This window comes from Artemia franciscana, chromosome 18 (genome assembly GCF_032884065.1).
Source record: "Artemia franciscana chromosome 18, ASM3288406v1, whole genome shotgun sequence".
Classification (NCBI taxonomy): Eukaryota; Metazoa; Arthropoda; class Branchiopoda; order Anostraca; family Artemiidae; genus Artemia; species Artemia franciscana.
In genome coordinates this window covers 37,063,283-37,135,371 of record NC_088880.1, presented here as the reverse complement: position 1 = coordinate 37,135,371, position 72,089 = coordinate 37,063,283, and the positions used below count along the sequence as shown (strand labels likewise).

General features: G+C 33.9%; 1 long non-coding RNA gene across 1 annotated transcript; it reads left to right on the top strand.

Annotated features, from left to right (window-relative positions):
• The first annotated feature begins 42,633 nt into the window (after positions 1-42,633).
• LOC136038462 (uncharacterized) lies at positions 42,634-64,080 on the top strand. The gene is made up of 4 exons (XR_010620215.1): positions 42,634-42,966; positions 50,154-50,327; positions 57,518-57,599; positions 63,008-64,080. It is a non-coding gene; the product is annotated as an uncharacterized LOC136038462 (long non-coding RNA).
• Positions 64,081-72,089: the final 8,009 nt, after the last annotated feature.

The following is a 72,089-nucleotide window of genomic DNA, read 5'->3' as shown; positions in this document are numbered from 1 at the left end:
GATATACTGGAATGCATGAGGGATGTGAAGGATGATGAAGCAGTAATTTTGGAAGATAGCCCGAAAAACAAATATTTATTTATGGATGATTCTATCCCCACATGCAGTAATGCACTTTTTTCTAGTTTTGACTGCAGTGGTTTACGTAGTAGCATTGAGTTCATAAATGACATAATTAATAAAAATAAAATTGAAGCTTTAGCGGTAAAAGAAACTTTCTTAAATGATAGGAATATTAATGATGTAATGTTTCTTGATTATGATTTTGTTCATGAGAGTAGAAAACACCATCAGCATGGTGGATTAAGATTTATCATAAAAAAAAGGTAAAATCAAAAATAAGACGAGACCTAATGATTTGGAATGTAGAAATGATTTTTGAAAAGTGTATTCTGGAATTTGAAGTTAATAAAAAATCAACAATTATGATATTTTTATATTGCCCACTTTCCGGAAGCATAGATCAATTTTTGATGCAATTTGAAATTTTGTTATATAAAATATCACAAATGAATAAGCAAATATTTATTTTTGGTGATTTCAACCTAGACCTAAAGCAAAATGATTCGAAGATAAGTGAATTTTTAGAACTAATCAAACAGTTCGTGGTAACGAACTGTAGTAAGGAGCGACCCGGCTCAATAGTAACCAAAACTCTAAAAAATGGAATTTTGATACCAATAGCTAAATCAAAAGAATCGCATTTTAATGCTGGTTTTAAATATATAAGTTTCATCAAGTTTAGTCTTACCCATCAAAAGTTACGAGCCTGAGAAAATTTGCGTTATTTTAGAAAATAGGGGAAAACACCCCCTAAAAGTCATAGAATCTTAACAAAAATCACACCATCAGATTCAGCGTATCAGAGAACCCTACTGTAGAAGTTTCGAGCTCCTATCTACAAAAATGTGGAATTTTGCATTTTTTGCCAGAAGGCAGATCACGGATGCGTGTTTATTTGTTTTTTTGTTTTTTTTTGCTTTTTTCCCCAGGGGTGATCGTATCGACCCAGTTCTCCTAGAATGTTGCAAGAGGGCTCATTCTAACAGAAATGAAAAGTTCTAGTGCCCTTTTTAAGTGACCAAAAAAATTGGAGGGCACCTAGGCCCCCTCCCACGCTAATTATTTTCCCAAAGTCAACGGATCAAAATTCTGAGATAGCCATTTTATTCAGCGTAGTCGAAAAACCTTATAACTATGTCTTTGGGGACGACTTACTCCCCCAGAGTCCCCATGGGAGGGGCAACAAGTTACAAACTTTGACCTGTGCTTACATATAGTAATGGTTATTGGGAAGTATACAGGCGTTTTCAGGAGGATTTTTTTGGTTTGGGGGAGGGGTTGAGAAGAGGGGGATATGCTGGGGGAACTTTCCTTCGAGAATTTGTAATGGGAGAAGAAAATTTCCATGAAGGGAGAGCAGGATTTAGGCTACTAGCATTATTTAAAAAAAAAAAAAATTAAAAAATAAAAGTGAAAAAGCTTTTTCAGCTGGAAGTAAGGAACAGCAATTAAACTTAGAACAAACAGAAATTATTACCCATATGAGGGGCTCACCTCCTTCTAATACCTCGCTCTTTACGCTAAAGTATTTTCAGTAATTTCAACTACTTATTCTACGGCTTTTGTGATTCAGGGGGTCATTCTTAATGAATTGGGATAAAATTTAAGCTTTAGTGTAAAGAGCGAGGTGCTGACGATGGGGCGAATCCCCTCATATATGTAATAAAAACATGAGAATACAAAAGTTCTTTACGTAAGCTAATTTATAAGTTACGTAAATCTTTTACCAATAAAAAGATTCGTAAAAAATTAAAAGTTCTAGTTGCCTTTTTAATTAACCAAAAAATCGGGGGGCAACTAGGTTTCGTCCCCCGCTCTTTTTTTCTCAAAATCATTCGATCAAAATTATGAGAAAGCCATTAAGCCAAAAAAAAAAAAAAATGCAAATTTCGTTTTGAGTATTCCTCTGCGGAGAGCCAAAATCAAAACATGCATTGATTCAAAAACGTTCAGAAATTAAATAAAAAAAAAACAAGTTTTTTTAACTGAAAGTAAGGAGCGACATTAAAACTTAAAACGCACAGAAATTACTTCGTATATGAAAGAGGCTGCATCCTCATCAACGCCCCGCTCTTTACGCTAAAGTTTTTTACTGTTTTAAAAAGAAGAATTGAGAGAAAGAGTCAAACTTTAGCGTAAAGAGCGGAGCGATGATGAGGAAGCAGCCTCTTTCATATACGAAGTAATTTCTGTGCGTTTTAAGTTTTAATGTCGCTCCTTACTTTCAGTTAAAAAAACTTGTTTTTTTATTTAATGCTTTTTCAAAGACTGCTCCCATCATGTCTCATTCCATCTCGAATAGATGATAATGGAGCAACATTAATTGATAATATTTTTTAAAATAGTATTTGTTTTTCAACTTTTGTCATATTAAAGGATATTTCAGATCACGGTGTGATAATTTCTGAATTTAATTTGGCCAGATCTAAAAAAAATAAACGTAATGAAAAAACAGGTTGTATAGTAAATTATGGATCAATTGCGCCTTTAATTATTAAGCTAGGAGATATAGATTGGCAGGAAGTAGTCAGTACTGTGGATGCAAACAAGGCATTGGAGATGTTTTATAAATCATTTAATGATGTTTATAATGAGATATGTCCGAAAGTTAAAAGGAAAACACCCAAGTCAATGCCACAAAAACCATGGATATCCCCGAGACTGTTAAAATGTATTAATGAAAAAAAAGACTATACAAAATTAAATGCAACTATCCGTCTGATGAAAACATACAGAAATTCAAATTCAACAAAATACTCTGACTAGAACTTTGAGAGAAAGTGAAAGAAATTATTATGAGAAGGAAATACCTTCAGCTGCGTCCCAGCAGAAAATGTGGGAAATCTTGCGTGCTAAATTAAATAGAAATAAACCAAGAAAAATACCGACTTTTTTTAATAATGGAAATGACGCTAATGAATCAACTGAAAAAAAAGATATCGCAGATTTATTTGCTAGGCATTTCAGTAAAATTGGTGAAGAATTGGTTAGAGATCTTTTGGAAGAGTCATCAGATTATACACGATTTTTGCCCCAAGAGGAAGATAAATCATTGTATATGTTACCAGTATCCTTTGATGAATACCAAAAAGCTATTAGTGATTTAAAGAGAGGATATTCGGCTTCATTAGATGATATATCGACAAATCTTTTAAAGAAAATATCAGGAGTAATATATGAACCTCTTGCACATGTTATAAATACGAGCATAAGAAATGGTGTCTTCCCTGATCTTCTGAAAAAGGCTAAAATAATCCCTATATTTAAAAAAGGTGAGGCTCAAGATCCCAATAATTACCGGCCTATTGCACTCCTTTCCCCACTGGCTAAAGTTTTTGAAAAAATAATGAAGTATAGACTTACATCATTTCTGGAAAAGATAAAAACAATTTCGAAGTTCCAGTTTGGTTTTTTAAAAGTTAGATCGACAGAAGATGTCGTCGCCGCAACACATATTTTCAATAATGATGCTTTAGATGATGATTGTTTAGCAGCTACATTGTTGTTTGATATTAAGAAAGCTTTCGACACTTTAAATCACGAAATTCTATTTAAAAACTTGAAAATACGGGAATAAGAGGAGTACCTTTAAAATTAATCAAATCATATTTGCACAATCGTAGGTTTGTGGTAGATATTGATGGTGAATATTCATCTGAGAATTCGAATAATAATATCGGTGTACGGCAAGGTTCAATTTTAGGACCTCTATTATTTTTAATATATATAAATGATCTCCCTAAATCTACTCCTGAAAATGCATTAACAATTATGTTTGCGGATGATACTGCCGCAAGTTTAAAAGCACCAACATTAGATGCACTGAAAGAAAAACTGAATGAATTTGCAAAATCCATCACAAATCGGTTCCAAATTAACAAACTTGTCCCTAATTTTGTTAAAACAGAATTTATTATTTATGGAAGATCAAATCAAAAGTTGAAAAATATTTCTCTGAATAAAATTACCATTGATACTGTTCATGAAATCAAAACAGTATACACAACAAAATATTTAGGTATCGTTTTTGACCCTACCATGAATTTTAAAACACATATTTCGTTGTTGAGACTAAAATTATGAAGAAATATAGGTTTGCTCCACCGACTAAAATTTTTATTCTCATATAAGGTTCTAAGAATCCTATATTTTTGCCTAATTAATGCACACCTCCAATATGCTCAGCTGTATTTTTGCTGACTTTTAAATCACATATTAAACCACTACAAGCCCTACAAAACAAAGCTATTCGAATTCTAGATCAGTTTTTACAACACCCGAGGAATACAGATATCCACTCTGAAACACGTACTTCTTACCTGTTTCTAGACATAATGACTCTTACACAGAAATCTCATCTACTATTATCTAGTTGTTTTTTTAAGATTCTAAATGTACATAATTTGTTCCAGAATTTACTGTCCAAACATCAAAATTCACTGATAACTAGATGTGTTAACCCGTATAAACTACCTCTGGTGAAAAATAAAAGATCCCGTTTCAACATCCGGTATATGATCCCATCAATAGCCAACAAATATTCATTAAATAAACTTGTTGAGTTACCAAAAGAATCTTTCAAGAGACAATTGAAAAGTTATATAACGGAATCTGCTTCCAAGAACGGTTGGTAAAATTTTTTTATTTTATATTTTATTTTGGCCTCACTCCACTTACTCTGCCTGAAATACTCTCATTAAAGATACTGTCTTTTTTGTTTTTTGTTGTTGTTTTTTTTTATGAAATAGTGGTTCATTTTTTGTTTGTTCTGTATCAATGAGGATTGTTAAATTGTTTTTATATGTCTTGCCCAGTAGTCGAGCTTGTTTCTCCGTTTGGGCAAGTTGAAGATTTTGATGAATATGAATTTTAGAATAAATGAATCTGAATCTCAATCTGAAAGAACACGTATTATACAGAGCAATATAAATTCATTTCAAATTTAATTTTTGCTCCTTACTTTTAGTTGAAAAATTTTATCTTTCGCTTTTCATGTGTCTTCTGCTTTTTTGGAAAAAAAAAATTGATAATGAAAAAAAAATGCCATCTGTGACTGACTTAGGAATTGTAACTATTATTTCGGTTGATTTTGAAAAGTAGAAGTTTACTGCGAAAACAAAATTATGGTCATTTCGAAAAGAGCCTGAAATCCCTCGACCGAAAGCGCTAATTTTCTTTAAACATACAAACAAATGAAAATATCATCAGATTATTTGTTTGCACTAGTTTTATCGATATATGTTCGACTAATTTTAAAAAAAAGTTTTAACCTAAAACAAGTGTCTCAGAAAAAAAGATAAGAGGTTCTTGCTCCATTAAGCCAAAAATCAGCAAAAATAAATTCAAACAATCTTCCAAGAATAAAACGTCCAAAAATCACAATAAATAAATAAATAATTAACAGAAATAGCAATAAGTAACCAAGTCAAAAAGAAAACGAGCACAAACTAACATGAGTAGAGCTGATAACCCCCATATCCTCTGCAGACCAGAACATAATTTGTACTGTATTGAAAAGAAAAGACCGTGGATGGTCAGTTTAGTATAAATATAGGGCCTGCAGATATTTATTTCTTAAGAGCTATAAATCTTTTTTAACTAAGATAAAAAGTGAAAACATCCAAAATTGATTTTGTTTCAGTAGCAGAAGTAGTAGTACTAGTAGAATTAATAGTAGTAGCCTTAGTTTGAGTGGCAGCAGCAGCAATAGAAGCAGTGATAATAGTAGCAGCAGTAGTAGCAGTAGTATTTTCTCCATTAAGCTCTGTGAATTCCGTTTAGAGAGGAATTTTTGGGATATGTGTAGTCTTGTATTTTTTACAACCCCTTAATTTGTAAATATTTCCTTGGGATATTTTAATTCAAAAATCTCCTTTTTGATATTTTATCAAAAACCTTAAAAGCAACTAATCCCAACCCTAGATTTAGGGTTGAATCTACATGTTCAACCCTATCAACCCAACCCATAAACCCTAGATGTAAAAGTGTTTTCTCCTCCCTAATTGTCATGAGTTGAAGCCAGTTTCTCAGTCTTAATCACAGTAAGTTTATTTAACACTGAACAATTTATTTAATCAATGTAGATTTATGTATCTGCAGTGTTCTGAATTGTCGATGAATGCCGTCCATTTTAGCTGTCAGTTAGAATTAGAACAGAGCCAGGTATGCATGTACTTAATGTCGTCGCCAAAAGAAGAATGCAATTAAGCAAATTAATTGTTATTATTTGAAGGATATGAATCTACATGTTTGTTTTCGCTTTACACGGTGGCCTTTACTTAGAAAACACATACAAAATCGGCAATTATAATACATTCAGTCAATTAAAAACAGTATGAGCATCAAGCTAGGTTTTGTGAAGCGAATATACTAAATTTGTTTGAACCAGAGGAGGGAGAGGGGATAATCATCAATAATTTTGCAATCCAATAATTTATTATTTTATGAATTTATTCCTCTAAAGAGATATTTGGATTTTGTATAGCCCATGATTCATTATCTTGCAACCAAAAGCTTGCCTCTCCTGTGTTGTTTTCACTTCAAATTTCTCAGAATCCCCAAAAAAGTGATAAAGAATCCCTAAGAACTTTTTTTCCAATGCCAAAATAACATGGACCCCCCTCTCCTCCAATTTTAGGGGTATTTTGCAAATAAAGATCATCCGTGATAATCCTCCTAAAAAATACAGTATCCCAAATATTTATAATAGGGAGTGGAATACCTCTAAAATAAGGCTCTTTGAAGTGCTCAATTGAATGCTGAAATTTACATCAATAATACTTACTTTTTCCGTTTTTTTTCTTTTTAAATTCTTTCAAAATCAGGCAAACATGGCCGTATCTTAGTGGTTTAGAGGGTTTGAACCCCCCTACTATTGTCAAAAAATTATCTGTTTTTGAAGTTTTTTCCCATCCCACTCCCTCGAAAGATTTCCGCCCCTTATCTAGCTTTTCCTGCCCTCCCCCCCCCCAAATAAAAATAAATAAAACAACTGGTGAATGCAAATTAAAAATGCTAGATATGGCTCTGGAGGCAAATATCCTCAGGCTTTTAGCTTTTGATCCGTGGGTTTATACCTGGTAATTTTTTTTCATATCTGAAAACATTTGAAGAACAGATTCCTTTGATGCATATGTTTTTGATGTATAACTTTTCTACAAATTTTGGTTGGTATTATCCCAGTATGATCCTTAAGTACAGTTCGTTATTGTTATCACGACGTTTCTACTTTTTTTATGACAGGTTTAAAAACATACTGTACAGCAAACAAATAATCGTTGGTCCTATTGGAGATTTAGAAAAAATTAACTTTTTGAAATAATTTTAAACAGATAATATCAAAATAATTCCTTTAGATCTTTGAGTATTGCCTTAAGATCCTTACAGCAGTTAGAACACTGCCTTAAAAAACATTTATGCAAAAAAGCCTTATACATATGACGCTGTGGACACGTCTATAAAAAAAAAAATACTTCATATTGATCAATAATATAACTTTGAATAAAAAGGCAAACCTAAATTGATTTAAAAGCAAGAGTACCTGCAAAGAGGTCTCTCAGAGAAAAGCAAAGATATTCAAAATTAAAACCAAAGATGAAAAAAATAAAGCCTTTTAATGATTCGAATTTAGAAGGTAAAAAAAAACTACCATCTGAAAGAATAAACGAAACCCAAAACGAATCAAATCTAAAACAAATAATAACACAGAAAGTGCATATAAAAATACTGATACTGATAATTAAATAAATTTTAAAACGCATGGAAATTAAAATGCATATTTAAGTCAAGTAATTTATATTCAAATTTAATTGTTTTAATTTTTATTACTGTTTTTTTTTAAAGGAATTAGAACAGCATATTGTTTTTATTTCTTAGTAATTAGTATTGCCGTTATACAAGAAGGATCGGTTGGATGAGTTAGAAAATGAAGCTTTAAATGTCAATGAAATTTAGATTGTAAAATTGCTCAAGCTATTATTGGGAAATGATTGAAATTTTTTGTCTGTTATGAATAGTAGTGTTGACGAATTAGGTATTTGTGAAACATTTTTGCCCATGGACAGCTGTCTCTTGTCTTACATTTTTCCGTAATACCAATTGATTTCAAAGGTGAGAAATCGGATGAGACAAGGAGCTTTGTCTTTTTTGATGAAAAATGAAATACAACTTGAAGACAGGGATGATTTATGCCTTTGGATTGAAGGTAAGGCTGAAATTTGTTCAGTACAATTGCAACTCGTAAGGATAAAAAGATAGTAATTTGTTTGGTTTATAAGCCACCTAGTAGCCTACTCCCTCGGTTGGGTTCCTTGATTTATTTGATGATTATTTATATAAACTTCTGTCTGAAAAAAAAATGATTGCATAATCATGGGCGATTTAAATTTTGATTTGTGAACAGTTATAATTTAGATTTTTTTAAACTTGATGTTATCCATCCGGGATCTGATCTGTTACATGTATGATAAAGCAAAGGAGCCTGAATTATGAAAACACTAGGTGTAAACTTAAAAGAGATCTTCGGCTGGCAAATTTACGTAATTTCCGCGAAGAAATAGGCGTACTGTCGTGGAAGAAAGTGTATGAGGAATCGGATCCCTCGCATGCCCTCGACAATCTTCTTGGAATAAATACCCCAATATTTGAGCCTACTTGCCCCCTAAAGCCTACTAGAAAAAAAGAACAAGATATCTCCAAAAAACCCTGAATTGATGTTGAAGCTATAAATGCTCGGAACGCTTGCTTCTTCCAAAGATCTGGAGTTATGGTTAAAGATGTTGGTGTTGATATTTGGAACTAATATAGGAATATATGGGCTTTTTCCTATATCCCAGAGAATGTTAGGTGGTCAGAAAACCTTATGTTATTAAGGAAGAATGAAAAAGTATTTATTAGATAGTTTGTAAATTATAGTGGTTAAAATTTATCCCTCTGGTTTTTTCCCTTTTTTTTAGATGAGAAATGGCTATTTAGAGACTATATAGTTTTTCGTCTGTTTTTTTTTTTTTCGCGTATTTCTTTGATCTTGAATGGATAAGTTATCATTTATATGTTGTTGTTTTGCCGCAAAACAAGGGCATTTTAGTTCCCTAAACTGAGCAGCATAATGTTTATTGTAGTATAATTTATATAATCTTTTTGGTTGAAATAAATGCATACCTAACTGCTTAGCTACCTAAAGTCGAACTTAAAACGAAACAGAAATTATTACCAACAGGATTCTGGCAACTAAGCATTAAGTCTTTTGAATACTTGGTTTACACTTTATTAAAACAGAGCATTTCTTATTCTTTTTCTTTAGATTATAAGACAAGAAAAATCTGTTAAATAAAATATTGAACCTTGATTTGCAGAATTTTCCAAGAATTAAAATCGTTATACAAATTTTAGTAAACATTCAAAATTCGGTTTTTAGTAATTTTAGTTTTTCCTTTTTGTTAAAATGTTGACGAACTAAATACATTGTCCAAAATCGATTAACAGTTCTCCATAACCAAAAACTGTGAAACAACCCTTAAAAATTCTATGCAGAGCCGTTTGAAGGAAGGCGGGGGCAACCGAGGTTGCTGACCCGGGCACCATGGCAGAGTTTGGCAGAGGAAGTTGCAGCTGGGGGGGGGGGCACCCACTTTGATCAAATTTTTCACTTATATTCTTACCAACACTAGCGTAGAATGAAGTGGATGCTTCTTGGATATTAAGCTCACCCTGTACAGCTTCATCACCAATGACCAGACTCAAAGATAAAGAGCTATATTGAGAAGTGGGCTCTAGCACATAATTTATTACTTTCCAAGTTTTACGAATATCATTGCCACACGCAGCAAAATTATTTAAACAATACAGAGATTTGGCTTTTCTACACAAGGAATTATATATATTCTGGTAAATCTTGAATTGACATAAACGAATAGCACTCGCTTAAAGTGTAGTGCATTTATAAGCCATCTAGTTCTTTCTCCAGCTTTTGAGAAGTCCGGATGTCGTCCATTATTTAGGGGAACAATTCTTTTAGACCTAGGATTAGAAGGTGCCACTTTACAAATACTAGGAATAACCTCTTTTACTGTTCCATAAAAGAACTCCAATAAACAAGAAAAACCCTTATCATTATCAAACTAGATCCACGAATTTTCTCACCAAACCTAGGAATAGAAGAGCCAACTCTTGAGCTTGGTCATTCTTACCCTGTTTAAAGCTGAACCGAGAATATATTGGAATGATCGGAGATATCGCTAACTAAAATTGAGTTTTCCTTTAAGCTAAGCGTAGAGAAGATATTGTCAATCAAAGAAGCTTTAACATTAGTTACTCGTGTGGGGATGGATGTAGTTGGTAGAGTTCCTGTGTCGATCATGGTTGAAAGAAAATCAACTGAAGCCGAAGAATTCGAATCAGTCAAATTTACATTAAAGTTACCCATTGTGATTAACTGACACGGACGTTTCAGTATTATGTCAAGTATTTTCTCAAGATTCTGGAGAAACAACAAAACCGCAACGCAAGGATAGCACATTAGTGAGGTGGGGTTAACTATTTGGACAGTATGACCTTAGAAAACAATTCTATGCTTTTCCCTCTCCTCTTCTAATTTGCAAATATATAGCTCAATTTTATATCTAAAGTATTATATTTTCATCATACTTAGGTATATTTCTTTAGGATTAACCTAACTCCACTTCTTGAGTGTTGTCGCTATAATAGATAAGGAGCCTACCCTAATTTTGTTGATTAACTGAGGAAATGGTACTCCCTTAGCCAAGCACGGCAGCGTAGATAAGAGGAGGGGGAGTGATTGAAATTTTAGCAAGAATTGGACAAAGGGGTTTCCGTCATAAACCCTTTTTGGGTATTATAATTTAAACAAATTCAAATACCCCCCCCCCATGCTTCAAGGTTTTTAATAGCTTTTTGTAACTTGATAAAATCCTTACCCTCTCCCATGTTCCCATGGATTAGCACCGCTGCATTATGAAGTAGTTAGGAATGTCTTCACAAGTTCAAATTCAAAATGATAATTCCCTCAGAAAATCCAGAAGATTTGTATAAATCTAAACTAGACCTACGTTGCCTGAGCAGCGTGAAGTGTTGCAGGAACCTTTCTCCGGGTTCGCCGAATAAAGTGTTGCAAGAGCAACACTTTGGTTTTGTTTATTTGCTATCGGTTAAACGCTGAAGTTGTCACGCTATCGAAGCTTTTAAAACGTTATGTTCAAAGAAGAACGCGATAAGTAATCACAAGATCAAAGGCTATTCCTCAGCGTTGAAAAAACAACAATAACAAAAGAATATAGAAAGAAGGGACTAAATTGACTTTGCAGCCAGTTGAACTTTATCCTTTTCAATCGTAGACATCTTGACGGATGAAAACTTGGAACAATATCTTATATAATCTAGTTGGTATTATAAAGCTATCCGTAACTTTTTAGGATTAAAATACCATAGGTGACACTAATTATTACGAAAATACCTCATTGTTTTACGTTGTCGTTTGTACCCGTTGCGTAAACACTTAATTCTAGGTTATAGTGAGTATGGGTAGGCTACACCAACTAGCAAAAGTTACAAACCCATCTTCACTGAAGATGATTGTAGCATAACAGACGATTATTACTTACAAGTCCCCTGCATGTCTTACCACTGGAACCAAATTGGTCTTACCATCAAATACACGGGAAACAAATAATAGGGACACCAACTAGCCAAAGTTGGAAACCCCTTATTGCCGAAGATGATTAAGGTCTAACAGCTGACTGTTGCTTACCAGTCCTCTACTTGTCTTACAATTGGTATTGACCTATTTTTGGTTTCGGTGTAACCTACTATTGAAGTTGTCAGCCCCTTGAAACTTTCAAACTAGTATATCTTATGATAGAATTTTTGTACCAAAAAATGGATGACATATACTTTGATCAGCTCAACGATTGCTGTCGAAAACAAAATTCTATCTATCTTAGTTCAAAAGTTGATTTTTTTTTGCCGTAGGCCACACCACTTTCAAAGGAGCAAAGGGTAAGCTCCAATTTCTTTAGCAATGACAGAAATTTTAAAGTTTAAGAGGTACATCTAATAACATTTCTCTACCTCAATCTTAAGTCCGAAAAAACAAATGATAAGCCCAGCCGAAATCACGGCAGCACTTTCGGACCCGTGGGAAAATGCCGCTTTTTTGCTTCTGTAAATTCTTCTATTTATCACTCAAAGAAGATATATTGGCTGTGGGGCCGGGTATCTGCCGCATATATTTGACACTTATAGATTTTAGTCCATCTTCAATTTGAAAGTGGTGCCTGCTAGAACGGAGCATTCCACTGGAATGCAGAATCATGGTTTGATGAAACGAAAGCTTGACTGCACAACTTCAGATATTCTTCTCTGACATAGGGTATATAACTCCACTTCACTTCGCACACCATAGGCTCTGGCTCGTGGACAAGCAAAAACCATCCTTTTTGGCCCCAGGCAAGAGTTCTGTGGAGCTTTCCAAAATGTAATGTCATATTCATCAATCCGGCCTGAGGTCCGCACTTTCCGTAAAAACCGCACAGGTTAGACCGTTACCAGTTTCCAGGAATAAGCCGAGATCGGCGGCATAGGAAAAAAAAAACCGGACAAAACCAAAGTGTTGCTCTCGCAACACAATGAAACAGTCCACCCGCTAAACACGCTCCAAAACAGAATATAATTTTAGAATTTTATATGGGAAATCACCAAAGTGGAGGGACACTGCTTGTTAGTACTTTAACTTTTATTGATACAAATAAACAGATTTGAAAGATTTTGTATGAAAACATCTTTTTTTCAGAATCTGGCCTCTTTTTAACATGAATTTTTGGGTTCATTCGTTTAATACATTTGCATGATGCATTTTGGATGAATGTCTGTAAATGCGGAATGTGATTTTACTTTTTTAGATGCGAGTTTCTGTTTTGTTAGTGTTGAAATTGGAATAAACACAGCTTTGGGTCCTAGTGCAAAGACTGGTATTGGGTGGAATGTACAATTAACGGGCTATTCATGTTGCTAAGAAATAGGCTAAACTTACATCTATAGGCTAGTCAGAATTGTATCCTGAATCCAGATTTAACCTTCGTTGGCATTGGAAATAAACTTGGTCAATGTTCCTATTACCTGAACAATTGTTTAGTCATGAAACTATTGTTAATAGATGCATTTTGACTTCTGGAACATCTTTTCTCTTTTGCAAAATTACCGCAAACTCACCGTTATGGAGTTATTATATATTTGCATACTAGGGGGGGTGGGGTAAAGTATAGCATATATTAAATACAGTAATGGTTAGTTTACGTATTTAATATAAGCTATTTTTTTCCCCATCCCCCTGATGTGCAAATATATAGCCCAAATTTGTTTCTAAACTATTATAGATTCGTGATTTCAAATATCCAATCAACGAAAACGGAAATGATCGCAATTCTATATGTGTAAATACAAGAATATTTGGGCTGGAATAACTCCATAACGGTGAGTTTGCGGTAGTTTCGCAAGTGATAGAAGATGTTCAAAAAGTCAAAATGCATCTATTAACAATAGTTTCATGACCCTAAACAATTGTTCAGGTAATAGGAACATTGACCATAAACTTTACCCCATCCGTACCTAATGTGCAAATATATACCGTGAATTGGAGTATTTTTTAGCTACCTAGCCTAAAAAGGTAACTATCTATAAAAGCCTATAAAGGTAGCCTATAGTGGTAAATTTATTTCTTAGTCACATGAACAGCATGTTATGGTAACATCGTTGATTTGTGGCTCTCCAAAAGAAATAATTAGGAAGTAAACGGGGTAGCATTTTTAGATTCGGTAAAATTCTAGTTTAGTGACTTCTTGCTATCTCGGAAAGGGGTTAGATTAGGAAAATAAAACTTTCAGGGATGGGTCTACAGGCTAAAGTGTGTCCCGGGGTAAATTTATAGCAAACCACATAACTGGCTTTCGTATAAAGTGAATATACCACTCGATGCCTTTTTTATGCTTTTTACGAATATAATAATCGCTTTTACTGCAAATTCAGATTTAACCACTTTTTAACCTAACCTAAACTAACTTTATAAATAATTTTAGCTCTGAGAAAATGTAGTATTATCAAACAGTTCGTGGTAACGAACTGTAGTAAGGAGCGACCCGGCTCAATAGTAAACGAAACTCTAAAAAACGGAATTTTGATGCTAAGAGATATATCAAAAGAATCGGATTTTTATGCTGATTTCAAATATATAAGTTTCATCAAGTTTAGTTATTGTCATCAAAAGTTACGAGCCTGAGAAAATTTGCTTTATTTTGGAAAATAGGGGGTAACACCCCCTAAAAGTCATAGGATCTTAAAAAAAATTACACCATCGCATTCAGCATATCAGAGAACCCTATAGAAAAAATTTCAAGGTCCAATTGACAAAAACGTGGAATTTCGTATTTTTTGCCAGAAGACAAATCACGGGTGCGTGTTTATTTGTTTTTTTTTGTTTTTTTTTTTCCCAGGGGTCATCGTATCGACCAAGTGGTCCTAGAGTGTTGCAAGAGGGCTCATTCTAACGGAAATGAAAAGTTCTAGTGCCCTTTTTAAGTGACCAAAAAAATTGGAGGGCACCTAGGCCCCCTCCCACGCTCATTTTTTTCCCAAAGTCAACGGATCAAAATTTTGAGATAGCCATTTTGTTCCACATAGTCGAAAACCATAATAACTATGTCTTTGGGGATGACTTACTCCCCCAAAGTCCCTGGGGTAGGGGCTGCAAGTTACAAACTTTGACCAATGTTTACATACAGTAATGGTTATTGGGAAGTGTACCGACGTTATCAGGGGTATTTTTTTGGTTTGGGTGTGGGGTTCAGGGGAGGGGGCTATATGGGAGGATCTTTCCTTGGAGGAATATTTCATGGGGGAAGAGAAATTCAATGAAAAGGGCGCAGGACTTTCTAGCATTACTATGAAAAAAACAATGAAAATATAAACATGAAAAAGTTTTTTCAATTGAAAGTAAGGAGAAGCACTAAAACTTAAAAAGGAACAGAGATTATTACGCATATGAGGGGTTCTAAAAATACTTTAGCATAAAGAGCGAGGTATTTAGGAGGAGATAAACACTTCACTCTTTATGCTAAAATTTTTTTAAATAATTTCAACTATTTATTCTACGGCCTTTCTGATTCAGGGGTCATTCTTAAAGAATTGGGATGAAACAAGATTTAGTGTGAAGAGCGAGGTATTAACGAGGGGACCAACCCCCTCATATATATAATCAAAAATATAAGAATATAAAAGTTTGTTACGTAAGTTAATTCTTAAGTTACGTATTTTTTTTTACTAATGAAAACGTTCGTTAAAAATAAAAGATCTAGTTGCCTTTTTAAGTAACCGAAAAATTGGAGGGAAACAAGACCTCCTTCCCCACCCCTTATTTCTCAAAATTGTCTGAACAAAACTAAGAGAAAGCCATTTAGCCAAAAAAAGAATTAATATGCAAATTTCATTTTGATAATTTATGTACGGAGAGCCAAAATCAGTCATGCATTAATTAAAAAACTTTCAGAAATTAAATAAAAAAAAACAAGTTTTTTTAAATGAAAGTAAGGAGCGACATTAAAACTTAAAACGAACAGAAATTACTCCGTATATGAAAGGGGCTTTTCCTCCTCGACACCCCGCTCCTTGCGCTAAAGTTTGATTCTTTCTCGCAACTCTACTTTTTAAAACAATAAAAAACTTTAGCGTAAAGAGCGGGGTGTCGAGGAGGAAAAGCCCCTTTCATATACGGAGTAATTTCTGTTCGTTTTAAGTTTTAATGTCGCTCCTTACTTTCATTTAAAAAAACTTGTTTTTTTTATTTAATTCTGTCAAAACGGTGCGGAGAAAACGTAGTATTATTGTGTCGGAAACGACGGATAACTTGCACTTTAATTGAAAGTTCGTCATGTTTAAGAGCTTAAAAAGTGCTTAAATTTCAATTTGTAGTAGAAGCAATTATTATATTCGTAAAGAACATAAAAAAGGGCATCAAGTGGTATGTTCGCTTTATTGGTAATTCAGTTACATGAACTGTCATATTATTTGAAAATTCGTCATTTTCAAGAGCTAAAAAAGTGCTTAAATTTGAATTTGCGGTAGAAGCGATTATTATATTCGTAAAGAGCATAAAAAAGACATCGAATGGTATATTGACTTTATACGAAAGCCAGTTATATGGTTTGCTATAAATTAACCAGACCCGGGAAGGTGTTTTGAAGTATCTACCTCCTCTCCCTCTAGAGGGCCCTGACCTTTTATGACCTTTAAAAGTATGTGTGTTATAAAAGTGAAACCTTGCAAAAAAGTTCTTCTGCTTGAATGAAGTACAACAAAATTGTTTCCAGCTTCACAACTTTGCTCAATCCCAATCTATAAGGTTTTAAAGATATGCAAACACATTTCCTAAATTTGGAAAAAAACAACAACATTGATATGGCTCAGAATTCTACTCAAATAACAGAAATTACATTTTCGGAACTAAAGGCAGAGAAAAAGCAACTGGTAACTGAAAATTAAGGTAAAATGTTGTGTTCTCAACATTTCAATAAGTAATAGACCTGTCATGTTGCCGAATTTCAGCGCCCTCTAAAGGGAGAAGGAGTGGAAGTGGGTACTTTAAAATACCTTTCCAGGTTATACTTTAGCCTGTAGACCCACCCCCGAAAGTTTCATTTTCATAACCTAACCCCTTTCCGAGATAGCAAGAAGTCACTAAACTCGGATTTTACCTTAGATTAAATAAAAAAAACAAGTTTTTTTAAATGAAAGTAGGGAGCGACATTAAAACTTAAAACGAACAGAAATTACTCCGTATATGAAAGGGGCTTTTCCTCCTCGACACCCCGCTCCTTACGCTAAAGTTTTTTATTATTTTAAAAAGTAGAGTTGCGAGAAAGAATCAAACTTTAGCGCAAGGAGCGGGGTGTCGAGGAGGAAAAGCCCCTTTCATATACGGAGTAATTTCTGTTCGTTTTAAGTTTTAATGTCGCTCCTTACTTTCATTTAAAAAACTTGTTTTTTTATTTAATTTCTGAAAGTTTTTTAGTTAATGCATGACTGATTTTGGCTCTCCGTACATAAATTATTAAAATGAAATTTGCATATTAATTCTTTTTTTGGCTAAATGGCTTTCTCTTAGTTTTGATCAGACGATTTTGAGAAATAAGGGGTGGGGAAGGAGGTCTTGTTGCCCTCCAATTTTTCGGTTACTTAAAAAGGCAACTAGATCTTTTATTTTTAACGAACGTTTCTATTAGTAAAAAAAAAATACGTAACTTAGGAATTAACTTACGTAACAAACTTTTATATTCTTATATTTTTGATTATATATATGAGGGGGTTGGTCCCCTCGTTAATGCCTCGCTCTTCACACTAAATCTTGTTTTATCCCAATTCTTTAAGAATGACCCCTGAATCCGAAAGGCCGTAGAATAAATAGTTGAAATTATTTAAAAAAATTTTAGCATAAAGAGTGAAGTGTTTATCTCCTCCTAAATACCTCGCTCTTTATGCTAAAGTATTTTTAGAACCCCTCATATGCGTAATAATCTCTGTTCCTTTTTAAGTTTTAGTGCTTCTCCTTACTTTCAATTGAAAAAACTTTTTCATGTTTATATTTTCATTGTTTTTTTTATAGTAATGCTAGAAAGTCCTGCGCCCTTTTCATTGAATTTCTCTTCCCCCATGAAATATTCCTCCAAGGAAAGATCCTCCCATACAGCCCCCTCCCCTGAACCCCATACCCAAACCAAAAAATCCCCCTGATAACGTCGGTACACTTCCCAGTAACCATTACTGTATGTAAACATTGGTCAAAGTTTGTAACTTGCAGCCCCTCCCCCAGGGACTGTGGGGGGTAAGTCATCCCCAAAGACATAGTTCTTATGTTTTTCGACTATGCGGAACAAAATGGCTATCTCAAAATTTTGATCCGTTGACTTTGGGAAAAAAATGAGCGTGGGAGGGGGCCTATGTGCCCTCCAATTTTTTTGGTCACTTAAAAAGGGCACTAGAACTTTTCATTTCCGTTAGAATGAGCCCTATTGCAACACTCTAGGACCACTTGGTCGATACGATGACCCCTGCGAAAAAAAAAAACAAAAAACAAATAAACACGCACCCGTGATTTGTCTTCTGGCAAAAAAATATGAAATTCCACATTTTTGTATATTGGACCTTGAAATTTTTTCTATAGGGTTCTCTGATACGCTGAATGCGATGGTGTAATTTTCGTTAAGATCCTATGACTTTTAGGGGGTGTTACCCCCTATTTTCCAAAATAAGGCAAATTTTCTCAGGCTCGTAACTTTTGATGACAATAACTAAACTTGATGAAACTTACATATTTGAAATCAGCATAAAAATCCGATTCTTTTGATATATCTTTTAGCATCGAAATTCCGTTTTTTAGAGTTTCGTTTACTATTGAGCCGGGTCGCTCCTTACTACAGTTCGTTACCACGAACTGTTTGATTCTCTTTTTTTTTATTTAAATTCCCTTTTGTGACAATCCACTCCCCTGTAAATATTATGGAAGAAGTAATATTTATTAAAAATTGTTTAGAATCTTACATACAGATTTTAGCCTACAAATGGGGGTATCGAGAAGGAAAAGTATTAGGAAACAATTCATACTTTACAATATGCCGAAAATCTTTTGTTAAAACATTTGAAGGTGCTTCTACTATGCTTTACCCTAACCAGAACTGTTCATCGGGGGAGGACTGGGGCAATTACTCCAAGTGCTGTGGAGGGTGTTCAGGCTGGGAAGTTGACTATTTTGATCTAATTTTTCAATTCGGTTTAATTTTTGCTAATTTTTAAACTGGGAAAGAGGGAAAGAGGACTGTAGTTCATTTTTCCTCAGTCACCATCAACTCTAAGAACGGTTCTACCCCCTCTTTTCCATAATAAGCAAATATTTAACGTAAATTATAGCCTGGGTAATTTGCCTTGAGAACTACCTGGAAAGAAGAATGTTAAGAAAACAATTCTTGCTTCATGATACAGAATAATCATAGTTAACACATCTTGCATGCGGAACCACTATACTTTACCCCCCCCCCCCTAAACTGCAGATACAAAGCCCAAATTATATATTTCCCATGCGTAACTTATTTTTCCAGTTTTTGATTCAATATAAATTAACACGGGTTGAAACAAAGAGAGACGCATTGCAAGAATAGCTGGAAAATATATAATTTGGGCTATTTATTTACACCTTGGGGTGGGGTAAAGCATAGTGGATCTGCATTCAAAATGCGTTGGCTACAATTCTTCTGCGTATTATAATTATGAAGCGAGAATTGTTTCATTAGGATTAACCTAACTGCTTTTCTTGGGTGCGGTGGCTATAAGACACAACAAACATTTAATTTATTATTTGGATGTTTGTTCATCCGCGGAAAAAGGGCTTCTGAAAGTGGTCCATGAACCAATAGGAACTATTTTTCAAGATTACTAACGCAGTATGGCCTATGCTATTATCAAACAGTTCGTGGTAACGAACTGTAGTAAGGAGTGACCCGGCTCAACAGTAAACGAAACTCTAAAAAACGGAATTTGATACTAAAATAAACATAAAAAAATCGAATTTTAATGTTGAATATATAAGTTTCATCTAATTTAGTCGTTGTTATCAAAAGTTATGAGCCTGAGAAAATTTGCCTAGTTGTGAAAAGTAGGAGGAAACACCCCGTAAAAGTCATAGAATCTTAACGAAAATCACACCATCGCATTCAGCGTATCAGAGAACCCTATTATGAAAGTTTCAAGCTCCTATCTACAAAAATGCGGAACTTCGTATTTTTTGCCAGAAGACCGATCACGGTTGCGTGTTTATTTTTTATTTATTTATTTTTTCCAGGGGTCATCGTATTGACCAAGTGGTCCTAAAATATGGGAAGAGGGCTCATTCTAATGGAAATGAAAAATTCTAGTGCCCTTTTTAAGTGACCAAAAAAATTGGAGGGCACCTAGGCCCCCTCCTACGCTCATTTTTGCCAATTGTGACAGATCAAAATTTGAGATAGTCATTTTGTTCAAGATAGTCGAAAACTATAATAACTATGTCTTTGAGGATGACTTACTCCCCCAAAGTCCCCCGGGGGAGGGGTTGCAAGTTACAAATTTTGACCGGTGTTTACATACAGTAATGGTTATTGGGAAGTGTATAGACGTTTCTAGGGGAATTTTTTTTGCTTGAGGAGGGGTTCTTCTCCTCCTAAATGCCTCGCTCTTTATGCTTAAGTACTTTTAGTAATTTCAACTATTTATTCTACAGCCTTTATGTTTCAGGGGTCATTTTTATAGAATTGGGACAAAATTTAAGCTATAGTGTGAAGGGTGAGGTATTAACGTGAGGACAAAGCCCCCGTATACATAATAAAAACATAAGAATACGTAATAGTTCGTTACGTAAGTTAATTCATACATAAGAATAGTTCGTTACGTAATTTAATTCTTAAGTTATATATACTTTTTACTAATAAAAACGTTCGTTAAAAATTAGGAGTTATAGTTGCCTTTTTAAGTAATCGACAAATTAGAGGGCAACTAGGCCTCCTCTCACACCCCTTTTTTCTCAAAATTGTCTGATCTAAACTAAGGGAAAGCCATTTAGCCAAAAAAAAAGATTTAACAGCCAAAATTTTATTTTAATAATTTATGTGCGGAGAGCCAAAAACAAACATGCATTAATTCAAAAACGTTCAGAAATTAAATAAAAAAAAACTAGTTTTTTTTAACTGAAAGTAAGGAGCGACATTAAAACTTAAAACGAACAGAAATTACTCCGTGTATAAAAGCAGCTGTTCCCTTCTCAACGCCCCGCTCTTTACGCTAATGTTTATTACTGTTTAATAAAGTAGAATTGAGAAAAAGAGTTTAGACCAGCTAAGTTTAGTTTTTTTATTTTGAGAGAAAGAGGAAAGGTATTAGGAAAACAATTCATACTTTATAATATACCGAAAATTTTTAGCTAAAACATTTGAAGGTTCTTCTGCTATGATTTACCCTAATCAAAACCGTTCAAGGGGGGGGGGCACCTGGGTAGTTGCTCCGAGTGCCATGGAGGGCGTTCCGGCTGGGAGTTGACTATTTTTATTTACTTTTTCACTTTGATCACTTTTATTTTTGCTTATTTTTAAACTGGGAAGGAGGGAAAGGGGGCTGTAATTAATTTTTCCTCAGACACCATCAACTCTAGGAACGGCTCTGGGTACTTATCGGTTATATAATAAACATTATACAATTTCGATCACGAATGATGCGAGCATCATACAAGAAACTGGTCATGCAACTTCTTTATACCACGCAATTAGCTTTGGTCGGGTTGGAAAATAAATTGTAGCTATATTTTGTTTAAGTATTTAGTTTGTATTTTGATTTGGTTTGGTTTATGCAAACAAATTTGGGCTATATATTTGCACATTAGGGGTGGGGGGGCGTTGGTAAAGCATAGCATATATTAAATACAGCAATGGTCAGTTTACATATTTAATATATACTACGCTGCCCCCCCCCCTTCCTAATGGGCAAAAATATAGAGTTCAAATCTATCTAAACTATTGTATAGGCCTATTCCTCATATTTTGTTTATTTCATTAGCACTAATCGCACTTCACTTCCCCAGTTTATATAACCGATAAGTAGCTGGCTCTGCCCCCTCTTTTTCATAACGCGCAAATATTTAGCGTAAATTATAGCCTGGGTAATTTGCCTTGAGAACTAACTGGAGCAAAAAAATATGTTAAGAAAACAATTCTTGCTTCATGACATGCAGAATAATCATAGTTAACACATCTTGCATGTTGACCCGCTGTACTTTACCCCCCTCCCCCCGTAAAGTGCAAATATATAGCCCAAATTATATATTTTGAATGCATTATCCCACCTCTAACTTGTTTTTCCAGTTTTTGTTTGGTCAGGTTTCGTTTCCAGTTTTTGTTTCAATTTAAACTAACACGGGTTGAAACAAAGAGAGACACATAGCAAGAATAGCTGGAAAATATATAATTTGGGCTATATATTTATAGATAGGGGGTGGGGTAAAGCATAGTGGATCTGCATTCAAAATGCGTTGGCTACAATTCTTCTGCGTATTATGAAGCAAGAATTGTTTCATTAGGATTAACCTAACTTCATTGCTTGGGAGCGGTGGTTATAAGACACAAGTACCATTTAATTTATCATTAGGATGTTTGTTCATCCGCGGAAAACGGGCCTCTGAAAGTGGTCCATGAACCAATAGGAACTATTTTTCAAGATTACATGGCCTATGTTATTGTTATCATAGGCAGCGCAATAGTGCAGCTTAAGGGGTAATGTTTCTATAAATGAACTATTCAGTTAGCTAAGAAGTAAACTTACCTCTTTAGTCAGCACTGCATCCTAAATCCAAATTTAGCATTCGTTTGCATCGGAAATAAACTTCACCCACTCCTGTATTTACCATTTCAGGGTATATACTTGCACATTAGGGGTGGGGGTAAAATTCATTTCCAGTGCAAATGAATATCAAATTTGTACTCATGATGTAATTCTGTCCGTAGATGTAAGTTTATTTCTTAGTTACCTGAACAGTCCGTTAATATAGACATTAGCCTATGTAAAAAGCAGTGTGGGTACAATGTGTTGTTTATTTATTTTATTTTATTTTAGACTAGGGCTTTTCGTATATGTAGATTGTCGCAAAAGCTTCAAAACGGGTTTGGTAAATTTGAAATTGAAAGCCCTTTTTGATAGTCCAGTTATTAGAGGGCAACCACTCCCCCCTTCCAAGCCCTTCATTGCTCCTAACACACCCAATCAAAATCTTGAAACAACCATTTTGTTCAGCTTTGTTGAAAGGAGCATAAATTGTTTTGTTGGATGACAACCCCTCCCTCCTATAGCCCTCAGGACAAGAATTTTACGTTATTCCCTGGGGGCATATAAGTTCTTTAAAAAGATGGTCGTGTAAACTTTGGAGGGGAATCACTGGATTGGAAATCCTAAAATTCAGTGCCCTTTTTAAGAGACAAAGTGATCGGAGGCCAGCTATCCTCCTTCCTCCACGTCGTATTTTTCCAAATGAATCGGATAGAAATTTGGAATAGCCGTTCGTCCGAAGAATTGTCCAAAGATCACGTTGCTAGGCCTCTGGGGTTGACACAACCTTCCAGAGTCTGGGGGTAGGGTTGTACGTTATGTTCCTAGGGTTATAAGGGTTTTATGGAAGGAATGATCGTGTAAACTTAAGAGGAGGTTCATTGGATCGCAAAGGTATAATTCTAGTTCCCTTTAAAGAGTAAAAAATGATGGAGGGGAAATAGATTCCCCTCCTTGAGATTCTATATTCCCAAAACATATCCGATCCAAAGTGTGAGATAGACTTTTGTTCACAATAGTCCAAAGAGCATATAAAAATGTCTTCGGGCTGGACACAACTACCTAGAGCCCAGGGGCATGGGTTGTAAGTAATCCCCCAGGACATATATGGTACTTATGGAACAGACGGTCTTATAAACCTCGGATCGGATGGGGCTCGTTTAATTGGAAGTTCTAGTTCCTTTTTGAGTCAAAAGTGAATAGAAGGTAACCAGCAATCCCCCACCCTAGCCTATCATTCCCAAAGCACTCCTGATAAAAAATTTAAGAGAGCTATTTTGTTCAGCATAGTTGAAAGGTCCTGTAATTATGTGTTTGAGGATGTCAACCTCCCCAAAGTCCACCGGGCAAGAACTGTTGTCGGTTTCCATGTGGAAAATTTGCCGTCAGGAGGAGGGTTTTTAGGATGAACTTTTCGGAGGAAATTTTAAACTGGGGGCTTTGACAGAATTCCTATACGAAATTCTTTAAATTTGTCTTACTTTTTCTTTGCCAACTGAAGTTCGCATGTGAATATGTTCTGGGGGAATGGCCCGAAGGGAATTTTCTGCAGGTTTGGATTTCCCAGAAAATATTTCCACGAAAGAGGGGATTTCTGGAGTGATTGGAAAAACGATCAGAAATTCAATTCTTTTTTATATGGAAGTATGCTAAGGACAATTTTTCCGGGTAATTTTATGGTGGGCGGGGTGTATTTTACATGGAAATAACTTCCACGGAGAAGTTTCCCGTAAGGGGAGGGAATTTTTTCATGGAGCATGAGCCAGATAAAATATATTAAAGGATTTGTTAAGCTAAATCAAAATACACTATGTGCTTGCCGGTTATCAAAAGGATGCATCAACAATATCTCATGAGGCAATGGCTTCGATGATTTTGTTGAAACTATTAGGAAATGTAACTTTGATTGAAACTCAGGATTTGAAACACTTAAGACTTACTGCTAATGCTAATGCCACTACTAATGTTATAACTACTACTACTACTACTACTATTTGAGTCTTAGGCTATTTGATAGTAGACGACAAGGTACTAGTTGGAATCTGATTGTCCAAACGGCAGATCAGGAACGCTAAGGGCGTTAAGTTGAAACTCTTAGGGCTGCTGCTACTACTACTGATTTACAGATGCACAACTAGGGTCTAAATTAGAAATTTTCGAGAACGTTTATGCTGAAATAAAAGTAAATTAAAAGGTACTTTCTAACTGTTGGTTTTGAAAATAGTAAAGTTCATATTTCGGCAAGTACCTTTGGTATGCTGTCCTTAGCGCTAGAAAAAGGGAAGGGAAAACTAAAAAAAAATAAAATGGAAGAAACAACAATCAAGTCAAAGCAATGAAATGGTGCTCCGTACTTTCGACTGAAAAAAACTTTTATCCTTAATATCTGACCTTTTTAAAATCTTACTATAGAATCCCCCATCCCATTGTAAATTTTCCTGGAAAAATCCCTAGAAAACTTCGATTTACATGAAATTTCTTTCAGTTGAATACCCTCCCCCATCTAGGAAAACAAATTTCTAAGGGCTGTGGGGAGTCTTGTCATTCCCAAAAACATAGTTATTGGATCTTTCTACTATGCTGACTCAAATGGTTCTCCAAATTTTTATCAGGTGACTTGGGTGGAGGGGCTTGGGTGGGGCTGGTTTTTCTCCAATCTCTTTGGTCACGTAAAAGCGGCGCTAGAACTTCTAATGTTTGTTGAAACGAGCCCTGTTCTGACGTTTGAGGACCATTGGCTTTATACGATCATCCATGGGAAAATTCAACTCGGATCTGTGATCTTTGTTTAGGCAGACAATACAAAGCTCCCCATTTTTGTAGATATGACGTTGAAACTTTTATAAGAGTATTCTGTGACTCGCTGAATCTAATGATTAATCTTTATTAAGATCATTCGAACTTTTGGGGAATCCCCTTTTCGGAAAATAAGTAAATTTTCTCCGAGTCGTACCTTTGATTGGCAGCATTAAAATTAATGATTTTTTCTTTATTTGGATTCAGTAAAAAAGGCCAATTCTTTTGATCTATCAATTATAATCAAAATTCCCTTATTACAGCTTCGGTTACTTTTGTTCCGAGTCGCTCTCTACTTATAGTTCGTACTATAAACTGTTTGATGAAAAGGACTGCTAGTTTTTTCTCGTTACATTAAGTTATAATGCAATTGGTTTATAAAAATTTTCTTATTATCTCTGTTTATACCGGATTCTTCATATATTTATTTTAAATATCAGTTGCCTGTCTGAAAGACTGTTTTAAGCCAGTAATTGTGGAGATTGAAGTTGATTTATCAAGCAAAACTAAATGATTTAGATATTCAAACGCATGGACAGCCAAAGCAGTCAAAAGCCGAACCTTCAAATGAATTTTCAATTTGGCTAGCCTATACTTACCTCACACATTGATACAGTATTAACAAAAGCTTTTCTTTGGTTTTGTAATACAAAGACGAACATAGATACCACAAATTTTGCGAAGACCCCACGGCGAACAGCCTAAATTCCAACCGAATTGGTGGTGGGTTCCTAAATCAGCTAATATATTATTTATTATAAACTCAAATAGTTCCATGCGCAAGTAATTATATAAATGTCTAAACCGCGATAAAATTTAAAGCATTGGTTTCACCTTCTATTGCATGAAGGTAATGTCATTTAGGCGTAGACTCCGAAGACCAGCCAGCAGCACTCATTATATCAGCAAGAGGTAAAAATTTTGATAGCGTCCATGACGCCGCGTTGATCTTGTAACTTGTGCTTTCCTTTTTTTACGATCTTCTTATTCTGTGTCGAATGCCATATTTATAGCCTGATTTATCCAAGAAGAAATAGTTCCCGCCGCAACTTCTCTTGATGAAAACTTAGGAAAAGGAATGATGAATCTCTTTCTCTCATTTCTGATCGCCATGTTTGCATTTTATTTTACGTAGGTCAATAATATCCTCAGGAGACACAGGTTTGAATCTACGTGTAATGCTGGTAGAAAAATAGGTAATGATATTTCATGAGGTTTTAAGGTCTTGGGTCTAAACAAAGGAAGACATTTGAACGTTGCTTAATTCTCAGAAAATTGTGTTGCACTGAAGGGTAAGGCATGAATTTCACTCATTTGACGACCTGATGCTATAGCAGGAATGAATACCGTCTTAAGAGTAAGATCTTTCATACCGATATTCAACAAGTGAAGAAATCGAGTAGATTTAAAAACTTTAGGACACGACCCAGATCCCAGGCAGGAACTTGGTGTCGAGTTCGCGGTGATTTCTGCTAAAATTTTGTATCATTTTCTTCAAAAAAGTGTCTTTGAAAAAGCAAAAGCGATTGAAATGAGCGTGTACAAGAGATGGTTCCGCGAGAAAGGGCAGTTTCATTAATAGTTCAACGCAATTCAACGCTTCAAATCATAGGAGATATCAAGATGTTTAAATAGCTTTTTGATTTCTAAGGTGTAGCCTACCTACCATGTAATATCGGCTGAGCTCTGGAAGTGTATTCCGGTACCATAGTTTGAATAATATACCTGCATTACTTTATAGAATTATTTACATTACTTAATAGAAGTCTAGTTCTGTCTCCTCGTTTATGAAGTTGTGTCTCATTCCTAAATGCATGCCACCTCCAGTGGCTTTGTGGCGATTCTGATTTTTTCTAGAACGAGTTCAAAGCCTGATAAAGATGATGCTTCTCAAGAAATAACCAAAGCTATTAAAGGTATTACTGTGAAACTAAATAAATACATAACTATCTACATTGATTCATTGAGGACATGATGCCCCCTTAACTTTACCGGGAAAATAATTTCTTAAGCCACACTGGCCTGCCATAATCTAAAGAAAGAAAATTATATAAGGAAATTTTACATAATATAAAGAAATGTTCCTTGAATATACTATTTTATTCGCGCTGAAGAAGAGAGGCGGTTGTCCTCTCGAAATATTTGCTTGTGTGTTTTATTTTTTTGGTACTCTCGTTTGGCCCTCAAAAAAACCATTTTTGATCGTTTTCTTTCTTTATATAAATTAGCTTGGAATTGCCAATAAGAAGAAGTAATTGAATAAGTGAGTGATTGAAATTTTCGCTAGAGTTAGACATTTAGATTTTTGCCCTTAAGCCTGTTTGGGTGATTTAATTTAAAGGAATTCATATGTCACCCTAATACCTCAGAATTTTCATTTTTTTTGTGTGTCTTCACTTAAAACACCCCTCCCCTTCCCCCATGTTTCCATGCATTGGCAATTTTTCAGTATAAAGTGTCACAGTTCATTATAAATTGAAATCAATCAACCAATTTTCTTCAACCAATAAATTTTACAACAAAAACGCTTCAACATAGACTCCCCCGTAAGGCTCTATGGCCAGGAAAAAAACAGAGGAGAAACGAAAATGAGACAGATGCTAAAAAAAACAGACACACACAAAACACATTCACTAGTTCGTAATGATAAATCCCCATGAAAGCCAGGAAGGTTGTCAGAAAGATTGAAGTTATTTAGAATAAATCTCCGCAGGAGAGGAGATTTTTCACGAGAGAAATTCGTCATAGGAGAATTTTCTACGGAATAAATTCTCCGGAGGGAATTTTCTGTAGGAGCAACTTTCTACTAGAGGGCAGGTTATTTGTGCGATATCTTTTGTGGAGGAGGAATTTCAGGTATGTTTTAAATTCAACCTTTTCAAATGAAAGTGCGCTAAGAACCTTTTTTTCCTGGAACCGTCCACAAGAAACATTTCAAGGGAATTTTTCAGCTAAAATGGAGTTGTCTGAGAGCAATTTTCCTGGCGGGAGAGGGCCGGTTTTTTTTACGTGGGAAACTTTCGATTGAGGGATTGTCCTTGGGGAGGAGGAATTTTCCAAGGAAGGGGAGCTAGATTTCCTGGCATTATTTGAAAACGATCAGAAATTAAATAAAAAAAGATAAGTTATATATATACATATATATATATATATATATATATATATATATATATATATATATATATATATATATATATATATATATATATATATATATATATATATATATATATATATATATATATATATATATATATATATATATATATATATATAGACATGATTTATGCATGAAGACAGTTGTGCATCGAATTCTGGCCTCTTTTATTCAATGTCTGGCAATATATTCATATACTGCTGTGATCAATCAAGTTGATTCACACATTCTGAATGAGTCAAAGTGGAATGATTTGATTTTTTTTTTTTTTTATTTGAGTTTCCGTGTTGTTTGTTTTCTATGCAGTATTTAAATAGAATAAAAGCAGTATTGATTCATAGTGAAAGGACTAATATTGGTAACACTAGATTTGATTCTCTCCACAAGAAAAAAAAGAGCAATATTTTTAAATTACTTTTTTTATGTTTAAATTTTCTTTTGTGAGAATTTATTCCCCTCAAATCACATGGAATAAATTATAATAGGCTATCTAAAAATTGTTTAGAATCATAAATGAAGATATTAGGCTAACCTTCAAATGAAACTGTTTTGATTAAAAAGGAGATAAATTTATAAAAATTCATATTTTTGACTTACCAATAAAGTGAACATATAGTTCAATGTCTTTTTTATGCTCTTTACGAATATAATAATCGCTTCTATTGCAAATTCAAATTTAACCACTTTTTTAGCTCTAAAAAATGACAAATTTTCAATTAAAGTATGAGTTATCGGTCATTTTGCGACAAAATAATACTGCTTTTTCCCAGTGCTGTTTTCTTGGTCGTTCTCGACAAAATAATACTACATTTTCTCAGAGCCAAAATTATTTATCATAAGGTTAGTTTAGGTTAGGTCAAAAAGTGCTTAAATTTGAATTTACAGTAGAAACAATTATTATATTCGTAAAGAGCGTAAAAAAAGACATCGAGCGTTATGTTCACTTTATTGGTAATTCAATGACATATACTGTCATAAATTTACCAAAAAGGGAAAGTGTTAAGAGAATAATTAATGCTTCATATTATGCAGAACATTTTTAGCCTAGTTAACACACTTGAAGGCACTTCGACTCTACTCTACCCCAACAAGAACCATTCCTTGGTCGGTGGTGGGCGGGTAACTGTCGTAAGTACTTCGGGTGTCGTGGCTGGGGAACTGCCCATTTTGATCCAATTTTTCTCTTCTATTCGGCTCTTTTTGTTTACATTCGAGACGGGAGGTAGTGCTGTAAATGTTTTTACAGTGCTTTTTACACTAAAATTTTCGAGAACTTTTAAAACAGCTTCTTACTGTTCTAATTAAACGAAGTGTGTGTTTCAGGAGTCGTTCTGAAAGAATTGGGACCGAATTCAAACTTTAGCATAAAGTGCGAGGTGTTGCTGAGGGGGCTACCCCTTCATTTACCTAATAATTTATGCTTGTTTTAAATTTTAATGTTACTCCTTACTTCCAGTTGAAAAAACTTATTTTTTATTTAATTTCCGATTAAAAAAAAAAAATAATGTCAAGAAGTCTGGCTCGACCTCTACGGAAATATCCCACCAACGGATATATCCTTTAGACAATTCAATCCTGGGGAAAATTTACCCTGAACAATTATCCATAACATCTCTTCACGTAAAAGTGAGTCAACAAAGAGAAAGCAAGACATGAGAAAAATTTCACATAGGAATTCTGGCAATTTCCCTCAGTGTAAACTTCACCTACTGGAAACTTCCCTCCCTATGGAAAATTCTCAATGTGGAAAAATCCTCTGGAGAAAATTCGCCCCTTACCCGAAAATGTATGCATACTTCCCAATAACTAATACTGTACGTGAACAATCGGCAAATCTTATAGCGTAGACCCTTCCCCAGGGGCTATTGGAGGTCGTGTTATCTCTAAAGGCATATAAATTCTCCTTTTCAACTATACTGAACAAAATGGCTATCTCAAAACTTGGTACTTATATGTTAGCCCGACAACACTCAAGAAATGAAGTTAGGTTAATTCTAATAAAATATCTCAAAATGTGAGGAAAATATAATACTTTATTAACAAAATTATGGAAACTACAATAAAGAATTATGGAAAGGGGACCGCCGAGACCAGAACACATTATATTAAATACCTAACCCTACCAAAATACCATTTCTATATTTCAAATATTAAATGAAAATAGCTTCAACGCAGTTTATTTCAGTGAACCAATCAGCTAATCGTTTCCGTATACAGTATGATAAACCGGTTTGTAGCAGCAAAATTCTTGAGTGTTGCCGGACTAACGCGAAAGTACCCAAAATTTTGATCGGACGATTTTGAGAAAAGGGGTGTCGAAGGGGGCCTAGTTGCCCTCTAATCTTTTTGGCCTCTAAAAAATATCACTCAAACTTTTAATTTCTGTTCAAATGAGCCCTCTCTCGATATTTTAGGGTCACTGGGTCGATACGATAACCACTGATAAAAAAGAGGAAACAAAAACTAACAAATGAACGCGCATCCGTTATCATTTTTCTGGCCGAAAATACAAAAATCAACAGATATGAGCTTGAAACCTCCAAAGTAGGACTCTCTGATACGCTGAATCTGATTGGAAATATATAGCCTAATATGGGCTATATCTTTGGACAAGGTTAGAAAAGTTAGGTTACGTTTGATAGGGCAATTACTGTTATTATCGTACAAATGGAACATCAGAGATGGGAACGCTATATATGTTGAATTAGGCCGGTGCATTCTTTTGATTGCTTTATTTATATTTAGTTTCGTAGTAAAAGATACAGGTGCTTTTAATTTTTATTAAATTGTCACGGAAAGAGAAAGTGTCTTCTCTTTGAGAAAAATGTCTTTAAAATTTTCTCAAGATCAATTGCCAACTTAACTTAGGTTCCCACTTAAATCGTTGGACTATATTTATGTAGTGCTTTCAAGACTTTTTTATTCGCAGTGAATTTTTATATGAACAATTCTTACATGAACAATAGTATGAATTGAAGACCATGGAAACCATAAAAATCGAGAATTCACAATGTTTCCTCTCCCCCCCCCTCTTTCACAAAATTTCCTGGCAAAATTTTTACAAAATTATCATATAATTGTTTTAAATTTATTAGTTAATTAATATTTATTTTTTGAATGTTATTAATTCTCCATGAAAATTATTTAATTATTGTTAATTATTATGATCTAATTATTTTAATTATATTTATTTAAGATACCGGTACTTACGCGTTACAGCAACCACAATCAAGTTCTTGATCCTAGTAAAACTGGAGTCTCTGTCTGCATTTGGAATTAAATTAGCTTAGTCTCAGAGAGATAAACGGTATGCGTGTAACTTAAGTACCGTGTAACTAAACCCCAAGCAACTGAACCCCTATAACTGAACCACCGTGGAACTGAACCCCCTTGCTACTAAACTCATTGAAACTAAACTACCATGCAGCCCAATACTATTTAACTGAACCCCCGTTTAACTGAACCACCGTGCATCCGAACCCCGGGAAGCTGAACCCCCGTGTAATTGAACCTTCCCTGTAACTGACCACCGTGTAACTGAACCAAAGTTCCACTTTACCCCGTGCAAATGAACCCTCGTTTGACTGAACCCTCGTTCAACTGAACCACCGTACTCAGTTTTTCAACATTCTACAAATATGAGGCAATAGTATTGGGTATAACACAAGTTAGAATCTTTACATGATCAACCTCATTGGAGTTATTTGTTTTAAAGTCATTAAATAGAACCCTGTCAAGATGATTCACAAACAAGCTTTGTTGTTTTTTTTTGTCACAAAAACATAGAAAATCAGACGTTGCAAACCATTAAAGCCAGATTTATTTTATCGTTTTTATATTTTATGTCTCCACCCTGTCATTGTACAAAAATGCCCCTTCCCTCGAAAATACCCATAACCACCCTTCCCTTTAGCAGGTTGGTTTCAACTCACTTTTGACTTATAAAAAGGACTAGAAGCCTTAATTTCTGATCGAATGAGAATCCTGTGAAGTTACTAAAACCATTAGACGGAGGTGGAGATGAGAAAGGATGAGTCCCCCTTCTTTACGGAATGAGTTCTGTTTGTTTTGGGGTTTAATATCATCTTTATTCTCATAATAACAGCGTGGACCAGAAATCAAGAGAGATTAAATATCAGTTTCACATTTTTGATGTTCAAAGATTTTTGTCCCTCACCAAAAAAATAACCCCCCAAACAAAAGTCCTGGATACGGCCTTGGGGATTTCATTTTGAACAAAGTGATCATATAGGCTTCTTGGGCGGATCTTTCCATCAATTTATTTGCCTTTGGGAAAAGGAATTTTCCCTTTGATTTCTTGGCATTATTTAAAAACCATCAGAATTCAATAAAAAACAACAAGTCTTATCAGCTGAAATTACGGAGATTCATTAAAACTTAAACAAACAGAAATTATGACTTATATGAGTGGGGTTGTATCCACCTCGATGCACTCTTTTTTTTAGAACCTTTAAAAAAGGTTAATATTCTAAAAGGTTATTATTCTAATGAAACAACAGGGAAGGGGTCTTATGAAGGATTGACAGGTAATTGGAGCCCCATTTTATTATTGTTACTTTTTTTTTGACCAATTAAAAATTTGGAAAATTAACTTCAATATTAAAAAAAAGTCTATTCTACCAGTAAAACTGACAGGCCGGGAAAAGCGCCATAATGCCTGATTTATTTTGTCGTATTTATTTTGAACGGACCCAATTATTTAGTTTGGGACGGGGTCAGTGTTGTGACTCTGTAGGCTCAGCCAGAGTCAACCCATTTGTATATGGGTACCTGAAGAAATCTGTGGAAGGTAAACAGGAAAGGTGCACGAAAGCACAGGATGGTTGCCCCCCCCCCCATCGCGCTTCCTGGCTGATGGGCCAAGAAACGGAGAAGAGCACCGCCGGTAGGGACTGTAAAGTTCAATGGCGCATTCTTTACCTTTTTCTTTACCTACCTCATTTATTTTGGATGGGCGAGTTCAGACAAGGAGGGAAACTAGAAATTCCAAAAACGGGAGAACTTTATTTCTCATTTTCATAATTTGATCATTATTCGAATTTTTCCTGGAAAAGGGAGGGGGTCACATCCCTGGCCGCAACCGGTGGAACTCATTTAAAGATAAATACTCTTTTAAGTGAGCCCGCCGGACTAATCGTGTTTCAAACCAAAAGTCTTAGGGAAAATTGGATTCGACACTGCTTTAAAGTGTTAGAATGAGAGAAAAGTTGAGATGGCTAGGAGACGTGCTGCGAATGAAAAATGGCAGACAATCAAATATTCTACTTTTTAGCCATCTATCCAGAACCAAAGGGAATGCAAGTCGTCTCCGAATTAGGCAGCCAAATTCATTTGGGAGGATTTAAGGGAAATTAGAAATTCTTGGAAGGGTGTAAAGAGGGTAGCTCTAGATAAGTTGGTACGGAGGAGAAGCGTGGTTAGCTATGTTGGTGATAGGCAGCTTGGTGCCGCAGTGAATTCTATTAGTTGTACAGAATGCACAAAAAAAGGTGATTCAAAAAGTCTTCACACCTAACAGTCTCCTTTGGTTTGTATCTACAGAGCGACCCGAACTTCCATCTTTCTTTTTCAGAAGAAAGGATAGTCATTGCAGTAAAGTTGTTACTTTGAATTTCCGAAGTCCGGTTAACTTCATCATTGACAGTTGACTGTCTGAAATTCCCGTTTCTCTGCTTCGATTCAATTAGCTTTGCGAATCAGCAATTTCAGTCTTATGCAAGCTTTGATGGTAAAAGTTAGGTTAAATTATTTTGTAAATCTTACAAATGGGTTAAAAATCTAACCTATATAAACCTGTCACCATCAAACCGTTCATAAAACTAAAAAAAAAAGACTGGCAAGGCTAAATAAAACCATAGCTCATGCGATGTTTACAAGAGCCCAAATATTGTTAGTAATATATCTTCAAAATATACAGTACTGTGTCAGGATACACTAATCCACGAATTTTTTTTTTTTTCGAGGAGAAAGATAATTTCTTTTCAACTTGGCTTTTTGAACACAAAGTTTGATCTTCTAACATGTCTTTTTGCGAGTTCTCCGTCTAAAAGCAAACACTAAGTCATTTTGCAATTGCAATTTTTTTTTTGTAAATCCCAATATGCAAACAGTCGTTTTCCAATTCATTTTGCCTATAGTTAGGGACTGCGTGTCATTCTTTTAGAAGGTTAGGTAAGGTTTTAGGAGGGTGTTTTTTAGGTTTTGAGGGTGTCTTTTAGGAGGATTTGAGTAGTATGTAACTGTGACAGCGGAGATTATCAAATTTTGAAAATGTATCTGATGGGTAAACTAACTATATTTCCAGTTTTTTTTTTCTTTCCTAAACTATAAGTTGTAATGCTGCGTAATTTTGAATGAAGAAAATCTCGATGAGATCTTTGTAACTTAAAACAGTTAAATTTTGCGCTATTGTCGAAGAAAAAGTGACCATCGCCATGTCTGGTATTTGATGTTTCTTCAGTTCTTTTGGTGTAATTGTAAAACAATATTACCATAGTATTTAAGCACTGGATCTCAGCTTCTAAAACTAACAAATTTGCTAGTTAAAGAAAGACTACAATAGAGGCAAGATCTGTCAAACGCTAGATGGAACTTTTTTTGAATTTTTTTTTATTTAATCACTAATTAGGCTACTATTTATCATCTGCCCGGATAATCCTCTCAATGCTATCTATACTAAACACTAATTATGTTTCTTGCTTACTTCTTTACTCTGCATTTATAAAGCTACTGGATACCCTCTGGTTAATTTAACCTATTTCTATTTTTGTTTCGTTTATTGTACTTTAATTTTGTTCGATTTCTCGGTTAGATGTTTATCAAGTTCTGTTTCGAGTCTTTCGTTGCGAAACAATCTTAGTGGTCTATAGTCTAAACAATAAAAACTACGTTTTTTTGCGGTGAAGGGGTGGTGGGATTGAATGCCCCTGTCCAGGCACGTACGCAGGAATGTGTTTCGGGGGGCACAAATTGTTCCAATCCCTTGTTCTATGAGAGCTATCAGAAAATTGTGTGAAAATTATGACAAATCGTGGGATTTTGGGGGAGGGGGTGCCACCCCCTGTGTTGGTTCCCGCCCATGTCTCCTATTCACCATTTCGGAATAGTGTTTCACCTGCTTAAAAAAAATATACTGATCCGCTAATCGCCATACCAAAGCACAATGTTATGAGGCAAGCACGGTAGTAAAATGTGTCTGTTTTCTTCACATAAAATATGTGCTTTTTCAGGCGCAGAATTCTCACCGTAATACGAAAGAATCGCAACTTAAAATAATGAAGAACAATGTCTATAAAACCTTGCAGTTGGATGCTATTTAGGAGAGAAGAAGAGACTCAGACATCCATTTTGATACCGATGGCTAATGACGAAATTGGATACAAGGTAGTAGACATCTGGAAAATCTGGAAAAAAAATTTGGACTATTTCTTTGATAACGGTTGAGGAATGTTGGATCTGTTCGGAGGATGATATTTTTGGAAACTTGATTGAAGGCTGAAACTAAATTAAATGTGGTTGACTGGCAATTATCTATTTCTATATCAGCATATTATTTGCACTTGTTAGCATCATTCTCTGCTATTCTCTCTCTAAAGGGTTTTTTTTCTTTTGGAGTTCTACTAGGGATTAGGGAGAGGCTGCCAATTTGGGTGTGACGGGTGTTTAGCAAATATTTCTTATTTATAATTTTTTACTTAGGAGATTTTTCTTACTTAGAGACTCAGGGCAAATATACACAAACTATTCTTGAGCTAAATCCTAATATCGATAAAGGGTGAATTCACCGTTTATTCTTGAGTTCACTGATGCTATTTGATTTCAAGACCCCCTCTGTCTAACGGATAGAAATCTCAAAAGGTGCCCGTTAAAACTAAAATGTAAAACAACTACTATAATAGTTCTTGGGAATTTGCAATTACTACAGTAATCGTTTATGTGATTTCGCTCTTTGTCTTCCAGTCAGGAAAATTGTATATTCAATAAACGAAATTTCGTTTTGCTGATAGAAATTTAAAGGAGAATTTTAAGAAGGGGAATTGAAAGGGGACATATACTAAGTTTGTTACATTAGTGGCAATTTTAAAATTTGATAGTCAATAAGTTAGAGCTGAATAATATAACTTTGCTTACGGTTCAAATTTTCAAATAAAAAAAAATTATTTTATTAAAAAGAAGATTTAAGCAAATGCAAACGCCATCAAATGCAAAAGGTAAGATAAAATTTATTTTTAAAATAACTCAAACGCTTGGATGGGCCGAATTTCTATTCTGAAGTAAAAACAAAGCAGAACAACATATAAAAGGCTTATAAACAATTCCTTATATAAAACTGACAAATGAATGCACTGTCATTTTATAAAAACAATCAATAAAAATTTGAAAACGCCTAAATAAACTTTGGGCCATATTTGTGATAATATGAAAAAAAGACTCTGAACTTGAAAAGAGGTCAGTACAAGCGTAAAAAACAGGAATTTTTGTGATAATTTTCCCCGGACACAAAGGATATATTTTTTGGTATATTGAAGTCAAGCAGCATATCTTGTGGTGAAGAGGCTGTACTTTGACGAGTTTGGTGCTTTTGGACGTGCTAGGGCGATGAAAATTGGTAGGTGTGTCAGGGAGCTGCACAAATTGGCTTGATCAAGTCGTTTTCCCTGATTCAACCATCTGGGGGGCTGAAGGGAGAGGAAAAATTAGAAAAATTGAGGTGATTGGAGTTCTTATTTTAATCCCGACCGGCATTAAGCCTCTGATTTTCCCTTTAAAGTAATCTGTTGATTCTTAGAATTTTGCTAGAGCTCATGCCATATGAGGTCCTTGGTCTTGGCTCTTCCGATCTCGTCAAAAGTACCATATGAGTTCTTAGCTCTTTTGTTTCAGAAGTTCTGCTGCAAATGTAACCGATGTGAAGCTGCTGTCAAGCGTGACGTTTCTATTTGTTCCCCAGATAGGGGAACAATTATGTTAAATCAGAAAATAGCTAAATTCAGCATCTTCCTATGCTATACCTGACGAGATTTGCTATGAAGCTTGTAAACAACGTTTTGAAAACTGATCGGAGCTCATCGTTCGAAAAAGCTTTGTAATAACACAGTTTTAATAAAAATATCAGTTTTCCTGAACAGGTGAAAAAGTTACGTAGATGGTAAAGCTTTCGTAAATTTTGCTAATTTTCCTTAATATCTCCCCAATCAGTTCAGATAATAAAACCCTGGTTACAGCACAAGAATTGACTAATCATTGCATTAGCATATATGGGAGGTGGGTTCGTGCAAAGCTTCCGTTTCCATGGTAACTGCCAAAACGTGTTTTGGTGTCGTAAAATTTACGAATGCTTACCCTTCTAAGGTTAAGGAAACATATTGGCATTATCGAGGAAGGTATCTTGTGCAATGTTAATAAGGATACTCATTAAATTTTTTTAGAAGGTTTCAAAAACCATAAGCTCATCAATATATTTCAATTCATGGAAAACTCCTTAGCGAGACTGTGGAGTCGAACTTGGAGAGTACGTTGGGTTATTCCATTGGGAACAAGGAGGGTAAGCAATGAATATGGTATTTGACTGCTTGTGATTTATTTGATATAAAAGAGGCAATCAATTTCACTAGGAAAAGGTCAATATTTAATTCAGTGATAAGTTTTGAACTAATGCATTGTAATTAACCAATTAAAATGCTATTTTTGGATTTTAAATGGAAATTAATTTAAGTCAGGTATTAGACTTTTGTGGAATTTTACCAGTTAAATTGACAAGATAAGCAACAGGATTATAGGTAGATGTGGAACTGAGGCTCCCGATTGGTCCCAGGTCTATAAGAGGAGGAAGACACTACAAGATAAGTTGTTTAAGCATGGTGGCCCTGAGGTTAGAAATAAATTACTGAAGATTGTTAATATGAATTACGGAAAAGGGGAAGTACCTAGCGATTTCAGGAAAAAAGCTTAATTAAACCACTGTATAATAAAGGTGATAAGAGTGAGTGTTGTATTCATGTAGGCATTAGCCTGGTCTTTGTAGGCAGCAAACTACTTAGTAACATTATGATCTTTAAACTGAGAGATACTGTAGACAAGTTTATGAGAGAAAAGCAGTGTGGTCTTAGAACGTACTGAGGATGACAAATGGCCAAATTTTCCCTTTTAGGCTAATAATTGAGAAGTGCCTGGGTGATAAAACACCTTTATTCCTTAGTTTATAGATGATGAACAAGCGTTCAATTCTGTTGATAGAAGAGCAAAGGTCTTGTCCTCGTATGGTATACCAGACAAATACAATTTAGTAATTAGAGCTGTGTACGACAATTTAGTAAGAAAAACAAGTTTTCTTAATTTAAAATAAGGAGCAATATTTAAACTTAAAATGAACAGAAATTATTCCATACGTGAAAGGAGCTGTCCCTTCCTCAACACCCCACTCTTTACGCTAAAGTTTTCTATTGTTTCAAAAAGTAGAGCTGTGAAAAAGAGTCAAACTTCAGCGTAAAGAGCGGGGCGTTGAGGAGGGGACAGCCTCTTTCATATACAGAGTAATTTCTGTTCGTTTTAAGTTTTAATGTCGTTTCTTACTTTCAGTTAAGAAAAAATTATTTTTTTATTTAGTTTCTTAACGTTTTTTAATTAAGGCCGGTTTAGATTTTGTCTCACCGTACATGGATAATTAAAACGAAATTTGCACATTTTTTTTTTGTGGCTAAATGGCATTCTCAAAATTTTAATCGAACGATGTCGAGAAAAAAGGGGATGGGGAGGGGTCTAGTTTCCCTCCATTTTTTTGGTTACCAAAAAGGGACACTAGAACTTTTAATTTTAATCACGGACGATTTTATTATCTCTATCCGTACATTTTTATTACGTATTTGAGAGGGTTTGTCCCCTCGTCAATACCTCGTTCATTACACTAAATTTTGAATTCTGTTCCAATTCTTTAAGAATGACCCCTGAATCACAAAGGCCGTTTAATTAGAATAAATAGCTCTTTTGAAATTACCAAAAATAATTTAGCGTAAAAAGCGAGGTATTGAGGAGGGGACCAACCCCCTTTTATGCCTAATAATTTTTGCTTATTTTAATGTACTTACTTACTTTCAGTTGAAAAAACTTTTCTGATTGTTTTTTTTTAATAATGCCAGAAAATCCAGCGATTCCTTCATGGAAATTCTCTTCTCTCATGATACATTCCTCTATGGAGACATCCTCCCTCGTATCCCCCTCCCCTGATGGAATGAGCGCAGGAGGGGGCCCAGTTTTCCTTCATTTTTTGTGGTCACTTAAAAAAGGCGCAAGGACTTTTAAACTCTGTTAGAATGAGCTCTTTCAATACATTCTTTGAAAATTTGGTGGACAGGATCACCCCTGGGAAAAAAAAAAACAAACAAAAAAAACAAATAACCTAAACACCGTGATTTTTCTGGTAAAAAATACGAAATTCAACATTTTTGCAGACAGGAGCTTGAAACCTCTACAGTAGGGTTCTCTGATATGCCGAATCTGATTGCGTGCTTTCCATTAAGATTGTATGACTTTTAGGTCGTGTTTACCTCTTTTTCGAAAATATGGCAAATTTTATCAGGCTCGTAACTTTTGTTGGGTAGGATTTATTTGGATGAAACTTATACATTCAAAATCAGCATAAAAGTTCGCTTCAGTTGATGTAAGCCTATCTATTGGAATCAAAATTCCGTTTTTACACTTTCGGTTACTATTTAGCCGTGTCCCTCCGTACTTCAGTTCGTTACCACGAACTGTTTGATAACATTGCTGCGGTCAAGATAGAATATGAGGTTAGAAGCTGGTTTCATATTAAATCAGGAGTTCAATGGGGTGGCGTTCTATCACCATTAGTACGAATGATTCTGGTGGACTTTGTCCTAAGGAGCACAGCAAAGGTAATGTGAGAGAGCGGAATTATAAGTCCCCTTGACTTTAGGTATGCTGATGATTTAAGCATCTAAAATTAAAACGGTAAAATGAATGAACTTTTAGAGATTTTGCGTGTTCAAGGGGTTAGAATACGTTTGAAAAATTATTTTTAAGAAAACTCAAGTCAATAAAGCAGTGTTACTTACCCAGGTAGCATAATTATTAAAGACGGTGGAGCAGTTTCTAGGAATTTTTATTTGACCACTAATTAGGCTAATATTTGTTTGTATGCCCCGAATAATCCTCTCGATAGTATATTTATGCAACACTGAATTAGGCCTTTAATATCTTAAAACGGCTTAGGTTGTGGCAAACATGCCTTCTTGCTGACTTTCAAACAGTTCGTGGTAACGAGTAAGGAGCGACCTGACTCAATAGTAAACGAAACTCTAAAAAACGCATCAAAAGAATCAGATTTTCATGCTGATTTTAAATATATAAGTTTCTTTAAATTTAGTCTTTGTCATCAAAAGTTACGAGCCTGAGAAAATTTGCCTTATTTTAGAAAATAGGGGAAAACACCCCCTAAAAGTCATAGAATCTTAACAAAAGTCAAACCATCGCATTCGGCGTATCAGAGGATGCTATAGCAAATTTTCAAGCTCCTATCTACAAAAATGTCGAATTTCGTATTTTTTACCAGAAGACAAATCACGGGTGCGTGTTTATTTGTTTTTTTTTTTTTTTTTTTTTCTTTTCCCCAGGGGTCATCGTATCGACAAAATGGTCCTAGAATGTCAAAAGAAGACTCATTCTAACGGGAATGAAAAGTTCTAGTGCCCCTTTTAGGTGACCAAAAAAATTGGAGGGCACCTAGGCCCCCTCCCACGCTCATTTTTTCTCCAAAGTCAGCGGATCAAAATTTTGAGATAACCATTTTGTTCCGCATAGTCAAAAACCATAACAACTATATCTTTGGGAATGACTTACTCCCCCACAGTCCCTGGGGGAGGGGCTGCAAGTTACAAGCTTCGGCCAGTGTTTGCATATAATAATGGTTATTGGGAAGTGTACAGACGTTTTCAGGGGATTTCTCGGTTTGAGGGTGGGGTTGAGGGGAGGGGGATATGTGGTAGGATCTTTCCTTGGAGAAATATGTCATGGGGGAACAAAAATTCAATGAAAAGGGTGCAGGATTTTCTAAAATTACTATAAAAAAAAACAATGAAAAGATAAACATGGAAAAGTTTTTTGAATTGAAAGTAAGGAGTAGTATTGAAACTTAAAACGAACAGAGATTATTACGCATATGAGGGGTTCTAAAAATACTTTAGCATAAAGAGCGAGGTATTTAGGAGGAGATAAATACCTTGCTCTTTATGCTATATTATTTTTAGTAATTTCAACTATTTATTCTACAGCCTTTCTGATTCAGGGGTCATTCTTAAAGAATTTGGACAAAACTTAAGATTTAGTGTAAACAGCGAGGTATTAACGAGGGTACAAATCCCCTCATATACATAATAAAAATTTAAGAATATAAAAGTTTGTTAATACGTCATATACATAATACGTAAGTTAATTCTTAAGTTACGTATATTTTTTACTAAAAAAAAAAAATTCGTTAAAAATAAAAATTTATAATTGCCTTTTTATGTATCCGAAAAATTGCATGGCAACTAGGCCTCCCTCTCCATCCCTTTTTTCTCAAAATCGTCTGATCAAAACTAAGAGAAAGCCATTTAGCCAAAAAAGGAATTAATATGCAAATTTCATTTTAATAATTTATGTCTGGAGAGCCAAAATCAAACATGCATTAATTCAAAAACGTTCAGAAATTACATTAAAAAAACTAGTTTTTTTAACTGAAAGTAAGGAGCCACATTAAAGCTTAAAACGAACAGAAATTACTCCGTATATGAAATGGGTTGTCCCCTCCGCAATCTCTCGCTCTTTACGCTAAAGTTTGACTCTTTGCCACAATTCTACTTTTTAAAACAATTAAAAGCTTTAGCATAAAGAGCGCGGTGTTGGGGAGGGGACAACCCATTTAATATACGGAGTAATTTCTGTTCGTTTTAAGTTTTAATGTTGCTCCTTACTTTCAGTTAAAAAACTAGTTTTTTTGTGTAATCTTTACTTAAAGCAACTGGATACCCTGTCATTGAGGTCCATTTTAATATTTGTTTTGTTTTTAGCACTTCAATTTAGTACGATTTTTTGTTTAGGTGTATTTTTCAAGTTTTGTTTCAAGTTTTTCGTGAAGTTGCGAAACACTAGGTTAAAAAAGAAAAAAAGCTAGAGTTTTGGATTGAATGCCCATGTCTCCTGCCTTCCTTCCCAGGATCGTCTTTCATCTATTTAAAAAGAAACTGATTCGCTGATCGCCATACTGAAGCACGGTAAGCACGATAGTAAAATGTGACTGTTTACTTACCATAAATTATGTGCTTTTTCAGGCGTGAAAAACCCCCACCCTAATATGAAAGAAGAGCAACTTCAAAAAAAGAAAAACAACTTCAAAAAAAAGAAGAACAACTTCTATAGAAACTTATTAGAAATTGGAAATGACTACAGAATGTTATTTAAGAGAAAAGAAGTCAGCGACAGCGAACTCAGCGACACTCAATTTGATACCAATGGCTAATGGCAAAGCAAAATATAAGGTAGTAGACATAGATCAGGAAAATAAATTTGTATTATTTCTTAGATAACGTTTGAGGAATATTGGGTTTCTTGGATGAGCTATTTTGGAAACTTGATTGAAATCTGGAACTAAATTAATTGCAGTTGACTTAAAATTATCTATTTTTATTTTACCATATTATGTGCAATAGTTCATATCGTTCAGTGCTATTTTTCCTCTTAAAGAGTTTTCTCTTTTGAATTAATACTGGGGACTACGGAGAGACAACACATTATGGTGTGATGGGTACTCAAGAAATATATCATTTTTCTGACAGAGATACGGGAGGTAAATTCGCATTAACTACCCTTGAGTTAATTCCTAGCTATCGGTAAAAGGCGAATTTGTCATTTATCCTTGATTTAATTGACGTTATTCGATTTTAAGGAAATCTTTCTAATGGATAGAAATCTCAAACGCCGCCCAATAAAACTAAATTATAAGACAATTGGTATAATAGTTCTTTTGAAATTGCTTTTTGTCATTCAGTCAGGAAAATTGTTCATTTGGTAAAAGAAATTTCGTTTTGCTGATAGAAGTTTAAAGGAGACATAAACTAAGTTTATTACATTAATAACAATTTTAATATTTTATTACGTATATCCTGATTTATAGGCAGTCGATCAGTTAGAGCTGAATAATGTAACTTTGCTTACAGTTCAAACTTTCAAATATTAAAAATTTGTCCTTTTACTAAAAAGATAATTTAAGCAAATGCAAAAGCCATCAAATGCAAACAGTAAGATAAAATTTATTTTAAGATAACTCAAAAGCTAGCCTGGGCCAAATTTTTAATCTGAAGCAAAAACAAAAGCAGAATAACATATACAAGGCTTATAAAATCTTCCATATATAAAAAAGGGCAAAGGAATGCACCGTCATTTTATGAAAACGATAAAGATATTTTTAAATGACGTACGTATATTTTGGGCCATATCTTATGGGCCATAATATAAAAAAAATATTGTGAACTTGAAAAGGGGTTAGTACGGAGGCTAAATTCGCAGTAACTATCCTTGAGTTAATTCCTAGCTATCGGTAAAAGGTGAATTTGTCAATTATCCTTGATTTAATTGATGCTATTTGATTTTAAGACCCCTCTCTAATACATAGAAATCTCAAGTACCGCCCAATGAAACTAAATTATAAGGCAATTGGTAAAATAGTTCGTTTGAATTAGCTTTTTGTCATTCAGTCAGGAAAATTGTACATTTGGTAAAAGAAATTTCGTTTTGCTCATAGAAGTTTAAAGGAGACATAATCTAATTTTTTTACATTAGTAACAATTTTAATATTTTATTACGTATATCCTGATTTACAGATAGTCGATCAGTTAGAGCTGAATAATGTAACTTTGCTTACGGTTCAAATTTTCAAATATTAAACATTTTTCCTTTTACTAATAAAGAAAATTTAAGCAAATGCAAACGCCATCAAATGCACATATGTAAATTATGTACATATGTATTTGTGCATCAAATGCAAAACAGTAAGATAAAGTTTTATTTTGAGATATCTTACAATCCAGTCTTGGCCAAATTTTTGATCTGAAGCAAAAACAAAAGCAGAATAACGTATAAAAGGCTTATAAATACTTCCATATATAAAACTGGCAAAGAAATGCACTGCCATTTTATGAAAACGATAAAGATATTTAAAAACACGTATGTACATTTTGGGCCATAATATAAAAAAAAATATATTCTGAACTTGAAAAGGGGTCAGTACAACTGTAAAAAAGAGGATATTTTTTTTTTGTTCATTTTTCTCTGGATATAAGGGGCATTGTTTTTCGTATCTTGAAAAGATTCAACAGAGGATATATATATATATATATATATATATATATATATATATATATATATATATATATATATATATATATATATATATATATATATATATATATATCATGAAAAGAGAAACCACCAATGCAACAGCACACACACACACAAAAAAAAAAAGAGACAGAAGGAGAAAAGGAAGACTGTTTTCCTAAATTAGTGATTAATATAGACCAGCACTTGCAAGAGACCTTAACCCTACTCATCCATACAATCACATAGGTCAAACAGCATAGCCATACACAATCAACATAAAGAATAATCCATGGACAGGCAGTCATGTCGTCAATAAGTATAAGTCGTCATTTACCAAACAATAGAAAAAATAATAAAGACAAATAATTCAGAGGCAACAACCCAACACAAGGGCTCATCAGGGGAATACACTGGCCTATATAGGGTTTCGCCACTTTAAATTCTCTACCCAGCCAAGTGTTGTGGCTACCACAGAATATCCATGGCATCCCCGTGTCCGGTATCACCCCAAAATACATCCCTATGAACGAAAAAAAAACCAGCAAATGTAAAACAACCAAGTAACACCAAAACAAGCTTATCCTGTTAATATATCCCTCTTTTTAGCACCAATAGGTAAACTAAATATAATAAATTTTGCCAAATCACAAATATTAACACATTGCAAAACACCTGAATGAACTAAACAATTATAGAATTCATCATGACCATGTGGCTATTTAAAAAAAAAATCCGCTCTATTTGAAACACAATTCAAAATAAATGGCGCTGCATCATCATTTGTCGAACCTCCGAAATTAGTTGAAAATTTCTTTAAGTATTTCCAGATAATTCTTTTGATATTTATTTAAAGGTTCGTTATAATGAAAACTAAATTCTTTAAAATTGCCAAGTTAATTTATTTGCAGAAAAACCCCTTGATATCAATTTTTGGCTTAAGATTTTACATCTATTTTTAAAATCAATATAATTACTACAAATCCTTGCATAACGAAGTAACTGTGAGAAAAACGCAGAATATTTGATATTTGAGTGTATATTACTTTCAGGGAATGGGAAACTAATCACTTCAAAATCAAAATCATCCGTTTTATTATACATTTTAAAACTTAATTTATTATTATCACAAATATTAACATTTAAATCTAAGAAATGATCTTCATGTCCAGCGCCATGACTAGATTCAAGAGTAAGCTCTGATGGATATATATTTTTAGAAATATCAATGAAATCCTGACAATTTAAGACCAAAATATCATCTAAATATCTTTTATTATTTGACAAAACATGTTTTCAATTATTTGGATTATTCTTATCCATCATATATTTATATTCTAGTTGACTTAAAAACAAGTCAGCTATAAATGGGCTGGCATTCCCCCCCCCCATGGGAATTCCCACGATTTGCTTGTACAAATCACCACCAAATCTTATATAAGTATTGTATAAAACAAATTCTAATAACTCAAAAATCATATCCAAGCTGTAACATCTCAAGTTAACTGTAGTATTAAAGCAATTTGTCCATATAGCTTTTTTATTATAAGTGTCTATTTTTAAGAACCTTTTACTAGATAAGAGGAAAGATTTCTTGATAACAGTTTTTAAATTATCAAACACTGCATTAAGTGATAAATTAGTATACATTGTCGCAAAATCGAAAGACTCAATTCTTTTAGCTGAAACCATTGTTAAGGAATCTATCACCTGCAGTGAATTGTTAACACTCCAATATGAATTGAAATTCGAAAATTTGTTAATACCAGAACAATAGGTTTTAAGTTTATTTACAATTTCCTTTAAAATTAAAGAGAGGTCAGTAGCAGCAATGCGGGTTGGGCATTTAGCTGCTCCAGCAATAAACCGTGGTTTAGGGGGATTCTTATGAAATTTTACAGTCCAATATAGGAAAGGGAACTTTTTATCATTGTCATTTATTTTAATATTAAAATTTTTTATAAATATTTCTTCAGTCTTTTCAATTAAATTCTCATCCTCTATATTTACCTTTTTGTAAACATTAGTTGTGCATAACTCCCTTTTTAAGATATCACAATACAGCTTCTGACAAATTATGGCAAAATTATTATTAGCTTTATCCACTGGCACAATTACAAATTCATTCTTTAGATTAGCAATTGCTTGTTTAATCTTCGCATTATAAAATAATGATTTAGTGTTACTATTTTTTAAGTTAGAATATAGTTTATTTCTTATTCTACTAATAATTAAATTCTTCCAACTTTGAAAACTCTCTTTATTTTTATTCTCTTTCTTACACCACTTATCAATAAATAAATCAAAATCATTTTCCAAGCCATCAAGAACACTCGATGGTTTCAGATGATGAGAAAGACGGAAATTAGCCCCTTTATTTATTATAATTTCAAGATCATGTTGTTTTATTATTGACAAGTCCCCTGTTATAACATGTTTATAAGTAGGATTTACAAATGGGCCAAGTTGCTTACAATTACAAACCGGTTTCCAATTTATATCACTATCTAATCTTTTTAGTATTAAATTATAGTTAAAAATAATTTGCCCAATAGTTTTTGAAAATTTATAAGTTAAAACTGGACTATCATTATAATTCAAATTACTAGGAAGGGCCTGTTTCACATGCCGCTAATTTAAAATTTCTGGTAAATTAATATCTTCAATCTGTTACAAGTAAAATTAATAGGTAAATATAATCTGTTATCCTTATTACTAATCTTATCGAACTTTTTCTTTTTTGTAATAAATTTCGTTTTAGTTAGAATACAAATTGTATCACATATTACTTTAAAATTATAATCAAGAGCTGTATTATTCTTAACAATCCAGAAAAGTTTGATTAAATTCCTCTTGGATAAATTATTTAGACATTTTATTGCAGAAATCATACCCCTAGATTCAAGTAGCTGGCATAGATCTATAGAAAGCATATGTACATCTAATTCATTTTTTCTATTATTTTTCCTATGTCCTCTCGATCGTTTTTTACGTTTAGTAGGACAAGTAAAAGAAGGATGGTCCATAAAACCATCAATACATTTAACAACAACATGAGACATGTCACCATATTTTGCTACACGATCATTTAGCCCAAAAGGATAAGCTGTACCAAGAGTATGGATCCAGAAATCCTCCTGTTTACGTAGTCTATTATTCTTCTCATCTTTATTTAAATTTTCTAATTCTAAATTTTCTAAAATTGTGACAGTTATATCTGATATGGAACATTTACCATTATTACAATGTTGAACTAGATAGTTATTAGTTTTTTCATTATTAACTGTGTTATTCAGTCTATTATTATTGTTGTCTTATGTCAGTATATATATATATTTATTATATATATATATATATATATATATATATATATATATATATATATATATATATATATATATATATATATATATATATATATATATATATATATATATATATATATATATATATATATTACATTATTATATTATATTATTATAGTATATCATATATATACCATATTTTATTAATTTAACTATAATTATAAATAGCAAAAAACTATAATAGCCGTTTATAATCATAAATGAAGATATAAGGCTAACCTTCAAATGGAGCTGTTTTGATTGAAAAGGAAAAATTCAAATAAAAGAAACATTTTCAAACAAAATAAAATTTCAAAACAAAAGAATTTCCATTCTTTTCATTTCCACCAATATATTCACGTATAACATTCCATATTTCTTTTATATTACCTTTGTTTTCTCGAAACTTCCTGTTATAGAACTCTGTCATGGCTTTGCAACGCAGCCTGTCTACGAAATTCCGCTGTGTTTTGAATGGATTAAATGATTCGTCACTTTGTTCATCCATGAACTTTACGTAAAGTGCATTTGTTAGCCTTAGTTGCTCAATTATTTCAATGGTAATCCATGGCTTACGAGGTTGTTGTGTTTTTGATTTAACGAACTTTATGGGGCACGTCTTATTGTAAATAGACATAAGAACAGATAATAATTCGTTCAGTGCTTCCGTTGGGTTTTTTTCTCAGAATATACGGGGCTCCGATCAATAACACTAGTCCCCTCAGCAAAGTTTCTCAGATTTTCTTTTTTCAAAATGTGTTTTTTTCAATTTTTCTTTTTGGTAATCAATTTCTTGGTTACCAAAAATCGATTACCAAAATCTTGATTACCAAAATGATTTGATTACAAAATTTGATTACTTGATTACAAAAGATTTGATTACTTGATTACAAAATGCGTTTTTTTTCAATTTTCTTTTTGTTAAACAATTTCTTGGTTACCAAAAATCGATTACCAAAATCTTGATTACCAAAAATCTCTTTGGTAATCAATTTTCTTTTTGGTAATCAATTTCTCAATTTTATTTTTTGGTAATTTTACTACTGGGTAATTTATAACAGCTAATAATGGTAGGTGGTCCGATCTGGGTATGAAATCACATTTGCACAGGTTGCAATTACATTTAGGCTATACTACAGTTTGGTACCACGAACTGTTTGATAACACTGCTGCGGTTTAGGTAGGATATGAGGTTAGAAGCTGGTTTCGTATTAAGTCATGAGTGGAGTGGGGTTGCGTTCTATCACCATTTGTACGGAAAATTCTGGTGAACTTTGTCCTAAGGAGCACAGCAAAGGTTAAGTGAGAGTTGGGAATAAAAAGTCCCTTAGACTTTAGCTATTATGACGATTTAAACGTCTTAGATGAAAATGTTGGTAAAATGAATTAACTTTTATAGATTTTGCGAGTTCAAGATGCTAGAATATGTTTTAAAAATTAATTTTAAGAAAACTTAAGTCAATAAAGCAGCGTTACTTACCCAGGTAGCATAACTATTAAAGACGGTGGAACACTTTCTAGGAATTTTTATTTGACTACTAATTGGGGAAATATTAATTTGTTTGCCGTGGATAATCGTATCAATAGTATCTTTATACAACACTGAATTAGGGCTTTAATATCTTGTAACGGCTTAGGTTTGTGGCAAACATGTCTTCTTGCTTACTTTCTTTACTTTAAAGCAACTAGATACCCTGTCAATGAGGTTCATTTTAATTTTTGTTTTGTTTTTAGTACTTCATTTTTTTTACGATTTTCCGGTTAGGTGTATTTTTCAAGTTTTGTTTCGAGTTTTTTGTGAAGTCGCGAAACGCTGAGTGAAAAAGAAAAGAAAAAGAGGAAAAAGGAGATTTCAAGATTGAATGCGGATGTCTCCTGCTTACCTTCTCGGAATCTATTAAAAAAAATTATCAATTAAAAAAAACATGCTGATTCACTGATCGCCTTACCAAAGCACGGTAGTAAAATGTGACTGTTTACCTACCATAAATTATATGCTTTTTTAGGCTTAAAGAAACCCACCATAATATGAAAGAAGAGCAACTTACAAAAAAGAAGAACAACATCTAAAGAAACATATTAGAAATTGGAAATGGCCGTAGGATGTTATTTAGAAGAAAAGAAGAGACTCGGCGACACTCAATGTGACACCAATGGCTAATGGCGAAGCTAAATATAAGGTAGTAGACATAGATCGGGAAAATAAATTTGTATTATTTCCTAGATAACGGTTGAGGAATATTGGGTTTCTTGGATGAGCTATTTTGGAAACTTGATTGAAATCTGAAACTGAATTAATTGCGGTTGACTGACAATTATTCATTTTTTTTACCATGTTATGTGCAGTAGTTAGTATCGTTCAGTGCAATTGTTCCTCTTAAAGAGTTTTCTCTTTTGCATTAATTCGAGGGACTAGGGAGAGGCTACCAATTATGTTGTGAAGGGTGTTCAACAAATATATTATTTTCTGACTGAGAGACGGAAGGTGATTTTGGCTGAACTATTCTTGAGCTAATTCTCAAATTCGTTTATCCTTGATTTAATTGACGCTATTTGATTTTAAGACCCTTCTCTAATAGATAGAAATCTCAAATGCCGCCCAATAAAACTAAATTATGAAATAATTGGTATAATAGTTTGTGAATTCCCTTTTTGTCTTTCAGTCACAAATATTATACATTTGGTAAAAGAAATTTCGTTTTGCTGATAGAAATTCAGAAGAAACATTAAACTAAGTTTGTTACATTTGTAACAATTATGAAATTTGAAAACGTATAGCCTGATTTACAGGTAGTCGATCAGTTAGAGCTGAATAATGTAACTTGCTTACGGTTCAAATTTTCAAATATTAAATTTTTTCCTTTGACTAAAAAGATGATTTAAACAAATACAAACGCCATCAAATGCATACGGTAAGATAAAATTTATTTTAGAAATAACTCACAAGCTTGGATGAGCCGAATTTCTAATCTGAAGTAAAAACAAAATCAGAACAACATATAAAAGGCTTATAAACACTTCTATATATAAAACTGGCAAAGGAATGCACCGTGAAATTATGAAAGCAATAAAATTTTATTTAAATTTTTATTAAAATTTTTATTTAATTAAATTTTAATTATATTATAAATTTTATTATAAATTATAAATTTTAATTAAATTAAATTAAATTTTTATTAAATTTTATTTAAAAACATGTACATATATTTTGGGCCATATTATATGGGCCATAATATAAAAAAAAAAAATATTGTGAACTTGAAAAGGGGTCAGTACAAGCGTAAAAAAGAGGATATTTTTTTTCAATTTTTCTCTGGATACAAGGGGTATATATTTTTTTTCGTATTTTGAAGTCAAGTAGTGTATCTTCAAGTCAAGAGGCTATCCTTTCAATAAATTAAATTTTTTGGGATTTTCTGTGAAATTTGTGGGTTCGAAACCGGAGAAGCTTATTCAAGATGTGGACGGATAAAGGAGGATATGTAGTGGATAATTATGTTCTACCCTATTACTAGTAAGTTGACAAGATTTATATTAAGCCATATTATAGTAAAGTTGACAAGATAAATTGTAGGCCAGATTATATGGACCATAATATAAAAAAAAAAGATTGTGAACTTGAAAAGCGGTCAGTACAGGCGTAAAAAAGAGGATACTTTTTTTTGTCAATTTTTCCCTGGATATAGGGGACATTTTTTTGTATTTTGAAGTCAAGCAGTGTTTCTTCAAGTCAAGAGGCTTTCCTTTGAATAAAGTCAATTTTATTGGATTTCCCGCGAAAATTGTGAGTTCCAAACCGCAGAAGTATATTCAAGATGCGGAAGGATAGAGGAGGATATGTAGTGAATAATTATGTTCTATCCTATATTAATAAGAAAATAGATTACAGAAAATGGTTTTTGAGTATTTTATCTACACCCCCAAACTCTCCAACCTCTTAACCCCCGTAAAACGTGCCACTTTGCACAATTTGCAATAACTGCTTTCTTTTAACCACTCCAACAAATTTTTTGCCCTCATTCAAATTACTTACACAAAAATTTACCTGTTTTCTGCTATTAACACTTTGGTTTTCTTGCTTTCGATTCGTTATTTAGTATTATCATAGCTCTTATATAGTGCAGTTACAAATTAAATTGCAGTTGCAAGCGTTTTGCCTGCTTCCTGAATTCGAAGGGAGCAAACACTGTGAGATAATAGTTGGTTTTTGCTAAAGGGTAATTGACGTGTGCGGGCTGCTATTCCTCAGCAGAGAAGATGTTGAGGTTTCCATATATCATAGTTATTGCTTCAGCTTGTGTATACCAACCCTTGTATAAGGCTGCAAAGCGGGAAATCTTAATTTTAACATATTGGGTTTCTAGCAAAGTGTCATATATGTATATCCTTCAATAAATCACTGACGGATCAGAAGGAGGGCACCTGATTCAGGAGTTTAGAAAGGAGATAGGTCCTTTAGCTTTATGAATATTGTTATTGTTAATGGATATCCTATTTTAAATTATAGGAAAATTGTGACGTCGAGTAAATGCAGGGAGGACGCAAAAGTTCCAGGAGGTATATGATTAAAAAGGTGGCGTTTTAAGGAAATTTATTGGCTTTAATATTGATTTATTTTCGTCACTTTTTCCAAGGCATCTTGTGCAATGTTAATGAGAATACTCAGTAAATTTCTTTAGAAGATTTCAAAAACTTTAAGCTCATCCATAAATTTCAATTCGTCAGGAAATTCCTTAGTGAGACTATTAAGTGAAACTAGGAGAGTACGTTGCGGTATTCCATTTGGATCATGGGGGGGGGGATTTTTAATAATGAGTATGGTATTTGATTTCTTGTGATCTATTTGATGTGAAATACGCAACCAATTTCACTAGGAAAAGGTCAATATTGAATTTAGTGACAAGGTTTTGAACTAATACATTGTAACTAACAAAATCAAATGTTTTTTTTGGATCTTAAACATAAACTAAACTAATATAGGCATTAGACTTTTGAGGAATTTGCTAGTAAAGTTGACAAGATAAGCTATATAATGGGAGGTAGATGTAGAACTTAGGCTCCTGAATTGTTCCAGGTCTGTAAAAGGAGGAAGGATTTTTTCCTTTTGCAAAGATTTAGCAGAGGATTCTTCATACGGTTCGGGAAATAAACGCGATCGGAGAAACAACTTCAAAACCAATATTCTAATAAGAAGAAATGGGATATCAAAAGGACAGACACTGGCTTTTCTTAGCTTTCCAGTTCATAATTCAATTTCAAATGGAAAAATCACACAAAGTAAGGGGAAATTGTTTCAACCATAAAACGGCCATAAGAACGGACCATAAAAACGTTGATAGTATGCTTCCTTGTGGGTACGATTTTTTATGGATACGAGTTACATTTTAGCTTTATCACTGTAAGAAACTGATCGATATGATAGGTAACTTTTAATCAGCATAACTAGAAGAGTGGGACAGTCTAATTCTAATAGCTGTTTTAAAATCCCAGGGTGCCAGGCATTGTCGAAGGCACCTTTAATTTTAAAGAGAAGGCAAGGTGTGAATTTCTTCGTCTTGCTATTTTCTTCCTCTGTCGTAACAAGTTTTTCCAGGGCATCTACTGTTGATTTGCCTTTAGCAAGTTCAAACTGGTCTTTATAAATCTAGTCCTTATTAATACTTAGATTATTCAAAATATATGATAAGGTTGTTTCGAAAGTCTTGCCAAAAACTGGTAATAAGCTAATGGGTCGATAAGAAGATGGTAAATAATCATTAGTTCTCCCTGCATAGGAATTGCTATGATTTTAGCATTTTTCCAGTCCCTAGGAAAATACTTAATATCCGAACATGCATTATATATTTTAAGCAAAATGGGAGCTAAGTCATGGACTTTTTTTTACAACTGTATTAACAATACCATCTAAGCCGGGAGTTTTCTGTGGCTTAGGAGAATTAATAGCATGTTGTAGATGCTGTTGATCAATAGAATCAACTGTTATAGGTGAAAATCCCGACTGTTGTCACAAGCTTATTCAACTTGACCTCGAATTTGGCGGTGATAAGAAGTTTTGGTTTAGCGGTAATCAGGGGTAGACCATTTGTTGAAGAATAACTGGCCACCTTCCTGGTATGATTCTGTGTACGTGCCGTTATATTTTGCAATGTGAATAGGGGATACTAGGGATGGGTGGTTAGAATATATCTTATGTATTGTGCTCCAGGGATCTAAGCTACCTTTATCTTTACAGAAAATTTTCCAATCTACAAGTTTTGACTTCTCATTTTCATTCGAACACAGTCTTTTTTCCAAATATTGCAATTTTAATTCCTATTTGTATTATATTTGTAAGGCTTTGAACAAATTAGCTAATCTCTTGTTTATTTTTCATGGGTATACTAAATATGCCGTCGATATTATTTTAAAAATGTTAGCCAAGTGTATTCCAATCCACTTTCTTGTAATTCAGACTTGGATCAGTGAAACTTATGTTGGAGGAGTCAGAACATCTTAGTTTAAAAGAAATATACCCATGTTCTGAAAGACTGGGACATGTTGACACTTTCTAATGATAAATATCACGGGACAAACAATTACCGACAGCAGTTACGTCCGGGCTCGTGGTGTTCATTCTTGTATATGTTGCCACTTTGGATCATTTACGACAACTAGCGACCTATTTGTAAAAGTTAATTCCAGTTCCTCCCCTTTTTCGTCCGCAATATTATTAGAAAGCCAAAAAGGTGTTTGGGCATTAAATTCCCCACCTAAAATTAATGCAGACGCAATTCTTACTTTCTCAATCAGTTACAGACATAAAGAAGGATTTTCGTTAGAAGGAAGACAGTAAGGTCACACAACTGTAAAGGTCTTTTTGCGAGCATATATATAGACAACAACATATTCATTTGTCGAGACACCAAAATGTAGATCTGCTTTCAGCGTATTTATAACAAAAACTGTTGCGCTATAAAGTCTTTTTGAAGGATCAAATTTTGAAAAACACCTTAAATTTGGTGGTGCAGAGGAGACTTTAAAATTGTATTTACATATGGGTCTTGAACTAATATAACATCTGGTTTTACCATCTCCATATTTTTTATATAATTCTAATAAAGCTACATACGAATGCTGTAAATTAATCTGAAGAAATGATAAACTATTTATACATGATGCGGAAGGCTTTGCATCAGCCTCAAAACATTTTAATTTTTCTGGTAGATTGACTTTTAGCTTTTTGGATATATGGTGAATTTGAATTTGGTTAAATTTTTTGTTTCTGTAATGGTCCATTTTCTTTTCCGGTAGCTTGTCAAGATTAATTGGTATTAATTTATGTGGACTTCCTATATCGAGATCTTCCCGTGTTATATATTCAGCTATTTGCATGGTCTGACAAGATGCAAATGTTAGATCAATTATGATTGAGTAATTAGTTTGAGCATTCATATATGTTAATACCAGAACTAAAACTGGTATATCATAGATAAAATTTGCAATATCCTATCCTGACCTATTTTGACTGCCATTAGATTCCCACTTTTTTCCTTTGTCAGCGTACTAGGCTATCGTACTAAAATCTTGATTATCGCCTCTCCCTCCTTCTTCCACATAATTTCCAGGTAAAATTTTAACAAAATTTTCTTATATTAACAGAATTATTTTGAATTTATTATATAATGAATAGTTTCTTTGTGACTGTTATTAATTTATCAATGAAACTATTTAATTATTATTAATCATTATGATCTAATTATTTTAATTATGTTTATTTAAAGAACTTACGCGTTATAGCAACCACGATCAAGCTCTTGATCTGAGTAAAACTAGAGTCTCTGTCTGCATTCAGAGATAATTAGCTTAGTCTCAGTGAGATAAACGATATGCGTGTAACTTAACCGCCGTGTAGTTAAGCCCCAAGCAACTGAAACCCAATAACTGAAGCACCGTGGAACTGAACCTCTGTGCAACTAAACCTACATGCAATTGACTCCCGTGAAGCTGAATTTCCCTGCACTGTATGAAGCTGAACAACTGTTACACTGTACCCCCGTGCAACTTAACCCTCGTGCAACATTCTACCAAGTGTAGGCAATATTATTGGGTAAAGCACAAGTTAGAATCTTCACATATTCGACTTTGTTGGAATTGTTTTGTTTTTTAAATCACTATATAAAGCCCTGCCAATATGATTCACAAAAAAAGTTAGTTTTTTTCCGCAAAATATAGAAAATTGGACGTCGCAAACCATTAAAGCCATATTTATTTCTCCTATTTTATGTTTTATGTCTCCACCCCCTTGTCATTGTCCGAAAATGCCCCTTCCCCCGAAAATATCCGAAAACCACCCCTCAAACAGCTGGTTTTTTTTTAGTCATTTTTGACTTATTAAAAGGACTAGAACTCTCAATTTCTGATCGAATGAGAATCCTCAGAAGTTACTAAAAACCATGAGACGGGGGTGGAGACGGGGAACGGAAAGTCCCCCTCCTATTTGGAATGAGTTCTGTTCATTTTGGGGTTTAATGTCACTCTTTATTCTTTGTTAAATACAATTCTTTATTATTTCTTTATTAAATATCAGTTTCGCATTTTTGATGTTCAATGATTTTTTGTCCCTCACCAAAAAAATCACCGCCCAAACAAAAGTCCTGGATACGGCCCTGGGGATTTCATGTCGAACAGGGTCCAAATAGGCTCGTGGGAGGATCTTTCCATCGAGGAATTTTCCTTTGGGAATGGGAATTTTTCCTTTGATTTCCTGGGATTATTTAAAAACTATCAAAACTGAATGAAAATAACAAGTCTTTTCAACTGAAATAAGGGAGCAACATTAGAATTTAACAACATTAAAACGACGTATATGAGGAGGGTTTTCTCCTCCTCAATGTGCTCTTTACGCTAAATATGTCTTAGAACCCTTAAACAAGGTTATTATTATAATAAAAACAAGAGTCATTTTAAATAATTGGAACAAAAAGTCAAACTTTAGTGCAAAGACCGTGGTATTGAGGAGGGGACAACTCCGTTCATCTACAGAATAGCTTCCGTTCGTTTTAAGTTTTTATGCTACTCCACTCTTTCAGTTTAAACACATGCTTTTTAAGCTGGAAGCATTTTGTTATTTAATCCAATATGGATGTCACAGTCTATCCCATGTAGAATCATGCACATATTATGGAGTGGGGGATGTCGGGGTCTTCGGACGTGGAGGGGGACTCATGCTGCTTGACCCTCAAACAAGTGCAGTTTGAATACTATTATATAGTGATCATTTACTATTCCCTTTGCGCAGTTACTATTATTCTACAACATTTTAGTTCTCTTTATATCTTCCAAAGTTCGTCATCCTACCATCCACACATCTATGAAAAAATCATACTTTTAGTTCCAACCATTCAATGGACCCAATCAAGGACTGGCTGTCCCCAAGTGGACGGGGAAGGGGCTTTACAAAGGAGGTCTTAAAGGTAATTTGCTCCCTTTTTATTATTGTTACTTTTTCATTTACTTCGCTCTTTTTCGTTTTATTATGTTCTACCAGAAAAACTGACAGAACGGGAGAAGCACCATTATGGCTGAAGTATTTTGTGTTTTTATTTTTAACGAACCCAATTATTTAGTTTGGGACGGGGGTCAATGATATGACTCTGTAAGTTCAGCCAAAGTCAACCCAGTTGTAAATGGGTACCCGGAGAAATCAGCTGTATTCTTTACCAAGTTTATTTATTTTGGATGGGCAATTCCAGAGAAGGAGGGAAATTAGAAATTTCTAAGACAGGAGAACCTTATTTCTCATTTTCTTACTTTGATAATTGTTCGGAGTTTTCCTAAAAAGGGAGAGGGTGCATTCATGACCGCAACCGGCGGAACTCACAGACAATTAGATATTCTACTAGCAGCCAATCATGCACGGCCAAATGGAATTCAAGTCGTCTCCAAATTAGGCGGGCGATTTCATAAGGGAGGATCTAAGGGACATTAAAAATTCTAGGAAGAGTGTAAAGAGGGTAGCTCTAAATATGTTGGTAAAGAGGAGAAGCGTGTCTAGCTATGCTGGTGTTTGGCAGCCTGGTGCCGCAGAGAGTTCTAGTAGTTGTACAGAATCTACAAAAAGTAGTGATTCAAAAGTCTTCACACCTAACAGTCTAAGGATAGTCATCGTAGTATAGTTGTTACTTTGAATGTCCAAAATCTGGTTAATGTCGTCATTCGACGGTGACTGTCCAAAATGTCCTTTCCTCTGCTTGGATTCAATTAGCTTAGCGAATCAGCATTTCTGTCTTGTGCAAGATTTGATGGTAAAAGTTAGATTAAGTTAATTTAAGCTATAATTCTTAGAAATGGGATACAAATCTAACCTAGATAAACCTGTTACCATGAAACCTTACATAAAACTAAAAAAGTTGACTGGCAACGCTGAATTAAACCAAGGAGAAAAAGTATGTCGGACATTCCCCGGTGAATATGAAATTTCTTTTTCTAGCAGTTAACTCTCGATTTGAGTGACATATTTTATATTGATCATTAACAGATATTTATGCAAAAGGTACGATGAATTTTGCTTCCAGATGGTATAAGTATAAACAATGACTTTAAGACATATTAAAGTCATATTTCTTTTGGAACACAATCAAAGTGAGGGGGGATATCCCCCTATATTTTTTGCTTCTTCCCTTAGATTTTGAAAGTTACTTTGTTTATGGAATTCTCTAATAAGTATTTTTAGATGTCAATTCTCTAATAAATCTTAGTTTTCAGTTCAGTGGTAGTTTTATATAAAGTTCGGTCTTCTAACATGTCTTTCGTCTAAAAGCACACACAAAGTCTCTGCCAGCTATTTGTTTTCAGCAAGATATATCGGTAAATTCATTTTGCATATAGTTAGGAACTACGTGTCGGCCTTTCAGGGGGGTCTCAGTCAGTCTCAGTAGTGTGTAACTGTCACAGCAGAGATTATCAAATTATGTAAATGTATCTGATGGGTAATCTAACTGTATAATTGTTTTTTTTTTATGTTTTTGTTTGTTTCCTATACTATAAGTCGTGATGTTTGCATAATTCTAAATGAAGAAAATCATGATGAGATATTGGTGACTTCAAACAGTTAAATTTTGTGCTATTGTCGAAGAAAAAGTGACCAAGGCCTGGCTTGGTATTTGATGTTTCTTCAATTCTTTTGGTGTAATTGTGAGGCATTATTACCATAGTAATAAGCACTGGATCTCTGTTTTTGAAACTAGCAAATTTGCTAAGTTAAAGAAATAAAACAATAGCGACAAGATCTGTCAAACGCTAGATGGAACTAGTGATATTTTTTGACGCTAGGACAAATCTTCAGTCCCCATTCCCGCTGTTTCTAGAAATTTTTATTTGATCACTAATTAGGCTACTATTTATTTTTCTGCCCGGATAATCCTCTCAATATTTTCTATATAAAACACTGAATTATGTCTTCTTGCTTACTTTTTGTACCCTACAGTTTCAAAGTAACTGGATACCCTGTGGTTAATTTTGCCCATTTTAATTTTTGTTTCGTTTTTAGTACTTTAATTTTGTTCGATTTCTCGGTTAGATGTTTTTCAAGTTCTGTTCGAGTTTTTCGTTGCGAAACAGTCTTAGTGGTGAATTGTCCAACAATAAAAAAACTTTGTTTTTTGCCCTTGAAGCGGTGGTGGGATTGAATTTTCCTGTCCAGGCACGTACGCAGGAATTTTTTCGGGGGGGGGGACACAAATCCTTCAAATCCCTTATTCTGTGAGAGGTATCAGGAAATTATGTGAAAGTAAAACAAATCGTGGGATTTTGGGTTGGGGGGTGCATCCCGTACGTATGTGCCAGTCCATGTCTCCCATTCACCATTTTGGAATCGTGTTTCATCTGTTTAAAAATGATTCGCTGATCACCTTACCAAAGCACTTTGTTATGAGGCAAGCACGGTGTTAAAAATGTGTCTGTTTTATTCACATAAATTATATACTTTTTCAGGCGCAGAATTGTCACCGTAATACAAAAGAAGCGCAACATAAAATAATGAAGAACATTAATCTGTAAAATACATTTGTATTATTTCTCGGATAACGGCTGAGGAATATTGGGTCTCTTGGAAAAAAACACGGGGATGAAGTTTTTTGGAAATTTGATTGAAGGCTGAATTAAATGTTTTTGACTGGCAATTATTTATTTCTATTTTACCATGTTATGTAGAGTAGTTAGCATCGTTCTGTACTATTCTCCCTTTAAAGAGTTTTTTTTTTCTGGATTTATGCTAGGGACTAGGCAGAGACTGCCGATATCGGCGTAACAGGTGTTTAACAAATATTTCTTATTTATAATTTTTTACTAAGAAAATGTTTCTTACTTAGAGACTGAGGATAAATTTGCACAAACTATTCTTGAGTTTAATTCTAATATCGATAAAGGGCGAATTCACCGTTTATCCTTGAGTTAACTGATGCTATGTGATTTAAAGACCCCCTCTGTCTAACGGATAGAAATCTCAAAAGGTGCCCATTAAAACTAAAATGTAAAGCAACTAGTATAATAGTTCTTGCGAATTGGCAATTACTAGTGTAATCGTTTATGTGAACTCGCTCTTTGTCTTTCAGTCAGTAAAATTGTATATTCAATAAAAGGAATTTCGTTTTGCGGTTAGAAATTTAAAGGAGAATTTTAAGAAGGGGAATTGAAAGGGGACAAAAACTAAGTTTGTTACATTAGCGGCAATTTAAAAATTTCATAGTCCATAAGTTAGAGCTGAATAATGTAACTTTGCTTACGGTTCAAATTTTCAAATATTAAAATTTTCCTTTTATTAAAAAGAACATTTAAGCAAATGCAAACGCCATCAAATGTAAACGGTACGATAAAATTTATTTTAAAACTTTTCTAAAAAGTTGTCTAGAAAATCCAATCCAAGTCATTTAAATTAAAAAAAAATTAAAATAAGAAATGACTCCAGGATTTTCTTAGGGGGGGGGGAGGGTAAAACGGCTTTGCAAAACGCATCGAAAATTTTTCTAAAAGTATACTAGTTGCTTTTGTACGAGTAGTACCAGGTTTCAGACCCAATAAGCCCCTTCATCTGGCGTTGCAAATAAGTAGAAAGAGATCTCAAGATGATCATACATTTTTTGTTGATTGAAAAACGGGTTTTATAATTTTTGTTTGTTCTTTGGTCTCTGTTGGGAAACTTGTTTCCCAACAATTTCCCAATTGCAACATCATAGCATAAGCTAAGTTTGTTACATTAGTAAAAATTTTACAATTTGAGAGCGTATTTGTTCTTTTATCGATAGTCGATCAGCTAGAGCAGAATATTGTAACTTTGCTTGCAGTTAAAATTGTCAATACCTCGCTCTTTACGCTAGATTTCGAGTTTTGTTCCAATTCCTTGAGAATGACCCCTGAATCACAAAGGCCGTTTAATTAGAATAAATAGCTCTTTTGAAATTACTGAAAATATTTTAGTGTAAAGAGTCAGGTATTTAGGAGGGGATCAACCCCCTTTTATGCCTAACAATTTATGTTTGTTTTAAGTTTTAATGTTGTTTCTTACTTTCAGTTGAAAAAACTTTTTTTTCAGTTTAATTTCTGATTTATTTTTTTTTCAAAATAATTCCGGAAAATCCAGTGCTCCCTTCATGGAAATTCTCTTCTCTCATGATAAATTCCTTTATGGTGAGATCCTCCCTCGTATCCCCCTCCCCTGATGAAATAAGCGTGGGAGAGGGCTGGTTTTCCTTCATTTTTGTTGTCACTTAAAAGGGCGCTAGAACTTTTAAACTCTGTTAGAATGAGCTCTTTCGCAACACTCTTTGAAAAATGGGTCGACAGGATCACCCCTGGGAGAAAAAAAGAAGCAAATAGCATAAACACAGTGATTTTTATGGTAAAAAATACTAAATTCCACATTTTTGCAGATAGGAGCTTGAATCCTCTACAGTAGGGTTCTCTGATATGCTGAATCTGATTGTGTGCTTTTCATTAAGATTGTATGACTTTTTCTAAGGCTCGTAACTTTTGTTGGGTAGGATTTATTTGGATGAAACTTATATATTTAAAGTCAGCATAAAAGTCCAGTTCAGTTGATGTAGGCCCATCTATTGGTATTAAAATTCCGTTTTTACAGTTTTGGTTACTATTTAGCCGTGTCCCTCCGTACTATAGTTCGTTACCATGAACTGTTTGATAACATTGCTGCGGTCAAGATAGAATATGAGGTCAGAAGCTGGTTTCATATTAAATCAGGAGTTCAACGGGGTTGCTTTCTTAAAAAAAATTATTTTTAAGAAAACTCAAGTCAATAAAACAGCGTTACTTACCCAGGTGGCATAATTATTAAGGACGGTGGAGCAGTTTCTAGGAATTTTTATTTGACCAATAATTAGGCTAATATTTGTTTGTATGCCCCGAATAATCCTCTCCATAGTATCTTTATGCAACACTGCATTAGGCCTTTAATATCTTGTAACGGCTTAGGTTATGGCAAACATGTCTTCTTGCTTACTTTCTTTACTTAAAGCAACTGGATACAATGTCAATGAGGTCCATTTTAATATTTGTATTGCTTTTAACAATTCAATTTAGTACGATTTTTTGTTTAGGTATATTTTTCAAGTTTTGTTGATTGCTAGAGTTTTGGATGCTAGAGTTTTGGAATAGAGTTTGGAATAGAGAGTTGATGCCTAAAGTTGAAGCTAGAGTTTTGGATTGAATGCCCATGTCTCCTGCCTACCTTCTTGGGATTCATTCTTCTTGGGTATTATTAGTTCATCTATTTAAAAAGAAACTGATTCGCTGATCGCCATACTGAAGCACGGTAAGCACGATAGTAAAATGTGACTGTTTACTTACCATAAATTATGTGCTTTTTCAGGCGTGAAAACCCCCCACCGTAATATGAAAGAAGAGCAACTTCAAAAAAAGAAGAACAACTTAAAAAAAAGAAGAACCACTTGTATAGAAACTTATTAGAAATTGGAAATGGCTACAGAATGTTATTTAAGAGAAAAGAAGAGACTCAGCGACACTCAATTTGATACCAATGGCTAATGGCAAAGCAAAATATAAGGTAGTAGACATAGATCGGGAAAATAAATTTGTATTATTTCTTAGATAACGGGTTGAGGAATATTGGGTTTCTTGGATGAGCTATTTTGGAAACTTGATTGAAATCTGAAACTGAATTAATTGCGGTTGACTGACAATTATCTATTTTTATTTTACCATATTATGTGCAATAGTTCATATCGTTCAGTGCTATTTTTCCTCTTAAAGAGTTTTCTCTTTTGGATTAATACTGGGGACTAGGGAGAGACAACACATTATGGTGTGATGGGTACTCAACAAATATATAATTTTTCTGACAGAGATACGGGGGGTAAATTAGCATTAACTACCCTTGAGTTAATTCCTAGCTATCGGTAAAAGGCGAATTTGTCATTTATCCTTGATTTAATTGACGCTATTTGATTTTAAGACCCCTCTCTAATAGATAGAAATCTCAAACGACGCCCAATAAAACTATATTATAAGACAATTGGTATAATAGTTCGTTTGAAATTGCTTTTTGTCATTCAGTAAGGAAAATTGTTCATTTGGCAAAAGAAATTTCGTTTTGCTGATAGAAGTTTAAAGGAGACATAAACTAAGTTTGTTAAATTAATAACAATTTTAATATTTTATTACGTATATCCTGATTTACAGGTAGTCGATCAGTTAGAGCTGAATAATGTAACTTTTCTTACGGTTCAAATTTTCAAATATTAAACATTTTTCCTTTTATTAAAAAGAACATTTAAGCAAATGCAAACGCCATCAAATGCAAACAGTAAGATAAAATTTATTTTAAGATAACTCAAAAGCTAGCCTGGGCCAAATTTTTAATCTGAAGCAAAAACAAAAGCAGAATAACATATACAAGGCTTATAAATTCTTCCATATATACAAAAGGGCAAAGGAATGCACCGTCATTTTATGAAAACGATTAAAGATATTTTTAATTAAAGATATTATTATCTTTAATTAAAAAATTTTAATTAAAAAATTTAATTAAAAAATTTGAATTAAAATTTAATTAAATTTTTAATTAAAGATATTTATTAAAGATATACGTTTTTTTAAAAAAACGTACGTATATTTTGGGCCATATCTTATGGGCCATAATATAAAAAAAATATTGTGAACTTGAAAAGGGGTTAGTACAACCATAAAAAAGAGGATAATTTTTTTTTGTCAATTTTTCTCTGGATATAAGGGGCATTGTTTTTCGTATCTTGAAAAGATTCAACAGAGGATTATATATATATATTCTGAATCAGCCAAGTTCATTTAAAAGGCCTCCAAGTGCCATTAGGCAGATGCGGGAATTGCCATTTAGTATATAGAGCTTGGTGCTTAGGAGGGGGCTACCCCCTTAAAATACCTAATAATTTTTGTTCGTTTTAAATTTTAATGTTGCTCCATAATTTCAGGCGAAAAAACTTTTTTTCTTATTTAATTTCTGATTTTTTATTAAAATAATGCCAGGAAGTCTGGCTCCACCTCTACGGAATCCTCCCCATGGATATATTTCTTAGACAATTCAAAACTGGCGAAAATTTACCCCAAACAATTACCATTAACATCTCTTCGTGTAAAAATGAGTCGACAAAGTGAAAGCAAGACATAAGAAGAATTTCGCATTGGAATTCTGGCAAATTTCCCAGTATAAAATTCACCGCCTGGAAACTTCCCTCCCTATGGAACATTCTCCATGTGGAAAAATCCTCTGGAGAAAATTCGCATCTTACCCGAAAATGTATGCATACTTCCCAATAACAAATACTGTACGTGACCAATCGGCAAATCTTATAGCGTAGACCCTTCCCCAGGGGCTATTGGGGGTCGTGTTATCCCTAAAGGCATACAAATTCTGCCTTTCAACTATGCTGAATAAAATGGCTATCTCAAAATTTGGTACTTATATGAAAGGGACTGTTCCCTCCTCAACACACTGCTCTTTACGCTAAAGTTTTTACAGTTTTAAAAAGTAGATTTGAGAGAAAGAGTCAAACTATAATCAGTTAATGTTTTACCACTCTAGATGTCTATATGAGATCTCAAATCAATCACCCCAATTTTTGGCTTGTAGATTTGTTTGATTATGTTTCCTGTATATCATGCCGCGGGATCTAGAGGGGATTTGGCTATGGGATATATTAGAAATAGTCTTTTTCCCGATTTGACGATCTGGGGGGGGGGGGGAGTGGGGACCGGTTAATTAAAAAAAAGAAGAAAAAATTAAGTATTTTTAACTTACGAACGGATGATTGGATCTTAATGAAATTTGATGTTTGGAAGGATATCGTGTCCCAGAGCTTTTATTTTAAATCCCGATCAGATCCGGTGACATTGGGGGGAGTTGGAGGGGATAACCTGAAATCTCTGCGGAGGGATCGGGATGAAACTTGGTATGGAAAATCAGCAGAAGTCTTAGATACGTGATTGACATAACCGGAACAGAACCGCTCTATTTGGGGGAGTTGGGGGGGGGTTAATTCTGAAAAAATAGGAAAAATGAGGTATTTTAACTTACGAAGGTGTAATGGGACCTTAATCAAATTTTATTACTAGAAGCACCTCGTAACTCAGATCTCTCGTTTTAAATCCCGACCGGATCCAGCGTCATTGGGAGGGGGAGTTGGGGGGGGCGGAAATCTTGGAAAACACTTAAAACGGAGACATCAGGATAAAACTTGGTGGGAAGAATAAAAACAAGTCCAAGATACGTGACTGATATAATAGGACCGGGTCTTCTCTTTGTTAGAGTTCGGAGGGGGGGGGGGGGAGTAATACGGAAAAATTAGAAAAAATGAAATATTTGTAACTTACGAATGGGTGATCAGATCTTAATGAAATTTGATATTTAGAATATTGATATTGGGGGGGGGGGTTAGAGGGGGAAACCAGAGTTCTTGGAAAACGTGAAAATTGATGTATCTTTATCTTACGAATGGGTGATAGGTTCTTAATGAAACTTGATATATAAAAGGAGCTTATATCTCAGATGCTCAATTTTCAATTCAAATCGGATCTGGAGACATAGGGGGCTGGAGAGGGAGAAACAGAAATCTTGGAAACTGGAAATCTCGGAAAACGCTTAGAGTGGAGAGATCGAGATGAAACTTGATGGAAAGAATAAGAACAAGTTATAGATACGTGATTGACATAGTTGGTACGGGTCCATTCTCTCTGGGGGAGCTTGGGGGTGTTTATTTGGAAAAATTAGAAAAATTTAGGTATTTTTAACTTAAGAAAGGGTGACCGAATCTTAATGAAATTTGAAATTTAGAAGGAAATCATGTCTCTAAGCTCTTATTTCAAATCCCGACCATATCTGTTGACATCAGTGGGAATTGGAGGGGAAAACCGGAAATCTTGGAGAATGCTTAGAGTGGAGATATCGGGATGAAATTTGATGGGTAGAATAAGCAAATGTCTTCGATACGTGATTGAGATAACCTTACTGGATCCGCTCTCTTTGGAGGAGTTTTTTCATTGCTTTTTTTTTAAATAATGCTAGAAAATCCTGCGCTCCCTTCATGAAAATTTTCCTCCCCCATGATATATTCCTCCAGGGAAAGTTCCTCCAATATATCCCCCTCTTCTCAACCCACCCTCCTCGACCTAAAAATCCCCCCGAAAACGTCTGTACACTTCCAAATAACCATTACTATATGTAAGCACTGGTCAAAGTTTGTAACTTGTAGCCCCTCCCACGGGAACTATGAGGGAATAAGTCGTCCCCTAAGACATAGTTATAAGGTTTTTCGACTACGCTGAATAAAATTGCTATCTCAGAATTTTGATCCGGTGACTTTGGGAAAATAATTACCTAGGTGCCCTCCAATTTTTTTGGTCACTTAAAAAGGGCACTAGAACTTTTCATTTCCGTTAGAATGAGCCGTCTCGCAAGATTCTAGGACCACTGAGTCAATACGATCAGCCCTGGAAAAAAAAACAAATAAACACGCATCCGCGATCTGCCTTCTGGCAAAAAATACAAAATTCCACATTTTTGTAGATAGGATCTTGAAACTTTTTCAAAAGGGTTCTCTGATACGCTGAATCTGATGGTGTGATTTTCGTTAAGATTCATTGACTTTTAGGGGTTGTTCTCCCCTATTTTCTAAAACAAGCCAAATTTTCTCAGGCTCATGACTTTTAATGGGTAAGAATAAACTTGATGAAACTTATATATTTAAAACCAGCATTAAAATGCGATTCTTTTGATGTAGCTATTGGTATAAAAATTCCGTTTTTTAGTTTTGGTTACTATTGAGCCGGGTGGCTCCTTACTACTTTTCATTACCAAGAACTGTTTGACATCTGCGCGTTTGACTCTGGACTCTTTCCAACATAACTTGAATGAACGAATTTATTTAGTGATTCGACTTACAAAAAGTATTTCACTTTCTATTCTAAAGCTAAACACTGGAAAAAATTTCCAGTTCATGTTCGCTCCATGACAGCTTTCGATCCAAAATAACACCGAGGTGCCTGACTTTTTCTTTTATTTCTACACGGGTATTCATAAATGTTAGCGTTATATCTGGTACTACAAAGGGGCTCTCCTCCCCTTTTTATTGTTTTGTTGCTTGAAATTGTTTATTGTTTGAAAAAGTAGAGTTGTGAGAAAGAGTCAAACTTTAGCGTAAAGAACGGGGCGTTAAGGAGGGGACAGTCCTTTCATATACGGACTAATTTCTGATCGTTTTAAGTTTTAATGTAACTCCTTACTTTCAGTTGAAAAAACTTGTTTTTTTTTAAACTGAAAGTAAGATCTTAGCTCACTTAATACTGATTTTGATTTTATCTCACTGTATATGAATAATTAAAACAAAATTTTCATATTATTTTGTTCTTGCTAAATGGCTTTCTCAAAGTTTTGATTGGACAATTTTGAGAGAAAAAAGGTGGGGAGGGGGCATAGTTCCCCTCCTATTTCTTTGGCTACTGAAAAAGGCCACTAAAACTTTCAGTTTTATTTATGACCGTTTTTATTAGTAATAAATATACGTAACTTACAAATTAACTTACTTATCGAACGCCTATATTTGTATATTTTTATTACGTATATCAGAAGGTTCGCCCCCTTGTCAATACCTTCCCTTTTACACTATAGTTTGAATTTTTTTTGCCAATTCTTTAAGAATTACCCCTGAATCATAAAGGCCGTTTAGTTAGAACAATTAACTCTTTTGAAATTGCTAAAACCACTTCAGCGTAAAGAGCGAGGTATTGAGGAGGGGACGAACTCCTTTATATACGTAATAATTTCTTTTCGTTTTAAGTTTTAAGGTTGCTTCTCACTTTAAGTTAAAAAACTTTTTAAATAACGTTTTTTTAAATAATGCTGGAAAATCCAGCGTTCCATTCATGAAAATTCTCTTCCCCCATGATAAATTCCTCCATGGAAGGATCCTCTCACGTAATCCCCTCCTACCGACCCCTCACCACTAGAAAAATCTTCCCTGAACATGTCCGTATACTCCCCAATAACCAATACTATATATGAACAATGGGCTAAGTTCATAACTTACAGCCCTTCTCGCAGGGGCTGTGGGGGATTTGGTTGTACTCAAGACATAGTTATTACATTTTTCGGCTATGCTTAACAAAATGGTTATCGGAAAATTCGGATCTAGTAACTTTTAGAAATAAATGAGCGTGGGAGGGGTCTAGGTGCCCTCATTTTTTTTTAGTCAATTAGAAAAGGGCGCTAGAACTTTTAATTTTCATTAAAATGAGCCCTCTTGCGACGTTCAAGGACCACCTGCTCGATACAATTATCCCTGAAAAAAAAGAAATAAATACGTATCTGTGATCTTTCTACTGGCAAAAATACAAAATTCCATTATTTTGTAGATAGAAGCCTCTACAGTAGGGTTCTCTGATACGTTGAATCTGATGGTGTAATTTTCATGACAATTCTATGAGTTTAGGGGGTGTTTCTTTCTTTTTTGAAAATAAGGGAGTTTTCGCAGGCCCGTAACTTTTAATGGGTAAGACTCAACTTGATAAAACCTATATATTTAAAATCAACATAAAATGCGATTCTTTTGATGCAACTATTTTTCAAAGTTTCGATTTCTATTGAGCCGGATTGCTCCTTACTGCAGTTCGTTACCACGAACTGTTTGATTCTTATCGGTCAGTCATAGCGTTTGGAGTGTATATTTGATGTTTAGCATTGCTCAACTCATCAAAAATACTCAAAACATTGCCATTTTCCTGCGTTATTTTCTGTTTTGTAAACAGGAGTGGCCATGTGACATTATGTTACTCTTTTGAAAAATGTTATGAGTTTTATTTTTGTCCATGGGTTTATAAGGTATTACTTTTACAATTATAGTACTTTTTTAAAAGCCTAAGTTGCCACTGATTCAGTTCAAAAAGTGAGATCTTACTTTACTGTTTTTACTAATTCAAGATGGTGGGGGGAAGCGGTGTTTATCCATCCTCTTGCGACAAACTGGAAAATACCTTCCCTAATTCGCTTGATTTTCGAAAGAAAGGTGAAAATACCACCTTATGTCATGGAAAATACCCTAGCCCTTCCCTCCCCAAAAGATTTACCCTCATACTCTATATAGCCCCCTCCCCCCCAAAAAATGTATTAAAAATGTTGGATACGGCCCTTAAGGCAAAGATTCTTAGACTTATAGCTTTTGATGTGTCAGCTTAAATCTGGCGATACACCTTAAAATAGATTGTCTTGATGCCTATGTTTTTCGATATAACTTTTCTATCATTTTCGGTTAATATTTTCCCAGGGTGCTCCTTACCTACAGTTAGTTTTTGTTACCACGACGTGTTTTTTTTTTCTTTTTTTCTCAATTTGATTACACGTTTGAAGAGATACATTAGTGCAACTAACTAAAGTATTTGGCATATTGGGGATATACTCAAATTAATTCATTCATAATTTTAGTTCTGCTCTAAGGCTCTTAGATCATTCAGGAAGATGTATCAGAAAATTGTTCATGCATAAGAGCAAACCTTTTGTGCATATGATGCTGTGGATAGATCAGTTAGAATAAAACTGAAATAAGTCAAAGAGTTCACTAAGTTAATTAATAATAGAACTTTGACAATAAAATGCAAACAGAAACTAAATTGAAAACAAATTTAAATGCAAAGAAGCTTTTCAGACAAGAGCAGAGATCGAAAATTAAAACTAGAGAGGAGAAAAATAAAGCCTTGTAATGATTCAAACTTAGAAGGGCCAGAAATAACTAGCTTATCAAAGAATAAACAAAACTAAAACTAAAACAAATTATAGCAAATAGAGTGAATACAAAACATGCTGAGAATGAAGATGAAATAAATTATAAAATGTTTCAATTAAAATATATACTCATGTCGAACTTAATACAAACAGAAATTATTACCAACATGATTTTGGGAACTGAGATCCCCATACCCCTTAAATCTGCTGAATATTTGCTTTATTTACGCTTTATTAAAAAAAAATTTCAATTTTAAGACACAAAATTCTATTAGATAAAATCTGGAACATTGAATTGTAGAAATTTCCTAGAATTAAAATAATTATAATTATATATATATATATATATATATATATATATATACTAAATACAATTATAATTATAAAAATAATTATAGACTAAAAATAAGTATTGACTAAACACGCAATTTTTTTATTACTTTTTCCAAGTCATCATTGTCAATCATTGGAGTTATTTCATTTTTTAATTTTTTTCGAAATTTCGAAGAGCTAAACACGCTGTCGAAAATCCACACAATTTCTTCATAGCCAAAAAGGACGAAACATTTGTGTCGGGAGGGAGGGATGATGTAATTCCATTGTCCCCGAGCAGCAACAGCAATATGAGTGGTTTTGGGTTTACAGGTAGCGAGAACAAGTAGCCCGAACTCCTGTTCGTTATAATTTTTGTTGTACTTGGTATGCATTTCGACTTTCGCTCGTTTTATGATTTTTTTTTTGTATTTTTTATAAGTATCTGTTATATGATTGCTTCATATGACTATGTATTTTAATTTCTGTTCGTTTTTTTTTATTGATTCATAGATATTAGCTTTATTTTGTAATCAAAAGAAACAAGGTTTTTTATCAACTGAAATTCTGGGGGAATATTAAAACTTAAAATGAACAGAAAGTGTACCGTATAGGAGGGTCTTGGAACAGTCTTGGAAATTATAGTAAAATTAATATAAAAAAAAATTTATATAATGCTATATATATGGTTTTCTTCCACAATAATTTAACTTTATTTTCAATGTTGTAACAAGTACAAAAGAAAATATTTCTACTAGTATTCGTTGTCATTAAAAGACCAATGACAGAGTAGGCTTTTGAATTTTACAGTTAGGGAAAGGGGTAGTTGCCAAACTGTTGCTTGTAGTGAAAATTATATGTGAAGAGTACCCACAAGCTGACATATGAATTCACTACAATCGGAAATGCTTTCTCTGAGTGGAATGCTGGGAATTACTGTATTTTTCCCCTTAACAGACATGTTTTCGTGTTTTATTATCATTTATATTTATTCCAGGAGTGATTGTACTTATCTAGCTGTCACTTTGAAAGAAAAATTAATTTCTTACAGTTATGAAGCATAGAGGTGTATAATATATTGGTTTTTGGCATTCAAAATAAAAATATTAAATTAAAATTTTGTATTTGTTCTTCTTAATCTTAGTTCTAATGTTTTACTTCGAACAAACTACTTTAATAATGCGTTACTTTTTATAAACACTGAGTCTAAAGGTCTTGAATATTTTTGTGTTTGATAACGAAGTTCAAAATTTTCTGTATTGTTAAAAAATACCCGAGAAACGCTTCGGCATTACTCAACAGAACTGAATGCACGGGGTTTATATATTGTTTTTTAAGTAGGCTATTGTTTCGTGTACTTCTTGTAATTACTTTT